Raw genomic sequence first — 71783 nt, 5'->3', positions numbered from 1 at the left:
CAAAGCTTGAGTAACTTAATTTAGCCTAAAACAGGTTCTAATTGATTTATTAACCACATAAAGCCATCTAATCAATTAATTAACTCAATCTAGAGACTTTGTACACTATCCCCTATGCAACCTTGCATAATTACCAAAACACCCTTATGCAGAAAAGTAAACTTAGAGTCAGTCCAACCCTTATAAATCTTGCTATCATGGTATATGAGCTTAGAATAAGGACCACTAGGACCCATAGGAGTATTGACTCTCTCATAATCTAATTTTGAAGTTGATTTAACATTCCATTAAAGATAATCAACTATACTCTAGTACACCATGTAATAGCAATGAGATGAAGCTCAGGTCTATGACCTACCATCTACTACATTCAAACTTCCCATGAACTGGTGTCTGTAAGATAACAAAGTAGTGCTATCACCTATTAAGATTCCTCTCCAATCCTTGAGTTATAGCTTTAATCTTTTAGATCACATGTCCTTTGGATCACCCAAAGAAACACATTGTCTCAATCTCATGAGATATCATAGTGTTTTTTCTAAGAATACTTATTGTCACTAACCTTCATTAAAAGTGACCCAATCCATAGGGATATGTGATCAATTTAGGGTCTCACCCATAGTTTAAAGCCTCTTGTTAACCTTGGCACAAGCTTAATATCCTTTTAAGATTGAGAGTCCATGTAAAATGGTAAGTTGGTGAATCATGAAAATTGATAGTCTTAGGTCACGATTCATTGTAGATCATATCCAATATGCATCACATACATAAGTGCACTCAATATGGGAAACCCATCTCGATGGCTAAGACATGTCATCCCTCTAATTAGGAGGTAGTGCACTACATCCTCTATTGGATTTGCCCAAATCCATGAATTGATTGTAAAATTATTTACTTAGAAGGAACCCATGACTTATATCCTCTATGCAACTCCTAATGCACCTAACTCATGTATAATGTAAGAGATATGGGTTGAATGCTCAAATTAATGTCAATACATAAAAAATGATAACCTAGAGATATCAAAATCTAACTTTGTTACATCATGTCTTACTTTTAGGGGCTCAATCCCAATAATAACATAAGGTTATCAAGCAGTCATAAATTTACCAAGCTACTTCATTGTGTTGTCTCTCAACCTTGAGAGAATATTGAACTTATGCCTAAGTTAGCAATGACATTGACCTACGAATGAGATCCTATAGTGGTCATATATTCTTTATAAATTGGATCACTATTGATGAAAGTCGGTAGTAATATGCATTCTTAATAGAGGTACCATGATATCTCATGAGATTGAGACATGGTGTCTCATTGGGTGATTTTAAGAAGTTGTGCTCATGTAAACTATGATCATAGTAGTTCCTTAAGTGAAACTTGACATAAGATCTTGGAGTGATAAGATATGTTAATTGATCTCATAATAGGAGGATCTGAAACTCAAGGATAGTAGAGGAAGTCTTGAAAGACTGATAGTTTTCACATTGACTATATTATGGACACCAATTCATGGAGAGACTAAATGCAATGCATAGTAAGTCACAAACCCAAGCACTTAGTATCTCATTGTTATTTTCGTAGGGTATAGGAGTGTAGTTGATTCTATAGTAGGATGTTGAATCAACTTCAGAATTGGATTATGAAGGAGCCAATAATGTCTTATAGGTCTGAGTGGTCCCTACTCGAACACATATACTTTGTTGGCATGGTTTATAAGAGTTGGATCAACTCTTGGTTCACTTATGTGCATAAGGGTGTTTTGGTAATTATGTAAGGTTAGTGAATAACATCTTTGAATTAGGCTAATTGATTAATTAGATGGTCTTATGGGGTTAATTAATTAATTATGACCTATTTCAGGCTAAATTAAGTAACCCAATCCCATGTAGGCTTAACTCACTTAAGCCTAGTTAAAAGCCTTATAAAAAAACCCCTTAGGGGTTAGGGTTTCAAATTAGTCATCTTCTACCATCCAAAGAGAAGAGAATGCTCTAACTCCCACCCTCTTAAACCTTCCTACCATTTAAGTGCTAAGAAACAAGGAAAAGTCATTGAGCATAAGATCTTAGGTGTTTGAGACGTCCAAGGACTTGAAGCTTCATCTTCACCAAAAAGAATTAATTTGGAAATGTCTAAATCAGAGGTAATGTTTTCAAAACCATAAAATTTAGATTTTTTGTGCTTAAAACTATATTTTTTGCTTCCATTGCTAGGATTTATAGGCCTAGGAAGAAAATCATGCACCTAATCTAGTCTTGAGAAAAGGAACTGAGTAATTTAGAATTCCCTACAATAGATGCCATCGCCCTCATAGTAGTATGAAGCACAGCGACAACTTTATATACATAGGAAACTGAAAGACAAGACTAGAGGCCTCTTTGACCATTTCATGCACTTTAAATAGATGATACTATTAGAACAAGGGAGCAAACATTTTTTGTGCAAATCTTTATTTCTAGCCTATAGGCATCATCTTCTTAGTTCCATTAGCTTTCTCAAAGTTAGTCATCGACTTTGAAACCTTAGGAATGACATTAGCCTCTTTAAGATGAGGAGGGCCTCAAATGAGACCTTGAGAAGCTACATTTGATGATTTATCTTAAAGATAACCTAGTAGGAAGGTTGCAATGAAGCTGTATCAATAGTAGCCTTTAATAATGGGTTAACATCTATTTCTAGGTTGCTTTGTTCCCTCACTAATAGAATACCCAAAATGATGGATTCCTTGTTCACTAAAGTTTGGAAATATTTCGTATTAAAGGAGGACTTTTGGGTTTCATCCTCCAAGTTAATCATGATCGTGAATCCCCCTAACCTTGAAGATCAAAGGGGAAAAAAAAGGCAAAACCCCAAGGAGACAAGTGATCAGACAAAACCTATTAAGAAAAGAAGAGATTGAAGAAGTGACAATCATAGAAAAAGATAGTGGCAAGACAAGTCCCATAAGACCCGAGAGACTAAGTACTTCTTGCTCATTGTGTATTATGGTAGAATGCTACATGACTATAGAGAATAGAAGGGTATAAGAAACCCATGACCTTCCTCAGAGATGGTTACATTAATCAAGGTTTTAAGAAATACTATGAATATTTTGAATAAAGGAGACATTTGATAAATGATTGATGAATCCTTAAGAAATTGGTTGAGCCACTCTTGAAGTAAGAGCAAATACATGAATATGTGAAGAAGGTAGGCAAGAGCACAAGGGCACCACCCCTTGATCCAACTCCTAACCAACCTATGGTGTCACCATACCGAGCCTAAGAGCATCCTGATAAAGTGTTTAGGTGGTAAAAGGGAAAACAACGATGGTAATGGAAGTCCTCACCACCTTGAGAGAAGTAGTGAATACTTGTTAGCATGCCATATGCTTCTCAAAAGAGGGCTTGAGATGCATGTGGGCTGCTCATTAGGATCTCTTAGTCATTACCCTTAGGGTGTTGGGTTATGACATAAATTGCATGTCAATCACTTATGAAGCTTAACCGAAATGTTCTATTGATCCGCCTATGGCAAATACAATTAGGTAAGAGTGAGTCATCCCTAGGTGAGACCTACTCATAGGGTGGATGAAGTTCCATTAGATAGATCATTTTGCTTGTCTAAGCCGGGCTTATCAAGATCATGACTCACTTCTCCCTCATGGATATACTTGCATCGTACAACACCATCATGGGGCAACCTTAGATACATAAGGGTTAATCCTTCAAGTTACCATCATACTTTGAAATTCCCAACCTCTCAAGGAATGTAGGAAATCTACAGAGACTAGATGGAGGTTTAGGTATATTGTAACATAGCTCTAAAATTAGTTAGACAACAAATAAGGTAAAACTCATCAAGTGTCTAAGGCATATAAATCAAATAACAATTAGTTGATATCTCAAGGGAAAGGCTTAAGGAACCCGTAAAGTTACTAGTTGTAGATCTCCTATAGTCTATATCCTTATGGAGGATAAACCCAAATAGACTAAGGATGATAAGATCTCTTTTGACCCTAAAGAGAAGATTAATCCTTGGTTAATGATTTGATTACACCCAAGTATTGTGCAAGTAATCTAGCATTTTCTCAAGTGTAAGGATGCAATTGTAGCTTGAAAAAGAACCCATTGAGTTAGATGCAAAGCCTAGGGAAGAGATCTAGGTATGCAAATGTAGTAGAGAGATTCAAAGAATGAAGGATGAATTTTTATGGAAAACACTTTCTTAGATCTTGCTTTAAGCAAGAAGATTGTTGAAAAGTTGTTTTGTGAAAATAAGAATTAGTTAACACTTCTTAACTAAATGTAATAAATTGTTGAGGAAAGGAAAGATCCTTTGGGTTTTCCCTTCTCACCATGGAATGACCTCAACTTTTACTATCTTAACTAAGATACCTAAAGGTTCCTTTAGTTGGAATATTTTCAATAAAAGCACTTAAATTTATGTATAAGGTATTAACTAATTAATTGGATTTCCAAACATAATGTTCAATTCTTCCTAAAATATTGATGATTTTGCAAATTGTAATTTTAAGGGTTAAATAAAGTTATTCCAAGTCAACAAGGTGTCCCTATTAAGTGCTTGGCATACCCTAGAAGGACCTTTGATTAAAGTACAAAATTTAGGGATATTTAATAACTTCCAATATCTCATCTATTTACCAAATTGCAGCCTTAAGGGCTCAATTATCATTGTTCCAAGTCAAAATGGTTTCCCTATTAAGTGCTTGGAATACCCTAAGGTTATGTTTGGTTCTTGGAAAGTAGTAAAGAAGAAAAATAAAAGTTAAGGAAAATGATTTTCTCATGTTTAGTTTCACCGTGGAAAATACAAAAGAAAATAAAATATAATTAAAAATTATAAAATAATTTATATATTTTAAAATTATTTAATCTTTATATAATAGTAGGAAATAAATAAAATGAGTTTGAAGAAATATATGAAATAATTCATTGAGTTTAAACGTATTTTTTATTTTTTTTCACTTTTTCTTTCTTTCCATATTTCCTCTATTTTCTTTTCCTCACATTTTCCCTCAAATTTTTCGGGAACCAAACATAGCCTAAATGAAACCCCTAATCTCCAATTGGTAAATATATAAAAATGGAGCCTTCAATTAAATAAAAGGGAATCTAATAACAAGTTACTTTGAACTATGAATATTTCATGGGTGAAGAGTCATTCTAGTGGAAAGGGATACCCTAGGGATCCCTTTCCTCAACCTAAATGACTACTCATAATTTTTTAAAGAAAAATTAAATGAAAAGACTAAATTGGAAACAAGATCCAACGGTGGGTTGGAATTGATCAAGCCATTGGGCCCAACCCATTTTTATAAGTTTTAATACCGAAAGGAACACTTATGTGCTGCAACCATGAGCTCTTTAAAATAAAGGGTGGCAGGTAGGATGTGGCGCCCTTGTGGACCCCTTGGTAGGACCTTCTTGAGCTGGAAGCATTATTCGTCTTTCTTCAATTGGCTTCCTAGACAAATGACATACAAAAATTCTGAAATTTGGTTAGATTTAACCTCAGGAAGTGAACATCCAACAAAATTAGGTTCAACTCATTTGAATATTTCTATCCCCTTCAATCATTTCAAAATATTTTATTGGTCGAACATTGACAACACTCCTCCGGAGCTCCTTGCAATCTTAGTTTTCTAGTTCAATTCACCCTTCACCGTGCATCGAGGGTGTCCTGAGAGGATCTCAAGGTCATCATTTGTCATGAAACATAGTTGTAACATCACAAACCTAAAAGGAAATATGAGAAAATCTGGCATATAGGAGATAACATATGATAGGTTTGTTTAAGGTTGCTTTTCATTTTGAAATCAAGCTTAATATGTGAACATGATCCCTATTCTTATGCAAAATATGACATGAATCATGTTTGAACAATGAACATCTTTTTGTGGGCACCCTGAGATTTGGGATCGATCCCTATATTGCATGCCAATTCCTCAATGTATATATGGGCAGATGCTTGGCCCATTCAGTAGAAGCCTTGAAAACTAGCCCTAGAAAGGCACCAAATCATAAATGAGGAGGTATGCAGGTTCTTAGATATTGACTTTATACAAGAAGTGATCTATCTTCGGTGGTTAGCAAACATCCTCAAAGCTAAAGCCGAGCACAAACGTCTAACCTTCATGGGCCTGATGCAAACTTTGAAAATAAGACCACTTTCATCACAGGAGTAGGGGCCCGATGCAATAACGTCATGTCCTCCAGACTTAAGAATGCGTGTAACCTATCTACGATTGGTCACCTAAATTTTCGAACATGATATTGCTAGTATGATGGAAGTACTGATGAAATGTTGGTCAAAAGTAAGACAAGGTTTTGACCATCTACACGACCTAGCTACAACAATTTGTATCCTCCAAAAGTATTAGATGAAGCTCAACACAACAAAGTGTGCCTTCTGGTGTTGGGTCTGGCTGGAAAATTCCCTGGGTACTTGGTCACTTATATGGGCATAAAGGCTAGCACAAATAAGATAAAGGTTATAATTTAAACGCCAACCACAAAGACTATCAAGGATGTTCAAAGGCTAGCAACAAAAATCACGGCACTCAACACGTTCTTTCTCTTTCGCGCAATACGAGAGATCTCATGGAGATCATCAATATTGGAGATAAGTTCAACCAGAGGTAACGTTGGCTAGGCCATTGATGGCTATTAATTGATAGTGGAATGATGTGCCAACAAACGAGAAGGACAATTGGGCACCAAACATACCCGATTATGGACATTTTTTGGGTATCCGAAGGTAGAGGCCTGATGTTAGCTTAGAAATTAAACTTGTACAACTGAGGGGTTTGCATCTGCTTGCACACACATCTCATTTTTCCCTATGAAATTAATCAATTTTCTGAAGCAACTTGTCTATCTAGCAGAAGTATTCTGTTTGCTATATCTTCATCTGTGCCTGAAGTGCTATCAAGCGCTCTTCATCAATGAACTGAGCGAAGGAGGCTCGTCTCTTTACCATCTTACAAGCAACTTGTGTCGTCAATAGGAAAGTTTATACTTTCTTGTTTGCTCTCACAGACGACACTAGGTTTTAGTACAGCAAGCCAAAGCCGCCTTGTAGTCGAATTAAATAGTGAGCCCACTAGCTTCCATACCATGCTAGATGGTGACTGCCCAAATAAGTGATACCTGCCAAAAAGGAAGGTTGGGGGACTTTGCCTTGTGCAACCTTTCTGAAGAGTTAATCAGCTATTTATAAATAAGGAATTTCTAATTCTAGATGTTGAAAAATAGAGACTACCATTTGGATGCGTAGCTGTAAACAAATAAAATATTTAATGTTAACCACATGGGGCTTAGTGTGTATGCATGATGCAGACCATATATACATTGCTTGGTGATCAAGTGATGTAGAATATTTTTAAGTAAAATATAATAAATTTGTGCTTTATGAAATAATAATCATTTTCTTTATACAAAAGTTTCGAATAAACAATCTTGATGGCTGGCTTTGCCATGGAAAAGGTAATGATAGTGGGTTTCGTGGAATTCGACATCATGTGAAGCCTTTAAAAAGGCGCTGATAGTGGGTTCGGTATATTTCATTATCATTATACAATACTGAGAGGAACCTCCCGCCCTCGTGAGTGTGGACATAAGCAGTGAGACAGGATTCTTTTCCACGCTTAAGCTCCGAGACTTGCACAGCACGCGGGTGGATCCACCCACCTAAACTTTTTAATTAATTACTATAAAAAAGATATATTTTATTTCCCAACAAGAAGTTGAACTAATCAAACAACAGTGAAAGACGAATATCTCCCTTTTTAAAAAGCAAATCTATTCACTAGAGTCCACCAAATACAAATGCCTTGTGTTACAAGCCGGACTAAATACAAATGGCTTATGATATATTCACATATTTTATTATACTTGTAAATTGATTAATTCATGGAGAATCGTTGCCCATCCTTATAAAATTCTCCTCAACCTTTCTTATATATAAATTTTTCAAAATATAATGTAAATGTGAAAGGACAACAATACCCTTATTTTCTTCTTCCTCTACCAAAACCCTAATTCATCCTGCATCTTCTCTCTTTTTCTTTTTGGCTTCCTTTTTCATTCCCCTTCCTTCCATCCTTCTCAACAATTTTTATTATTGTTATTATTTAAATCTGAAAACAATTTTTTTTCTTTTTTCTTTTTAAGGGATGGGAAGGAAATGAAGGAAGAAAATAAAGGAAATAAAAGAAAAACACAGGTTAGCCTTTTATATGAGTGGAGGATGGGAGGGTGAAGAAGAGGACATTTCTGTCCTTTCACATGTAAGATTTATTTGAAAAAGGAAGAAGATTGGAGGAGAGATTTTAGGTACAGGTGCTAAACATTTACTTGATATATACATGTTTAAGTTGATTAGTAAAAGTTTCACCGTAGATCCATCTAGCTTGCATATGCATAGCAGAGTGGAAACATAAACTGAATTGATCTCACAAACTTCATTACATCCCTGAGTTAGTCATCCACAAATCAACAGAGAACTGGAAGCCATGTATGACTCAGTTTCAATTATAATCAGCCCCATCGCGAGCAGTCTCATGACTGTGATATGGTTGTTGATGGGACTAGGAGACATCCCAGCATTAGAGGGCATCAAGGATGAGTTGGAAAAGCTCTGGAGAGCCCTTGTCCCAATAAAAGCTGAGCTGATGGATGAGGAGGACCTGCAAGTGGCTGATCCAGTCTTGGAATATTGGCTGGGAGAGCTTCAAGATGCAGCTTCTGATGCACAAGATGTATTAGAGGCTTTTTCAACTAGAGTTTACTGGAGTGCTAGAAGAAAACAACAGCAGCAGGTATGTCCAGGTAACGCTTCCCTTCAATTTAACGTTTCCTTCCTTAAGATCAAAGACATCGTAGCTAGGATAGATTTGATTTCACAAACAACACAAAGGTTGATATCTGAATGTGTTGGGAGGCCAAAGATCCCCTACCCACGGCCTCTACACTACACAAGTTCTTTTGCGGGTGATGTTGTTGGTAGGGAAGATGATAAATCTAAGATATTAGATATGCTTCTATCCCATGATTCTGACCAGGGAGAAGAGTGCCACTTTTCTGTCATTCCCATCATTGGCATGGCTGGTGTGGGAAAAACAACTCTTGCTCAACTGATCTTCAATCATCCTATAGCAGTCCGACGTTTTGATTTGAGGATCTGGGTTTGTGTCACCGTTAATTTTAACTTCCCTAGAATACTTGAAAACATCATTACCTCTCTCTCCCACTTGAATTGTGATTTTGGAGGTTTATCGACAAGTATGCTAGAGTCTCGTGTTGTCCAATTGTTGTCCGGGCAAAGATTCCTGATTGTCCTAGACGATGTCTGGACTCACAATTACTTTGAGTGGGAGCAGCTTGAGAAAGTATTGAGGCACGGGGAAAGAGGAAGTAGAGTTGTGGTTACCAGTAGAACATCTAAAGTATCGGATATCATGGGAAACCAAGGTCCTTATCGCTTGGGTCTTCTGTCCGACGATGACTGTTGGCAGTTGTTCAGAACGATCGCCTTTAAACCAAGTCAGGAGTCAAACAGAACATGGGGGAAACTGGAAAAAATTGGTAGAAAAATCGTAGCCAAGTGCAGAGGCTTGCCTTTGGCAGTCAAGGCAATGGCAGGTCTGTTGCGTGGCAACACCGATGTAAACAAATGGCAGAATATCTCAGCGAATGACATTTGCGAAGTAGAGAAGCACAATATTTTCCCTGCCCTAAAACTGAGTTATGACCATCTACCTTCTCATATAAAGCAGTGCTTTGCGTACTGCTCGTTATTTCCCAAGGGATATGTGTTTCGTAAAAAGGACTTGGTCGAGTTATGGATGGCAGAAGACTTCATTCAATCCACAGGACAAGAAAGCCAAGAGGAAACCGGAAGTCAATATTTTGATGAGTTGCTAATGAGGTTCTTCTTTCAACCTTCTGATGTGGGCAGTGACCAGTATACAATGCATGATCTTATCCACGAGTTGGCACAGCTAGTTTCAGGCCCACGTTGCCGGCAAGTGAAAGATGGCGAGCAATGCTATCTATCTCAAAAAACTCGTCATGTGTCACTGCTAGGCAAAGACGTGGAACAACCAGTTTTACAGATTGTTGATAAATGTAGGCAGTTACGCACACTTCTGTTCCCCTGTGGATACTTGAAAAATACTGGGAATACCCTTGACAAAATGTTCCAGACTTTGACCTGCATCCGGACGTTGGATCTAAGTTCAAGCCCAATCTCAGAACTGCCCCAATCAATTGACAAGTTGGAACTTTTGCGCTACCTCGACCTCTCCAAAACAGAAATCAGTGTGCTTCCCGACACCCTATGCAACCTTTACAATTTGCAAACCCTAAGACTCTCAGGCTGTCTTTCACTTGTCGAATTGCCCAAGGACCTTGCGAACCTGATTAACCTGCGACATCTGGAGCTAGATGAAAGGTTTTGGTACAAGTGCACAAAACTGCCACCAAGAATGGGGTGCTTAACCGGTCTGCACAACTTGCATGTTTTTCCAATTGGCTGCGAGACTGGTTATGGGATTGAAGAATTGAAGGGCATGAGGTACCTGACCGGAACATTGCACGTCTCAAAACTTGAGAATGCAAAGAAAAATGCAGCAGAAGCAAAGCTGAGGGAGAAAGAAAGCCTTGAAAAACTGGTTTTAGAATGGAGTGGAGATGTTGCTGCCCCACAAGATGAGGAGGCTCATGAGAGGGTGCTTGAAGATCTACAGCCTCATTCAAATCTGAAAGAGCTCCTGGTTTTTCGCTTCTTGGGTACCAGATTTCCTCTTTTGATGAAAGAGAAGGCGCTTCAAAATCTGGTGTCCCTTTCCTTGAACCATTGCACAAAATGCAAATTTTTCTCAATTGGCCACTTACCCCACCTTCGACGGCTGTTCCTGAAAGAGATGCAGGAGTTGCAGGGATTATCAGTATTTGGCGAATCGCAAGAGGAACTTTCCCAAGCTAATGAAGTTTCCATTGATACGCTCAAGATCGTGGATTGCCCTAAGCTAACAGAGTTACCCTACTTTTCCGAGCTAAGAGATTTGAAGATCAAAAGGTGCAAATCCCTCAAGGTTCTCCCAGGAACCCAATCTCTGGAGTTCCTGATACTCATTGACAATCTTGTTTTGGAAGACTTGAATGAAGCGAATTCCTCCTTTTCTAAACTCTTGGAATTGAAAATTGTTTCTTGCCCTAAGCTGCAAGCACTGCCACAAGTGTTTGCACCGCAGAAGGTGGAGATTATTGGGTGTGAGTTAGTGACCGCCCTCCCAAACCCGGGTTGCTTTCGACGTCTTCAGCATTTGGCAGTGGACCAATCATGTCACGGTGGAAAACTAATAGGCGAAATACCTGACAGCAGTTCTCTTTGCTCCTTGGTAATTTCCAACTTCTCAAATGCCACCTCCTTCCCAAAGTGGCCTTACCTTCCCTCTCTCAGGGCTTTGCACATTCGGCATTGCAAGGATCTATTGTCTTTGTGTGAAGAAGCAGCACCATTCCAAGGTTTGACTTTCCTCAAACTATTGTCTATTCAAAGCTGCCCCAGCCTTGTGACGTTGCCCCATGGAGGACTCCCCAAAACGCTTGAATGCTTGACCATCAGTTCCTGCACCAGCCTTGAGGCCCTTGGTCCCGAGGATGTGCTAACAAGTCTCACGTCCCTCACGGATCTTTATATTGAGTACTGCCCCAAAATCAAGCGCTTGCCCAAGGAAGGCGTCTCCCCCTTCCTTCAACATTTGGTCATTCAAGGATGCCCACTGCTGATGGAGAGATGCAGCAAGGAGGGAGGAGGCCCAGATTGGCCAAAGATCATGCACATTCCTGATCTAGAGGTGGCGCCCACCAACGTTCGGTCGAGCCCAGATTTCACAAAGTCCTCCATGCAAGCATCCGACTCCCCCGGTCCTGGTCCGAAGTCGCCTAATAAGCCAAGGCCATCCTCAGCGCATTGGTACTCTCATCTTTCATGCTGCAGTAGAGGTTAGCTACTAATCCTATTTCCAGTTGAAGTTTCTATAGAATGTAGTTGACTTTAATTCGTTCTTGACATCAAACGACAATTTAAATGCAGGAGTTGATGTAAGGGAATCTACTCAATCACCACGTCGTTTGATGCTACGCGAAGGTAAATCCAGAGTTTCACATACACACACTGCCTTACCCTAACATGACATTCAAATAATTACTATTAAAAAAGTATAAAATATATATATATATATATATATCATATTTAGTGCTATTTGCAAAATTGTTCTAGAATTTATCATTTATAAGTAATACTTATTTTTTATTAATATTATTCATGATTAAAAATATGAAATTATAAATATATCAGTATTATTTTCTATTGTATTCTTTACATAATTTTTTTATAATTATTTTACCCTTTGAAATACAATTTAAATTGTTGAGTAAAAATTTTCAAAATTTCAATTTCCTATGGTATATATATTTTTTTCTTTTCTTTACATGAATTTAATAAAAAATTTTAAATTTATGCTTTTACCGTACATAACTTTAGGGTAAAATTTTAAATTATAATTCTAAAATATAACTCATACTCTTTTAAATATTCACTACAATCAATTATTTCTAAATAATTTTTAAAAAAATATCAAAAATTATAATCCATTTTTTTTATAAAAAAAATTGAAAATGAAAAAATAATAAATTAATTTCAACAATGGATTTCACATTTTAATAAAAATTTATAAATCCAAAAATATAATAGATAAAAACTAATAAATAATCAATGAAACCTAACATAGAAAATTTCTAATATTTCTTCACTACCAAATCTAAAAGTGTGTTTGATAGTTATTATAAAAAGTGTTTATAGTATTTTTAATACTTAAAGAATGAAAATTTCTAAATATTATAAATGTTGGAAATAGCTCTTAAAATCACTATCCGACGCACTCTAAATCTAATTAGAAACTCTAATCGCTATCTAATGATCAAATTCTTTACTAACTACATAGTTAATGATCGCAAAAATTTTATTATTGTAATAAATTATAGTATTTTGGGATAATGGAAATATATTAAACTATTTTTTTTTTCCCATATTATTAGTTTTCAAATATTTTTGTCTTAATCTTAATAATGTAAAAGAAGAAAAAACATAATAAATATTTTTTGGTATATAAAAATAATTTTATTTCACACTGAATAACATTAAGATAGTTATAAAAGCAAACACTAAAACACTTAAAGATAAACGGCGCCCTCTAATAATGGTGATTTTGATGATGAATATATTTAATACTTTGTAGGGCGTTGCAGAAGCTGAATGAGGAGCTCAAGATGTCACCGCCACAACCTCCACCAGTGCTGCCAGCAATGCCGTCGCTATTGTCATGGCCAGATTCAGCCGTCCCCACACTTACTGCCACCATCGACCACCAACACGCACACGGTTATCGTTCCTCACCACCCACCGTTTTTCCTTCCAGCACTATCACTGCCTTGGTCTGACCAGCCCAGAGGAGCTCTTCACCGACACCATCTTCAGTATATTGATATAGTCATCTTTCATGCTCTAGAGGTTAGTAACTACCATACCTCTGCCTTAAAATATCTGCCATGCTTGATGTAAGGGAAACTGCAGAATCGCTGCATGGCTTGATACCACAGGAAAGTAAATTCAGAACTATATATATACTCTTATAATTTGTTATATGCAATTTATCAGAACAACAAGGAACGTATCGCAACATATATAGAAGTCTGGGATATATAAGTAACCCAATCAGATGATTAAGAATACCATACTCATAATTTTATGAGAATGTACCAAACTGGTATTAACTTCAGCATAATGCAATAGCCATCAGGTTTCCTGGATGATAACTGAACTTGAAATTCTGATCATATATTTATAAGCAGCTCAAAATTTGTAGCAGCATTGCAGTTTAATTGCTTAGTGGTGTAAAATGGCGAATGGGTAGCAAACATGGAGCGGCTTGTAAAGTACTGAAAAGGAATAAAATAATGTATCAATCAATTACATGTATACACAGAAATGATATCTATACGAAAAAGGAAATATATATATATTGAAAAGGATAAATAAACATACAACCCTCGATTATAGGAGAACAATTACTAAGGAACTCGAAAATCTACAGCCTTATTCAAGCCTTAAAAGAGCTCTGAATTTTTCACTTAGGGGTACCAGATTTCCACCCATGACTGACAGATGGGCGGTTTCAAAATCTGGTGTCCCTTTTCTTGAAGCATTGCAGTACAAAAGGCAGAACGCTCTCAATTGTTGTTACAACCCGAACAAACCCAAATAAAGGATCCTCAGATCCCTCAATCTTTTGTTTCTATTCTTAATTAGTTTCTATTTAATTTAGGGAATAAAGTATCCTTAAGATTAGTTTTTATTTTATTTAGATTCTACTTTATTCAATTTCTCTTTCTATTCAGTAGCCTATATAAAATAGGGAGAGTATAATGGGAAAGACATGGAAAAATGCTTCAATTAATAGAAGCAGTACAGGCTATCACTCATACGATACAAACTCCTTTCAAACCAAGTTTTCCAAACTCAATTTTCCAAATTTTGAAGGTGAGAATCCTTGTGGATGGATTTACAAATGTGATAGATTTTTTAAAATTAATGGAATTGGAACCAAGAGAAGGTAGGATTGGCTCCTTTACATTTAGAAGGAAGGGCCTTGGAATGGTTTCAAGGGTACAAGGCTAGTAACATGGAAATCAATAGGACACAATTTTCTATAGATATTGTTTCTAAGTTTGGTCCTAGTGTTTATGACAGCCTTATTGGGCAAATAACCAAATTGAAATAGGTTTCTACAATTAAGGCATACCAAGAGTAGTTTGAAGCATTGATAGCTAGAACTAGTCTTGTCAAAGGCATTTTTTGTTCAATGTTTCATTAGTGGCTTGAAAGAGGCAATTAAAAAATCAAGTCACCATGTTTCGACCGTACACACTAGCCCAAACCATTGGGTTAGCCTTGTTGTAGGAAAGGACAATGGAGGCAATTCTCAAGGAAGTCAAGAACTCTAACAAAAGCGGAGAGGATACAATGAACCCTATGAGAACCAGAATGAATCAGAATAACCAATTACCGCTATAAAAATGCAAGAGAGATGAGAAGAAAAGGTATGTTATTATTGTGATGAGAAGTATGAACCTAGTCATAAATGCAAAAGGAAGCAAAATTTTCTATTAAATAGTCATGAAAGTGAAGTGGAAGTAACATGTGAAGCTAAAAATAATATCAAGGAGGATGATCTTGTGGTTTCGATCAAGCAATATTTGGTTCAACATCTCATCAAACCATGAGAATCCATGGCAACATTAAGAAGAAGGTCATCACCATACTAATTGACTCAGGAAGCACCCATGATTGCCTCAATCCCGTAGTGGCCAAAAGAACAAGATGCTCAATATAAACTACCAAACCCATGAAGGTGGCAATAGTGGATGGAACTATTATTACTTGTGATGCAATTTGTAGACAATTGACATGAAACATGCAAGGGAAGGAATTTTAGGCGGATTTGACGCTCATACCTTTGGGTGGATGTGATATGGTATTTGGAATTCAATGGCTAGCTAAATTGGGACCTATATTGTGGGATTTCAAGAATTTGAGAATGGAATTTGTTGTTGATGGAAGGAAATTCATGTTAAGAAGTGCAACTACAGGTCCCAAGAAGTTAGTTTCAACAAATCAGATTTAAAAGGATTCAAGGCGTATGTCTTAAGCATCTATAGTTCAAATTTTCTCTATACAAGGGGATAAGGAAAATAAAGTTGAAAATGAAGAACAGGGTAGTTGTCCAACTATTTCCAAAAGACGCGACATGGGAAGATGATAACAAGATTCAATGAAAGTTTCCACAATTTTAGCCCTAAGGACAAGGCTTCTTTGATAGGGGATGGAATGCTACAACCCGAATAAAGATCCCTAAGATCCCTCAATCTTTGGTTTTTATTCCCACGACCATAAGTCCATCTTCAGATTTTCTTTTATTTCTTTTATTCTATTACCTTATTTCCTTATTTATCTTAATTTTAACATTTGTAATTCTTTTGACTTTATGATTCAGATTTTCTTTATTTCTTTTACTCTATTACCTTATTATCTTATTTATCTTAATTTTTTACATTTGTAATTATTTTGACTTTATGACTTTAAAATTTATGATTTTAGTCTAAATTAATGAAACATTATGATATTAAATAAATTTTTGAAAATATTGTGTCCTCATATTTTAAATAAATAAATTTTTTATTTTAAAATAATTTTATGATTTAAAACTAAAATTTAAAATTTCTAATTTGAAATTAAACTTTCTAATTTTAAATTGAAATTCCAATTTTTATCTAAATTTATTATTTGAAACTAATTTTCTAATTTTTAAATATTTTTATCATTGTTAGTTTATTGCTCGTTTGTGGATATAGGATAGTAATGATTTGATAAAAGTATTATATTGATTTACATTATCATCTTATATTGTATTAGAAATATGATATATGATGACTTAGTAGAATTTATTATTTTTATTTTTTATAATTATTTTTAAATTTAATAATATAAAATATATATATATATATATATATATATATATATATATATATATATATATATATATATATATATATATATATATATTTATGACGTCATAGATTCAACCGCAATTCGATTGTCAATCTGACCAATGAACCATGAATCGATAACTTTTTCGGTTCGATCACTGGTCCAATTATGAAAACATTAATAAAGCATATTTATATTGGGTGAAACACGAGGTTGATGCATAAGTAGTTTGCACCAACATTATCAGAAAATATTGTGGGAGATTGGTTAAGGGAGGTGCCTAGTTCATGGAGTTAAAATTGTACCCATGTGAATTGAGTTGTAGTTGAAGCAATTGTTTTTTATTCAGCTTTGGTTGAGGAGTGAGCAACAAACCATTGTTTCTAAGAACTCCAAGAGGATGGGTTGTTGTTAAGATATAAAACATAAGCAGTGGTTGAGGTTCGATCATCTTGATTACCTGCTCAATCAAGATCTAAAAAAGCCTATAGGGGAAGAGGTAATCCTTTTTTCAAGCAAAGATCATGAAAGATAGTATGTTTTGAGTACAACAACCTATTGGCCTAAGTAGGTTGATTCATATACTGCAAATGCTTGGTCACCGCAAATGAAATATTGGGTCAAGTGATAGATAAGTATTAAAGTGCTCCAACAACTTGGCAATATTAAGTAGCATCCAATGGTTGAGTATCATCATGTAAGGTTAAGGGTGTTGTGGTGGATAGGGGAGTAGTCATTCCTTAGCCTCTGACATATTGTGGAACTCCAATAAATCCCGAATGTATTTGTGTTGGGATAAAAATACTCCTTTTGTAGGGGGATAAACTTCAACACCTAAGAAACAGTGCAAATGATCGAGATCTTTAGTTGAGAATTTATTGGAGAGTTGAGCAATGAACTATGAGATGAAGTTGTCGTCATTGCCAATGATAATATGATCATCAATGTATACAACGAAGTGGACCATGATTTTGTGCCATGATTACATGAAGAGGAAGGAGTCTGACTTACAGGTGTGAAAATCGAACTGAATAAAAAATTTGCCTTGCGTAACCTACAAACATGAGTAGGATGGGTGGTATCGGCAAAGTCTAGTGATTAGGACATGAAAACCTCTTTGTTAATAGAACTATGAATAAAAGAATTGTTGACATTCGTTTGTCTTAAATGCCACCTAGAATATAGAGTTGTTGGGATTTAGCCCCTAAAAGCATGACATGATATAACAAAGTTAGACTTAACTGTCCCCTTGCTATCCTTTTAGTGTATTGACATTGATTTGAGCATTCAGCTCATGTTTCTTACATTGTAAATAAGTTGGGTGTATTAGGAGTTGCACAAAAGATACAATTAAAGGAAATGTTATGACCATAGTCTTCTAAATCACATATCTTTTGGATCACCTAAGGGGACACAATGTCTCAATCCATGAGATATCATGGTTCCTCTATTGAGAATACCTAGTACCACCAGCCTTCATCAATAGTGATCCAATCCATAGAGATATATGACTACTTTAGGGTCTCACCCATAGTTCAAAGCCCCTTATTAACTTTGGTACAAGCTCAATATACTCTCAAGGTTAAGGGTCCATGCGGTATAATAGCTTGGTGAATCATGACAATTGATAGCTTTATGTTGTGATTCACCATAAGTCTTGTCCAATGCGCATCACATGCACTAGTACACTCACCATGGGAAAACCATCCTGACAGCTAAGACAAGTTATCCCTCCAATTAGGAGGTAGTGTATTATAGTCTTAGATGGATAACCCAAATTCATGAACCAATTGAGGACAACTCGTCACTCTACAAGGAACCTATGATTTAGATCTTCTATGCTACTCCTTATGCACCCAAGTCATGTACAATGTAAGTGATATAGGGCGTGTATGCTCAAATAATTTAATGCAAATGAGATATTTAAGGGAAACCAAGAAACATAAATAAATAAATTTATAAATGAATCTTAATATGTTACATCATGTCATGCTTTCCAAGACCCAATCCCAATAAGTAGTCTTAGACTCATCTTCCTCATAAATGCAAACTTGCCAATATCTCGATTGTAGATCCAGCTTTGTAAAGTATTCAGCCTTAGTCAACCTATCAAACAAGTCTACAGCCAACAAAATCGGATACTTGTTCTTGATAGTGACTTTATTCAAAGCACAATAGTCAACACACATCCATAGTGACCCATCGCGTACGGTGCCCTTGATGGTTGGATCAACCTTGTATCCAACAACTTAGTTAATTGTTTCTTCAATTCCACCAGCTCTAGAGGAGTCATACGATAAGGAACTTGTGCAAGTGACTTAGCCCCTGGCACCAGCTCAATCTAATGGTCAGTGGGCCTCCTTAGTGGAAGCTTCTTAGGCATCCGGAGCTATCATGTCTACATACTCCTACAAAATTGGCACAATCTCATCAGGAACTTCCACCATCTTTTCTGGTTTGATCTTTATCAAAGCAGCGACATAAGTAAGTTATCCCTTCCTTAGATCCTTCTCCACCTATAGGGAAGAGATGGTCCATTCCTTGGATGGCTTCTTAGGTGGCTTGCTAAGGTTGTGTCTCATCTATTATGAACATTCCATTCAGATATGGCAATAGTGCTACCTTGCCCTCTGGAAGAAGTCATTGCCCAATATGAAGTCCAAAATCATCCAATGGAAAACTTAGGAAGTTGATGGTGCCTTTCCAGTTCCCTAATTGCACCATCACATTCTTTGTTAAACCATGGGTCTCCTATGCTTGGTTGTTTACGGATTTCAACTTACTATCATCCTTGCTAAGCTTCAAACCCATCTTGGCGACTTCCCGCATCGAAATAAAGTTGTGGTTGTCCTATTGTCCACTAAAGCCACCTTTGTCCACCTATAGCCATCACGACATACAACAAACCCTTATTAGTCTTTGCTTGAATTACATTCAGAAGCTGAAGAGGGCTAACTCTCGTAGGGGTCTTCGACTCATTGTTTGTGAGGAATTTGCCTTCTTCTCCACCTTAGCCTGAGAAGGCTTAGACTTTTTGTTTGGTTTGCAGCCATTCTTCTTGGAGGGCTTAGACTCCCCCTTTTTACTCGATTGTTACTACTGGTTCTTCTCTTTATGGGTTGTAGTGAAGAAAGAACTTAGCTTCCGCTAAGCAATCAACAGCTACCATAGACGTAGGCAAGTCTTGCACACCTTGCCTCCTCAATTTCTTTTGAGCCCATCCCTGTAGTCCAAACATAAAGTTGAACAACTTATCAACTTCAGACATGTCTTTAATGTCAAGGATCAACGAGCTAAATTCCTTTACATAGTCTCTGACATAACCCATTTACTTGAGTTTCTTCAGAGAATCCCGAGCCACCCACGTCGTATTCGTAGGAAGAAACTAACCCTGTAGTTCATTTTTCAACATTTCTCAAGTGTTGATTCGTGGTCTCCTAACCGCATCATCATTGGTTCTCGTATGCGACTAAAGCTTTGCATCTCCAAAGAGATACATGGATGTGATTGTTACTTGTTCATTCGTAGGGATATGGGCAGCACTAAAATACTGTTCCATGTCCTAGAGGAAATTCTCCAAATCATTGGCATTCCGGGCACCACCAAAGGGTTTGGGCTTAGGCACTTGCACCTTTGCAGGGGCTGGTTTTGAAGTGGATGGTGTGCCCTAGAACACTGCCTACTTTAGCAACGTGATCTCATCCTTAAGAAATATAACTTGTCCAGAAAATTCCTCTACTATCAATTTGATCATGGTTGTGAGGGATTCTATCCGTTCCTCCACATATTTATCCTGACTTTTTGCAAGTCCACGCTGTACTCTGAGTTCCTCAATGAATTCTGCCATTCTTACAAATAGAGTGGAGCCTGCATCGTAATTACCAACAGTTGCTTCCAATCGAGAAACTTGCTCATGCAGTGCCTTCAAGGAGTTGTTCTTCGAAGTCATAGGCTCTGATACCAATTGTCACACGCACAATTTTGGTTCTAAGTTTTTGCTTTGGTGTAGTACCTAGGCACGCTCTAGGCCAGGTACACACACAAATTATTGGCCTTTTCCCAACTCGTATTTTATTGTTTTCCAACAGAATACAAGAGGTTCTCTACAAGGACTCCCACATTAATCACCGGGTAGTTCACTTGCTTTCTGAAGACATGTAGACCCTCTTTTATAAAGGTTGCACCAAGAAATCCTAATTCTATTAGGGAACTAACTTTTGAGTCCTAGTCCAACTCTAACTCAAGCTCACCATATGCCACCTTGAGTAGGACTCCGAGTCTTACTCAATCTCAAATTCCCATGCCACAACTCTTTTCCTCCTTATGCATGAAGACTCAGTTTCTCATCTCGATTAGGAGTCTTTGTGGGTCAGGAGTTTCTCTCTTCCTGCATCACATCTCAATCCCCTACTCTGACTAAAAGTCCCATACGATAGGAGTCGTGTTCTTGCGATGCATCAATTCACTGTGTTTCTTGCTGCTAGAGACCACACCTTGCTCAGGCTCATCCTAATGCCAAGACATGTCTAACTCAAGTTTGCTTGCACATGACTCATGCTACTACATCCGTACGTGCTTAGCTCATGCATCAAGGCCCTTGCTGCTGAGGCTGTGCTCATACTTGTTGCAGCATGTGTTGTTACCTCGCGTCTTTGATGATCCACGTAGTTGCCAGATGGATGGACGCGTGATTTCAACTCATAAAGGTTCTTGATCCAGTCGTTATACCTGCAAGAAGGCATCTGGACAGGGTGTCCGGACGCACCCTCCGATGGTTTTGTTAGCCAGGGTCAGAGAGAGGGATATAAATCAGTTGGTCTTTTACCAGGTATTAGGAGGTTACCAGGGGATCCCATTCTCTTCGTGTGAAGGCCTATATATACAGCTTCAGGGGTACTGTTCCTCTTCATTAATGGTGAGGAGATATTTTATGTTGTTATGATGATGATAGGCGTCAGTAGGAGCATCATCACCCTACGAGTGGCTGTCAGAAACCATGGTAGGTGATGCGGCTGTCAGACATCGTGGGAAGTGATTATGTAGAATGATCGTGGGAAGTGACTTGTTGTCACTTCATCTTGTCTTCTCACTCTGCAGGTGATGGGATGTGGGTCATGGTTGTTTGTTGTGATAGCGTGTAAGACTCGCTTTACTTTAATTGATGATCCGGACGATTATACCCGGATGGCACATGCTGATTACCCGGATGTATTGTGGAGCGGATGCATTATGAAGGTTGTCCGGATGTCTGTGCTCTGCCAGTGACGTTTGCTCTTCCTTGGATAGGAGAAGCTGAAACGTCATTTGCCTTTCCTTGAGGTGGTCCGGATAGGAGAACTGCATCATGCGTATCCTTAGGGGAATCCGGATGGTGATGGTCCGGATGATAATGGTCCGATTGATGACATGTGTCACGTGTCACTGTGAGATTCGTGCCACGTGTTTTCCAAAGGGAGGGGTCCCTACATTGCCCCCCTTTTTAACTTGCCTATTTTGCCCAAAAAATGGGCGGGTTAAAAAATAACTGGCTTTTTGAAAACTGAAGAGATCTCTTCGTCTGACTGGGCCACTTGGCGAGTGAGGGTGCGGAAGCCAAAAAGGCATTTATGATGAGCCGCCGACCCTGGGTATTCCCAGGCAGTTTGTCGTTTCGATGATAGCGTTTGTTTGGACGTTTGGCTTTCCGAGGGCTTGTCCCCCTATAAATAGCGCACTGTACCTTCTTTTTTCATTTTTTCCTACTGCATTTTCCTGAGAGCCTTTCTTCGTCTCGCTTCTGTTGTGTTCTTTGCTTCTCTGAGTAAAGAAACTCGAAAGCTCTTTTGTACCGGTGATTTTGTGTCGCGACATTCGTTTGCTGCTGGTGGTTTTGTATCGAGATAGCAACCTTTCTCCTTCAGAGCTTTATTTGGTACGTGTATTCTTGCTATTTGTCGCTCCTTTTGTTGCGTTTGTTTGTTGATTGAACTTGGTTTCTGGTTTGTTTGGGCCTTGTTTTGGGCAAGTAGCTTGCGTCTGTTGTTTGAATGTTGGCATTTTGTTGGTGTTCTGGGGTTCTTTGAGGGTTTTTTGACTGCTTTGGGTTAGGGTTTGTGTATTTTCTGGGTTACTTGTGTTTTACCCATTGCGCTTCTTTGTATGTAGATTTTGGTTTGTCTTTGTGATAAGAAATGGCTGCAAAAAAGACTGTTTCATCTGCCCGGGCTAGCGAGGTTCGTGGAAAAGCGACAGATAAGCTGGACGCAAAGGAATTCCGGGAACGGTTCTATATCCCGGATGGCGTGTCTATTGAATTGCTGAATGGGAGGGTGCTTGTGCCTATTGAGAAATCAGAAGAAAAAACCATAATCTTCTCGAAGGAACAATTCAACGCGGGGCTCCGGTTCCCTCTGCCGGCGTTGTTCAAGGAGTTCCTCCATTTCACCCAGATTCCACCCGTCTTCATTCATCCCAACATCGTCCGGGTGCTGATGGGATGCAGCATCATAAACATGTTGTACGACCTCGACCTCACGCTGCTGGAGGTGTTTTTTGTTTATTCGCTGAAGAAGGTAAAAAATGACATCTTCAGTATGTCCGCACACCTGCCCTCCCTTCAATTGGTGACGGAGCTGCTAGATTCGATAAAGGGAGGGGCGACGGGACACGTGGTGGTCCGGGGTGCATGGGCGGGGTTTTTGGAGCACCCGGCGAGGCCTTTCTCTTCAAACTATTCCTTAAAGATTCCGGGTAAGTTTGCTTTGCGACTTATGTCCGGATTTTTACCTTGTTGTTTTCTTGTTGACCTACCCGGATGGTATTCTCAACCTTTGTTGTTGTTAATGCAGGTGCGGAAAAAAGGGGCCACCTCGTAGATTGGGTGGAAAATGCGTCTTTTGCCTGTCTCAGCAAATTGTTTGAGATAGACGCCAAGGAGAGGCAGTGCAAGACGCTGCTGACTGCGCGGAACCTAATGACTGTCGTCCGGGAGCCCCAAGAGTACGTCATCAACATTCTCCCCAGGAAGATGCCAAAGGAGGTGGTGCTTGGGGAGCATTATATTGTGAAGGATCTCCCGATTTACCAGGCGTCAAAAGAGGCTGACGCTGAAAAACGCCGGGTTCTCCTGACAATCGGGAGAAGAAGAAAAACGATGGGACCCTTCAGAAGGCTCCCGGACAGAAACGCGGCGTAGACTCTCCTCCAAATAAAGCTTCAGCGAAAAAGAAGAAGCTGGTGAAGAATGGGAAGGGGGTGAAGGAGCTCACCCCTCCCAGAGAATTTACTCCTCCGCCAATTATTCATGAGGCGGAGGTAATAATAGAGGAGCCAGTGAACCCTGCTCCTCACTCTGTCTCAAGCGGATCCAGACACATCGCGGGACTAAACCACTCAAGTACCCCTTTGGCAGCGGTTGCCCGTCCGGCAAACTTGGCTGAGGAAGCTGCGTCCATCAACCATCCGGACTTACCTACTCCGGATGCTGATGCAGTTGAAGCTGTTTGCGCGGACCCAATGGAGGAAGCTGGGGCAGAAAGTCAAAGTCAGCCCTCTGACGATTTGGATCGGCTGGCTCTTGTTTTGGTGAAGGGGCCACCTTCAAAGAGGCCTCGCTCAGCGCACAATCTGAGGTCCGGACTCCTCGGGCGGCTTCAAGATCGTCAGCAAGAAATCGAGGTCAGTTGTTCGTCCGCCCACGACGCTCATCCGGAGGGGGGCGAAGTGGAGATGGCGACTGAGCCTCCAGCCGTCCCTGTGATGGTCCCGGCTGAGGTTGCACCCGGGGAGACCCATCCGGTCGTAAATGTTGAGGCCCTGAATCCGGAACAAGAGTCTCCTTCTGTTACCTCAGCAGGCGGGGATCTTGTTAATGATGCTGCTTGCAGCTCCGCTAGTCCTTTCAGCTACGCGGAGTTGGAAGAGAAGCTGAAACAGATTCCACCCGGTTTGCCCAATGTGATGCCTTCAGCCAAGATGTTCGAGATGGTGGAAACGGTAACCTGCTTTTGTGCTTTTTTTATTTTTCTCATTCTGATATGTGTTTGTGGTGTGATTTATAACTTTGCTTTTCCTTGTTTGTCTGTTTGTCTGCAGCTGGTGAGTGGTCTCCGTGGTATGGCCAATCAATACGACCTTTTCACTGACCTGCTGCGGACCACTGATTATATGAAGGCCTTCGCCGCTCGGCACAAAGATACTGAAGATCAGTTGCGCCTGAGACTGGGGGAGGCCGAAGCCAGCGTATCCACCGCTCGAGAAGACAATGAAGCCCTCCGGGTGGATTTGGCTGAGGCTAAGGGCCGGGAGGAATCATCGATCGCCCGCCTGCATGAGGCAGAGGATGAGATAGCCCGGCTGCGGGGGAAAGTGAGGCAACTCCGGACAAAAGCTTCTATTGAAAAGAAGCAAAAAGAAGATTTGCAGCTGCGCTTAACAGCACAAAAAGAAGAGCTAGAACGGGAGTTTGCTGCAGAGAGGGAGGAACTGGAAGCGGACTACCAAAAACAAGTGGATGATACCTTCATCTTCGGCTATCGCTGTTGTATGAAGAAGAATGGCATAAAGCGGGACGTCCCTTCTATTCCTCCGGGTGAAGAGAAGAAACTTTAAGGCTGCTCCCTGATGGCTTTTGTCTTTTTGCAATTTCTTGCTGTAATCCTCTTTTTGTATTTTCTACGGTCCGGAGACCTCTTTGTACATACATTTATATACATCAATAAAACAGTTCTTTTTCCATTTGCACTAGTCTTTGCTTTTTCATTGATAATACTGTTTTAAATTAGATACATTCCATGGTCTAAGTAATGGAGTTCCGTCCAATTTTTGTAGATGATAGGCTCCATTGTCACTTGCCTTAGACACTATATAGGGTCCTTCCCAGTTGGCTTAAAATTTCCCTGCACCCACTTCAGTAGTATTTTCAAAAACTTTTCTAAGGACTAGCGTACCATTTTTGAAGCTTCTTGACCTTACTTTGCGATTGTAATGTGCTGATGCCCTTTGTTGATAATCTGCCATCCGGATGGTTGCACTTTCCCTCACTTCATCCGTCCAATCCAAATTTCTTCCTAATTCCATGTTTGCATTACTTTGTTTTGCTACATCAGTCCAGATAGTAGGGAGACCTATTTCGGTAGGAATGACTGCATCCATTCCATATGCGAGAGCGAAAGGAGTATTTCCTGTTGGCCGTCTGGGTGTAGTTTGGTAGGCCCATAGGACGCCGGGCAGCTCCTCGACCCATTTTCCTTTGGCTTGTTCAAGCCTTTTCTTTAAGGCAGTGATTAGGGTCTTGTTTGTGGCTTCTGCTTGCCCATTGCTCTGAGGATATCGTGGTGTGGAGTATGAGTTCCGGATGTTCAGCTCCGAACAGAAATTCCTGAATGCAATGCTATCAAATTGTGGACCATTGTCGGCTATGATGGTTTGGGGGATTCCAAAACGACAGATAATATTTTTCCATACAAACTTGGTGACATCCTTGTCCTTGATGCTAGCATATGCTTCAGCTTCCACCCACTTACTGAAATAATCCGTGGCAACAAACAAAAATTTCTTTTGGGCAGGTGCAGTTGGGAGAGGTCCCACTATGTCCATACCCCATTGTGCGAAGGGCCATGGGCCTGAGATTGATTTTAACGTTGTTGATGGCATATGTGGAATGGGAGCATACCTTTGACATTTATCACATCTTTTGACATATGCTGCCGCGTCTTTCTTCATTGTTGGCCAATAGTATCCTTGCGAATGAGTTCTATGTGCCAGAGATCGTCCTCCCGAATGATTTCCGCATATTCCCTTGTGTAACTCAGCTAACACATACTGGGCCTCTGACTGCCCTAGGCATCGAAGGTAAGGTCCTGTGAAGGATCGCTTGTACAGGTGCCCCCCAATCAGGGTGAAACGGGCAGCTTGCACCCGGACTTTGTGTGCTTGTTTGAGATCTCCGGGTAGAGTGCTGGTCCAGATATATTCTGTGATGTCATACGTCCATTCTTGGCCATCCGCTTGGTTTGTCTCAATGGTACTGCATGTGGAAATTTCTGCGACAGAGGGGTTGGGTTGCACATGTATGGGCAATAGAATGGCTTCTTTGATGGGGAGGGAGGCAACTATGCCGGCCAATGCGTCAGCGCGCCTGTTGTCAGCTCTCCTGATTTTTTCGATTGCCCATTCGGTGAATTGCTGCAAGGTGTCTCTTACTTTAGCTAAGTATCGCGCCATGCGTGCGTCTTTAGCCTCATATTCCTCTTGGACATGTTTTACCACGAGTTGTGAGTCACTATAGATCCGGAGTTTGGAGACGGATAGAGCAAGGGCGAGGTCCAATCCGGACAAGATGGCTTCATATTCTGCTTCATTGTTAGAGGCAGAGAATCCCAGCCGGATGGCTTATTCCAAATGTTCCCCAGTTGGGGACTGCAATAGGAGCCCGACTCCAGAGCCTGATGAGCGTGAGGCTCCGTCAACTCGCAGAGTCCACCATTCTTTTTTACTTGATTCGTCATGTTGGCTGGGTCTTCGGGAATATTCTAGCACGAAGTCAGCCATTACCTGGCCTTTCATAGACAACCTTGGTTGGAATTCGATTCCAAACTCGCTTAATTCAATGGCCCATTGTAGCATTCTCCCGATTAAATCTGGCTTGTGCAGAATATTGCGAAGGGGTTGATCGGTTAACACGATCACCGGGTGGGCTTGAAAATAGGGCCGGAGCTTTTGGGCAGCGCTTTGAAGGGCTAAGGCTGTTAGCTCCATTTTTGAATATCTGGTTTCTACGTCTGCCAATGCCCTGCTGACATAGTAGATAGGCTTCTGCTCCTTGGGTGAGGGGCAGCGTAATAGAACGGCACTGATTGCCCATTCTGATACCGCCAGATACATGTACAATTTCTCCTTTGGGATGGGGCTGCTCAAGATGGGTGGTTGCATAAGACAATGTTTAATCCTTTCCAAAGCGCTTTGGCAACTGTCCATCCACCCGTGCGCTCCAGCTTTTCGTATTGCCAAGAAGAAGGGTCGCAACTCATCAGTGAAGCGGGCTATGAAACGCCCTAACGTAACGAGCTTGCCTGTGAGGCGTTGTAACTCCTTCTTGTTCCTGGGAGGGGGTGTTTCCATGACTGCCTTGACTTGATCCGGGCTGACTTCTATGCCCCTTTGGCTGACCATAAATCCTAGAAATTTGCCAGCACTTATGCCAAAGGCGCATTTCGAAGGATTTAGCTTCATGCCATACTTTCGTAAGAGGTGAAAAACTTCTTGCAAATGAAGGATATGCTACTCTCGAGTTTTGCTTTTGACTACGATATCATCAATATATACCTCTACCGAGTGGCCTATCAGAGGTTTGAAGATTTTAGTCATCAACCTTTGATACGTGGCGCCAGCATTTTTGAGTCCGAATGACATGACTTTATAGCAATAGAGGCCGTGTGGCGTTATGAATGCTGTTTTTTCTTCGTCATCCGGGGACATGGGGATTTGATGATATCCGGAGAAGGCATCCAAGAAAGAGAGCATCCCTTGCCCGGAAGTGGAATCCACAATCTGATCTATTCGTGGTAAGGGAAAACTGTCTTTTGGACACGCATTGTTGAGGTTGGTGTAATCTACACAAACTCGCCATTTTCCTTCTTTTTTGGGTACCACTACTACGTTTGCCAACCAATCCGGATAAGAAACTTCTCTGATGAATCCGGCTTCGAGCAATTTGTCAATCTCATTCCGGATGACTCTTTGTCTATCCGGGTGAAAGCGCCTAATCCTCTGCCGGACGGGTCTGGCAGCTGAAAAGACGTTAAGCCTGTGAGATGCAATGGAGGGATGAATTCCCTTCATGTCAAAATGTGCCCATGCGAAGATGTCATGGTTCTGTCTGAGAATATTTTGCATGCCCTGAGTTTCTTTTTGTGTCATGAGGGAACTGATGTTCGTGAGGTGATCGTTTTCCTCCGAAATTTGGATTGTTTGTAAGGGATCTGCTGCCAGGGGATCTTTGTCCGCCGGACCCAATAATTGCTATTGGTCGTGTGCAATGCTGGGTTCAGGGGGAGATCCATCCTCCTGGTTAGCCCCTGCTTCACGTGCTATTTGATAGCATTGGCGAGCGGCTAATTGGCTGCCATATAGGTCGATTTGGCCATTGTTGGTGAGAAAACTCACCATTTGATGATATGTAGAGGGGATAGCTTTCATGTAGTGGAGCCATGTGCGCCCCAAAATGACATTGAAGGGTGATAACTCCTGCACTACCGAAAACTGTACGTTGAGAGTGACTGGGCCTGCTTGGACCGGCAGTACAATGTCTCCCAAGGATGTAGTTGAAGATCCGTTGAATCCAGATAGGATTCGTCTAGGGTTTTCGAGGCCTGTGAGAGTGTGTCCCATGTGGCTCATGACCGATGCTTGCACAAGATCGGCCGAACTGCCTGGGTCAACCAAGATACGCCGCACATCGAAGTCCCCAATTTCTAGGGACAAGATGAGGGCGTCGCGATGCGGCTGTAATGTCCGGGTGGGATCTACTGGCAGAAAAATGATTGTTCCATCTATGGGGCGAGGGCCCCCTCCAGTTAGCCTAGGCCGGATGGAGTTGATGCGTTCGCGTATTGATGCGGCTCGCAACAACTTTTGCCTCTTTCGCCTAGAGTCGTACTCCTCGTCAGATGGACCTCCGGTAATATAGTTTATGACGGCCTTGGGGGCAGCTGGGGCCCTAAGGTTCTCGGGGTTGTGATGTTGGGGTGCGTCACTTCCTTCATTATCTGATCGAAGATATTGCTTCAAATGCCCTGCTTTTATGAGCCTTTCGACCAGATACTGGAAAGATCGGCATGTCTCTGTTGTATGGCCATGATCTTTGTGGAAGGCACATCTCCTACTACGATCCCTTGTAGATGGGTCTGTTCCAATGGGTCTAGGTCACTTGAAGTCGGACAAGCCCTGGATCATTGGGAGAAGTTTCTCATATGATATAGAAAGAGGTGTGAGAGGCGGCATTTCCGGGCGACTTGGCCCTTCCTGCCTTCGATCAGACGGTTTTGGCCGATCCGGAGGTTTAGTATTTCTCTCCGTATTACCTCTAGATGGTCGTCCGGCAACCAAAACTTGTTGGGTGGCTGCACGTACGTCATCTTCGAGCATTGAATATTTGTTGGCTCGTCTGAATAAGTCATCCATCGTAGTAGGAGGCTTTTTAGCCAGTGATTCGAAGAATGGAGTGCCTGGACAGATGCTTCGTTTGAAGATCTGTAGGACAGCATCCATACTGCAAGCCTCTACTTGAAGTACGGCTTGGCCAAATCGCTTCATGAATTCCCTCAAGGATTTGTTATCTTGCATTTTTATGTTCTGCAAGGTGCTGATATTTTGCTTGTGTCGGGCGGAGCACAGGTATTGTCCCACGAAAGCTTCGGACAGGTCCCTGAAATTGCCAACAGTGTTGGGAGGTAGGCGATGAAACCATGAGAGGGCCTGTCCTTGTAGGCTGGCGGGAAATACTTTGCACAGTAGTGCATCGTTGCCAATATCGAGCGTCATGAGCTGTCGATAATGCATGATGTGATCAAAGGGATCGTTGGTTCCATCGTATGTGGAAAATTTTGGTACGAGGAATCCCCTTGGGGGCTCGTAATTAATGATATGAGAGCAAAAAGGCGTGGAGAGCATGTCATCCAGCCTTTTGCTGATGGAGCCAATGGGTGGCCCGTTTGGGATGTTTCTCCCAGTTGGTTGTTCCACTGGGTGCGAATGAACGTTCCGCGTCACAGGGGTGACTACAGGGTCACGATGCGGGTGAACGTTTTGCACCATGGGGGTGGCCATGGGCTCAGGGCGTGGTGCCCAGGTTGTGGCCATTGGCGGCCTTGATCTTCCAGGCTCTTGTGGGCCTAGTCTCGCGCGCATTGAATTTGACAACTGGGATTTTTTATCACGTTGTCTTTTCGCTGAAAAGTGAGTAGAGTCTGAGCTTTCCTCACGGGGAGCTCGAGGCATAGGCGTGCGTGGCTCATGAGGTCTTACGTTGCATGCTCCTGGGATAGCTCCTGTTGTCCCAGGATATATTGACCCCGGTTCTTGTTGAGGTCTTGAGTTTGCTACTTGGCCCCTCGAACGCTGACGTCGAGGGGGCCCTGATGTTGAAGCCTGGATGCGTAACACAGCGTTTTCTTCTCTCAATATTTCTGTCTCCTGGAGGAGAGCTTTCAGCTGTCTTTCGCTTGCCAACTGTCTCCTTTCGATGGCTAGGCGCCATTCAAAATTATCATCCTCTCCCCTACCAGATGAACGGCTTTGGGAAGGTGTAGCCATCTCTTTCAGTGACTGAATCAAAGTAAGAATATTCCCACAGACGGCGCCAATGTTGTTACCTCGCGTCTTTGATGATCCACGTAGTTGCCAGATGGATGGACGCGTGATTTCAACTCATAAAGGTTCTTGATCCAGTCGTTATACCTGCAAGAAGGCATCCGGACAGGGTGTCCGGACGCACCCTCCGATGGTTTTGTTAGCCATGGTCAGAGAGAGGGATATAAATTAGTTGGCCTTTTACCAGGTATTAGGAGGTTACCAGGGGATCCCATTCTCTTCGTGTGAAGGCCTATATATACAGCTTCAGGGGTACTGTTCCTCTTCATTAATGGTGAGGAGATATTTTATGTTGTTATGATGATGATAGGTGTCAGTAGGAGCATCATCACCCTACGAGTGGCTGTCAGAAACCATGGTAGGTGATGAGGTTGTCAGAGATCGTGGGAAGTGATTATGTAGAATGATCGTGGGAAGTGACTTGCTGTCACTTCATCTTGTCTTCTCACTCTGCAGGTGATGGGATGTGGGTCATGGCTGTTTGTTGTGATAGCGTGTAAGACTCGCTTTACTTTAATTGATGATCCAGACGATTATACCCGGATGGCACATGCTGATTACCCGGATGTATTGTGGAGCGGATGCATTATGAAGGTTGTCCGGATGTCTGTGCTCTGCCAGCGACGTTTGCTCTTCCTTGGATAGGAGAAGCTGAAACGTCATTTGCCTTTCCTTGAGGTGGTCCGGATAGGAGAACTGCATCATGCGTATCCTTAGGGGAATCCGGATGGTGATGGTCCGGATGATAATGGTCCGATTGATGACATGTGCCACGTGTCACTGTGAGATTCGTGCCACGTGTTTTCCAAAGAGAAGGGTCCCTACAGCATGGCCTCTTAGTCTGAGGCATCCGTCCCACACATTGCAACTTGCACTGCTCATAGGTCACTTAAGGGTGCCAACAAGCTCAGTTTGACAGGCTAACAATTCACTACTATTCTACCCTTACAAGATAGAAATTAATCAGCTATACAACATGATTCCTAATTCTCAATCCCTGCTAATAACATTGATTCTAATGGAGTGGATGAGTTAATTCCTTAGTTTGGGCTAATGTGGAAACATATTTAAGTTAGAGAACTATTAATTTCTCGATATGAAAATCATGAAAATTGCTAACATTTGGATTATTTTATCTCTCAAAAAACGTTTCTTCTTCAAAATTGTGAAAAATACTACATTTATGATTCATGCAAACTGCCCATTGTTGATAAAGAAAAACAGGTCCTCTGACAAGATGTGGGGATCTCCATTCCCTTGGAGAAAGACTTAAGTAAATAGAAACATAGCTCACTGTAAATAATGAAAAACCCAGATGAGTATTGGGTTTAGGTCCTTCAAAAATCAAAGAGAATCGTGCACCATATATAAGTTGCTTAGATGAGGATTGGATCTAGGTCTTTCAAAATTTATGTCATAAAATATGATATTGTTAATTCCTAGCTAGTTTGTAGCAAAAGAATCAAAAGCTAGCCATACATAAGATTATTACCAAGATCTTCATGTTGAATTATATTCAAAACCACTAATCATAAAAGTATGAGAGGAAAACAGGGACTGACCTTTCTCTTTTTGTTAAGGAAGACTACAGCGCTGTTGCTAAGGTTTGGTGTCTTCTCCATGATTGAACGGGAAGCTGTAGCCAAACGTCCTTCCACAGATACTACTCTCCACATATATCACTAACTAACTAATAATAATAAAATTAAAAGCTCAACCACAACCTCCTTTTGACCATTAGAAGTAGCAAAGAGGCAGCCTTTAATTTCTTGTTCTCTTTCCAAACGTGCTTAATTCAACTTGAGAGTCGAGGGTGTATATGGAAAAAAAAAAAAAGTTACATTGGTTTCCATGAGAGGAATCAAAATAATAATAAGAGTGCCTTTTGGTTTCCATGAGAAATGAATATTTGATTCCTATTGTCGTTTCTAATAAGTAAATCAAATGAATAATAAATGAGAAATGTAATGAATTTCTCATTTTCATTGTTCTGACATCCCAAACAAGACCTAATAGTGATAAAATAAAATGACAGTAAGCACTCCTGAGGAATAATAAAGTGTTGATTGTTTGAGAAACCTACACAAAACTCTTGTCCATAGAATCTTGAGATGGGAGACAGACTCTCTCTCTCTATCTCATTTCTTTGATAATTAATGGATTTGGGCGAATATTTGGCTTGTTGCAGGCCTGAGGCTCGAACCTAGACTAAACGTCCAAACGCAGCCTTGGCTCACCACTAGGCATACCTAATACTGAGTGCACCAAAAAAACATATATTAAAACTCATCATAAAAACAAAATATTAATAGAATATTTTAATAAACAAATTAATTCTAATTATTTTATTTTTAAATTTTCTTAATGGATTTTTTATATCATTTGATATTAATTGAATATAAAAAACATAAATATTATAAAATAAAATAAAAATTATACATATGTTATCATTTATTTTATATCATTGAATGCATTTGACTTAAATAGATCTTAATTTTAATATTAATTATATTTTAAAGTTAGACATGCTATAATAAAATGTCACAATATTATTGTCTTATAATATTTAATATAACTTAATAATGAATGTATACTTACAAAATATATATTTTTTATTAACACTGACCGTATTATTATCAAATACAACAATGTATATCATAAATATATTAATTTTTTAATAAACAATTTCAAAATATTTATTATTACTTCTTATTATATCATTATTTTATCATTTTTCTCAATATTTTAATAAGTTCTAATCAATTTTTGTTCTATCAATATTTTGTATCATAATAACCACCGATATTTTCTAATATATCCCTATATATCCGTAAAATCAAGTTATCAATATATCCGTTAAAACCAATATTTTCATCATTATTTGTAACTACAATCTTCAAGTCTAGTTCCCAACTTAGGCATTAAATAATGATCCCTAATTTTGCCCCTTAGTCATGAAATAGTTATTATATATAACATGAAGGTGCTGTGTCAAAATTAATATACTCTGAAGAGGGTATAAAAGTCATCATGCAATAAACATCTTAGAGCTGAATTGGACATGTTGGTGAGGCAATACGATGTTCAGGACATGTCATATTTATAATGCCTCACACCTAATTAGGCTTTTTGGTAGTTTAATAATTCATTGTGTTTCCAAGTTGATTCACTAGTTTGAACATTCTTAAATTAATAAAAAAATAAATCGTTTTATTTAAAAATTAGTCTATTCATTTAATTAAAAATTATTAATATTTAATTAATTAACAACCTTCTTTTTTTTTTTTAATTAATTTATGTGCTGTCATCTTCTTCGACACAAATTAACCTAAAAAACCTTTAAACCTAAATCTCTATCTCCTTCCCTCTGTCTTATTTACCATTTTCTCCCATACTTCCACCTTCTATTCCCATCACATTATCATCGCCTACATTTTTTTTTTCTTTTTTCTTTTAGAAAAAAAGAGAAAAATAGAAAGTGAAGATCAGTTCATAATACTTTTTAAAACTTTAAAATATTGAAACAAGGAAATAAATGAAAGATGAAGTTGTAACGTAAATCCTAAACATAATGACCGTCTTGTGCCTATTGAAAACTAAATTTAGTCAAGAAAAAGAAAAGTTATCACTTAAAAAAAAAAAAAAAAAAAAAGGTCATATAGAAAATAAAGATAATGGTTACTTCGAGGAACCTTTCTATGGTATTTTATTTCATTTAGAAAGCTTTACTTGTGGACATGTTAGTGAGTGTTTAGTAAACCAATTTTATAACTTACAAGTGACTTAATAATTTAATTCAAGTCATTAAATAAATTAAGTATATTTGATAAAATAACTTAATGACATAACTTAAATAAAAAATAATTTTAAGTAATAACTAAAAATAATTAATTTATTCTTAAGTCCACATCTTTATTTTACTTTTTTACCCTTATTTACTCTCATTATCTTTATGATCTCCTTTGCTACTCCACAACCTCTAATTTTATTCAACCTCCTTTGCCTTAATTATGATATATGAAGATAAATAAGTTAATTTGATGATTTAGAATAAGTTTTAAGTTAATTTTATTAAACAACTTTAATACTTAAAATAAAAATTAAGTAATAAGTTTTAAGTCAACAATTGAAGTATAATTTAACTTAAAGTCAACTTAAGTCATTAAGTAATAAGTATGAAGTTTTACTAAACATCTCCTTAGTCATAGACTGATAACATCTTTTTTTTCCAGAAGAGAAAATGATAGTAACTTAATATTTAAGATTTACTATAAAAAGATAATAATTTTTAAAGAGTATTTTAAAAAAATTGGGGTATCAAAAATTTTTTTAATACCTCAAATTTTTTAAAATTTGAAAAGTGATTTTTGAACATATAAGGTGAGTACTCCATACACTTTATATAAAAAGTTTGCACATTTTATATAAAAAATTTTAATATTTTTTTATTTTCAAATATAGGAAACTTGAAGTGAATTTGAACCGATACTTTGTTTATTATAATCAATTTTAAGCTAATCATAATTCCCAACCTTTTTCATTTTATTCTCCTCTAGTAGAAGAAACCACAACATATAAAGATTGAAAAATAAATCTTCTTGGATTTGGGGATATTTAGTTTATCTTCTTCGAATTTTTTAGATTTGTATAAAACATACATATGAGATTCAGGAGGTTGTATGTTATTTATTTGTTTATTTCAATGAGAAATTAATCCATTTATATGTGGTAGGTTTCTTCACATTGTGACACTATTACAAACCTTTTCTTAGTCTTTTTTTCTTTTTCTTTTAATTCCATGTAACCAGGGGTCTCATAGCCATGGTAAAACAAATTTTACTAGGTGGGTATGTGAAGAAATCCTAGCTAGGTATGCCATGCAAATTTTTGGGTATGTGAAGGAATTCAATGAATCCTAGATTAAATTTTTTAAAACATATTTTTTATACCATTTTGAATAACTTATCCAATATTACTAGGAAAATTGTATAATTAAAAAGTATGACAAAATTAAAGAAAATTGACCAGAAATATGAAGAATGTGATCAAGGTGTAAAAAAGTGATCGGGATATGAATAATGTGATTAGGTACCCAAAAAAAATGATAAAAAAGGGAAAAAAAATATTAATATGGATTTGGTTTTCAAAAGGCTACTATTAAAATAAATTCTTAAAATGAAAAGAAAGCGATAAAAAAAATCAATTGTTACAACTAAAATAAGTTTTGGATCAAAATAAATTTTTCAATAAAAAAAGAAAAAAAAAGAAAAGAAGAAAATAAAATAAGATGGTGCTAAAGATGTCAACTTTCTACCACAAGAAGTCATTCTTGTGGGAAAAAAAAAATCATGTTGAAAATTTACTTCCAGACATAAAAATCCATAAAATTGTGCAAAACTGCCCCAAAGTAAAATCCCATTAGGTTTAAAATAAAACAAAAATCGAAATGGAAAAAAAAATGCAAGAGCTCCAAAAGGCCTGAAAGAGTTTGTAAAATGAAAATTTAAGTGAATAAGTCTTTTGCATTTTTAAATATAATTAATATTGTGAAATAAATGAAGTTTGAAGATGGAGCAATGCCATATATATTAATTAACGGAAGCTTCAATATTGTGCTATAAGGATTAATATAAACCCTCGACACAAAGCCGCGTGAGGTTTTAACATGATTCTGCCTTTAGAGAACTTAGCAAAACTATTCACTCCACCTTTAACCAAATTAAATTCCTTTTATAATCTTCTTGTGTGTTTCATTTTATTTTACTTTTCTAAAAATCTTTTTACCCATCATGTTAATGAATGTTTCAAGGTTTTAATACGTTTCTTAACTAATTGTGCTTATATCCACAAATGAAAGAGAATAAATTCACTATATATAATTACAAGGGAAAAAAAAAAATTATATAACTTATGAGCTCTCAAAGGATTGCACGTTTCCTTTATCCTAACATTGACAACATGAACAGGGAGTTTTTCTTTTCCAGTAGATGTCTTCCCTTTCTATCACATCTATCAGGATTCATTGCATGCATGACGACTAAACGTTATTGTTCAGGATGTTTGATTTCGACATAAGAGTTTGAGTAATATGCAAAATCCATTTGATAGTGTTAGATGGTTTATATTAACATTATTTTATTGCAAATTTGTTGAAGAGATTATTATTGTACTAGACTAGTTAGTTTAAGTTGAAAATTTGATCCAAACATTCATAAATTTGATCTACCTAGCATGTACACTAGCTTTGGAGATATGAGATTGTTGTAAATTCAATTATAAGACAATTTTGGTGAGTACAATTGAGATGTTCAAACTATAATGACAAGCATAAGGTACGTTGTGGACATAGTTTTTAATGGGTGTGATTTTAAAATGAAAAGAAAAAATAAAAAAATAAAAGTGATACTCAAGTTGTCACTCCCCAAAACCCACTCCAAGGACATGACGGTCATTTCATACCTCAAGCCCAAAGGCTCAAAGTGGAAACGACACAAAGATTTGTATTGTAACTATAAATTTACCAATTACCAAATTTCTATTCAGAGTAGTAGGACAAAATTATAAAATCTCCAAATATCAACTTTAAAAAAACTAATACATCAACCAAAGTGTTATTGTCCAAATAACTCCAAACTCAAAATAATTCAAACGAGAATTAAGTTTTAATATCTAAACAATGTCCAAAATAAAGAGAGTTTAAACAAATGTCCTATTAAAGCCAAATTTCCCTCCTAACTATCACTCCTCGCCTGAACTGAGCTTACCTGAAAGATTATCAACAAAGGGGGATGAGCTCAAAGCCCAATAAGGAACATTAATACAGTTTCATAGATCAAACATTTTCAATCATGCTTGCAAATAGGATATATAACATATACTTATTTTCATAAAAACTTTTGAATTCAAAATGCTAATATATTCAAACTTTTCAACAAAACTTTCTCATATCCATTTCAAAACAATTTCTCATCAAACAATTTTTCATCAAAACCAAATCGAATGCATTCAAAATATCTTTACTCTAGTTATCGTATGACAAATGGTGCCCAATTAGGTGCGAATTCACAATTGAGTAATTAGTTTCAAATTTATTCCATTTAAGGTGAACAAAACCAAATGTCAACAATTATAACCCGTTGATTATAGCCATAAGATCAACTATTATAATCCATTTACTAGGGTCATATAATATCAACTATTATAACATGTTGATTATGGTAAAAAATGTCAACAATTATAACCCGTTGAGTAAGGCCATATAATCCAAAGTCAAACACTTTATCTCATTATTTCAAACTTACAAAATAAAACATCATATCTCAATTTTTCATTTTTCATAAACAAAGAAAATTCTCAAATATATTTTCCATACAAAACACATATTTGATCCATGCATAAAGATAAAAATAATATTTTTACACATTTCAAAATACATTATAAAAAAGAAAATTATTTTCTTTTATGGAAATCTACATTAATTTCCCTTACCTTGAAGAAGTACTCAAAATCTTGAAGTATTTAACTTTGAAGAATTTCCTCCTCACCTAACATAATATCATACACAATATTGATTATTGATTATTTATCTAAATATATAAATTTGACAATCCTAAAAATATTTTATTTAGTATTAAGAATCCTAATTAATTTATCATATTAATATTATTACCATTCAATATTATTTTCAACTTCCTAAACAATAATTTATTTCTCTTTTTTATCTTATCTAAATTAAATCTTTTAAGAATATTTATTTGCATTAAACTATTATTACTATTATTTAAATCTCCTATTGAAACTTAACAAATACGCCATGCATTTTTTTTATATTTTTTGTTTCCAACAAGTCTATAACAACTCCATTCATTATTATTCTTTCTTTTCTTCTTCTTCTTCTTCTTCTTCTTATTATTATTATTAATTTCAATACCCAACAACACCTTAACTTATTTCTCTTCAAAGCCATCAACGTCCTTTTCTTCCTCATTGTTTACCAAAATACTATTTTTTTTCCTTTCCTAGGTCAACGTGCAGGTCATTTCTTAGTTTTTTTTTTTTTTCAACAGGCCTAATCCTTCCTACCTACACGCATCTTTCATCATTTTTTTTCTCCTCTCTAAAGTCAAAACTTTTAACCTCCATACTCACAAATTTTATGTAATTTTCACATCTAAAATTATATAATTTTTTTTTTCCTTTTTTATCTAGATCTATTCATTTGAGTAATCAAAATTTATTGATCTTCATTAATAGATCAAACTATATTCATAAATTTTTAATCTTTTTGACCTAGAAATTAATTAAACGAACTCTAATCAAAATTGAGATATTCCAAAAAATATCTAAAGTGTTCAAAACTAATTAACGAATATACGATTTTAATTTAAGGATTAAAAATCTTACTTAAAAAATTGATCTTCAAACCCTAAACCTCCAAATCTTCAACTCTATGGGAATTCACAATTGAGTAATTAGTTTCAAATTTGTTTCATTTAAGGTGAACAAAACCAAATGTCAACAATTATAACCCGCTGACTATGACCATAAGATCAACTATTATAACCAGTTGATTATGGTCATAAGGTCAACTATTATAACCTGTTGAATAGGGTCATATAATATCAACTATTATAACAAATTTATTAGGGCCGAAAATGTCAACAATTATAACCCGTTGAGTAGGATCATATAATCTAAAGTCAAACACTTTATTTTATTAATTCAAACTTACTAAACAAAACATCATATCTCCCCAATTTTTCATTTTTCATAAACAAAGAAAATTCTCAAATATACTTTCTATACAAAACACATGTTTGATCCATGCAACAAGATAAAAATAATATTTTTACACATTTCAAAATACAATTTAAAAAAAAAATTATTTTCTTTTATAAAAATCTGCACTAATTTCATTTACCTTGAAGAAGCACTCAAAATCTTGAAGTATTTAACTCTGAAGAATTTCCTCCTCACCTAACATAATATCATACACAATATTGATTATTGATTATTTATCTAAATATATAAATTTGACAATCCTAAAAATATTTTATTTAGTATTAAGAATCCTAATTAATTTATCATATTAATATTATTACCATCCAATATTATTTTCAACTTCCTAAACAATAATTTATTTCTTTTTTCTATCTTATCTAAATTAAATCTTTTAAGAATATTTATTTACATTAAACTATTACTACTATTATTTAAATCTCCTACGGAAACTTAACAAATACGCTATATATTTTTTTTATATTTTTTTTCCAACAACTCTATACCAACTCCATTCATTATTATTATTATTTTTTTTTTTTTCTTCTTCTTCTTCTTCTTCTTCTTCTTATTATTATTATTATTATTATTAATTTCAATACCCAACAACACCTTAACCTATTTCTCTTCCAAGCCATCAACGTCCTTTTCTTCCTCATTGTTTACCAAAATACCATTTTTTTTTCCTTTCCTAGGTCAATGTGCAGGCCATTTCTTAGTTTTTTTTTTTTTTTTTTCAACATGCCTAATCCTTCCTGCCAACACGCATCTTTCATCATTTTTTTTCTCCTCTCTAAAGTCAAAACTTTTAACCTCCATACTCACAAATTTTATGTAATTTTCACATCTGAAACTATATAATTTTTTTTTTCTTTTTTATCTAGATCTATTCATTTAAGTAATCAAATTTATCGATCTCCAATAATAGATCAAACTATGTTCATAAATTTTTAATCTTTTTGACCTAGAAATTAATTAAACGAACTCTAATCAAAATTGAAATATTCCAAAGAATATCTAAAGTGTTCAAAACTAATTAACTAAATAAGATGTTAATTTAAGGATTAAAAATCTTACCTAAAAAATTGATCTCCAAATCTTCAACTCTATGCTCTCTGATCTTTCTGGTCTCTATGTAAAAGGGTTTTCTGAATAAAAAGGATAGGAAAAATCTAATTTATACCTAGGGGTTTTAAATACAAAAAAAAAAAAAAAAAAAAAACCTTTTTACCCTTATAAAATTACTTTAATTAATTATTAATTTCTAAATTACAATTTTACCCTTAAATTGGGTTTGGGGCATTACACAAGCACCCTCATAGAGTTCTCAAGCACTCTTAGCGCCTAACTGACCTTGCAGAACACTCAAGGCATGTCTATTTTTGTGCAATTTTCTATTTTTGGTTAGATTTTCGAACTAGTATGTTTTTGTTAAGTTAATTTATTACTATAATTTGCCAAGACAGTGATGGTTTTTCATCTACAAATACACCTATTGGTTAAATTATTACACTCCCTCCTAGAATTTATTATTGTTATTTCTATCCCTCTCCAATATTTTTAAAGCCTATTATTAATTTGATCAATTATGGTAGTTGATTGATTGCATCCCTTGAATTCATTGAGGTGGTCACTAAGGAGCCCATGGGTGTTGCATCATAGATGTGAAGAGGAGTTTATGTGTCAATCAATGTAAGACCCTTGGGAAAAAATAACATCTAGTTAAAGTAAAAGTATGTACATGTTCTTTTAGAATTAGCGAATTTTCTCTATTTCCGATTGATTTGCTGCATTTACAATAATTTGTTTTAGGGAGACTCTATAAATGGTTTTCCACAAATATCATCTATTAAGTGTGAGATTGTTTGTTGTTGTATTATTCATTTAGTATATATAAGTAAAAAACTTTTAAAATGTTTAAAAAAATTTAAATATTTTTAGTTATAACAAGGATAAAAATATTGATATTGACAGAAACATCGATAACTTAATTTTATGGATATACAGATAATTTGATTTTATGGATATATCGATAAATATTGGTGGATATTTTAATACAAAATAATGATAAACAAAAAATTAATCAAAAATCATGAAATTGTCGGAAAAAACTCTAAAAAATAATTTAAGAATAATACTAGAAATTTTGAAATTGTTTTGTTAAAGAATTAATATATTTGTAGACCTATAGTTTTCACATGCATCCTCACTTGAACAGTAAGACTCGCTTTTTATTTGTGAAATCGATTTTTTTGAAATTTGTTTTTAGAGTTTAAAGGGGAAAAAAAACTCTAAGTGTGATTCTTAAAGGAAAAACAAGTTTGCGAAAAATCGAGTCTAGGTCTGGGGGGTCAGGTTACCTATTGGGAAAGTATAGTGGTAAGTCATAGCACCCCTCTAAACTTGTATACTTATGGTATCTACTAAACGAATGGAAGAAACTATAACAATTAATTAATTGATCATGGATACTGAGAAAAAAAAATCATACAAATGAATTTGTACAAGTCATGGTAAAGTTAAATTACAAGAATATGCAAAATAAATAAAAAGAAAAAGACATGAATCAATTTATTAAGTTAATTAAAAAAAATATTAATTCAAATGTCACGAAGCAATTTTGAGAAATTTTAAAAGAATTTATTTGCATTAAAAAAATAATTTTTAGTTGATGACTTCAATTTATTTACCTAAAAGAACTTTGAATTTACTTTTAATATTGATTCAATTTTGTTTGTATTTAATTTTCAAGAAAGTCATTTACACTTGATTGATTTAGATTATCAAATCAAATAAATGATATTAAAGTACAAATGTAATATAAGATTTAGATTATCAAATAAGGGTATAAACAAATGATATTAAAGTACAAATGTACAAATAAATGAAATTAAAGTATGAACAATGAAATTTATGAAAGTATGAAGCATGATATCACTTGATTGATTGTATTTTTTTATTTTTTTTATAGATGCCAAAAGAAAATATATTTCTAGTTGTGCTAGCAGAAGCTTTAATGCAAACAACATTAGATAAATAATACAAAGATAAAATAATCACATACAGTGCATAAGGGTTTTAACGTGGTTAAACCAAACATACCTACATCCACGGATGAGAAAGAATCTTTTCACTATACAATAAAGAACATTATAGAGGATAAAACTAGTATTACTGTTGGGTTTCCGAGACATCTTATATTTCCCCACTCCTTGTATCCATACTCTACCATGAGCTTCCTCACTCCATTAGGTATCTTTCCTTCTCCCTCACATCTTTATCCATCTTATTTAGTCTTTATAAGTCTATCTCCATCTCATGATTTTTTCCCCTCAAAACCTAGAATATTTGTAGAGATATTTCCAACAATTTTCCTTATTCTATAAAAAAATCTAATATTATAATAATAAATTAACTTAGGAAATATTCTTTACAAAAAAATAAATCTTTACTACTTTGAAATTTGGGACACTTCCTAACATTTCTATATTATGATTAAGGTAGTTGAAAGTTTTTCTATGTCATCCTTGAAGGCAAGGAACCGTACGTAAGATCCCTTTAACAAGCAATGGAGATAACCTCGCTATGGAAGCAATAAGACTTAGAAGAGAAGTTGCAAACATTCTTGGGCCAAAACCAAAGAGAAATTCGAATGTTGGATGGAAATTGAGACTGTTTTTGGAGGGATGAGTTTCCGATGCTAACTATTTAAATTTAAAAAGTAAACAAGTGGGGAAAAAAGAAGGAAAAAGAAAGCGAGGCAAGTGGAAGGCCGGTGGATGATGGTTTCCAACACGCAATAGCCCTCATTTGTGAATGAAATGTGGTCCAAAGAAATTTGTTTATGAAATTCAATTAACAAATAGATGACGTGTGGGGTATACCCTCAAATTTACTTGTGTCATAACGACACTATCTTATGTCATTATTCTTTTACTAACATTAATTTTCATATTTTTTTAAGTCTTATGGTGGTTGTTTGCACATGGAGAAGAGGAAGAGGAAGACCCACAATGGTGTTGTTTAAAGGATACTTGGTAAAGCATCCCTCCACTATTATTATTATATAACACAAAGAATCTCAATGACTTTGAAATCAATTTCCGTTCATACATGGCAGCAGGTTCATTTTGGTTTGAATTACTCGACCGATTGGCTGGCTAATGCGAGAGTGGTTACATGATGATGACACATGCTCTGCAATTAATTATGCCTCATAGGAGAAATCGTCAAAACACTGCCCTTATTCTAATCTGATCAAACCTTTGTATTTGGCCGAAAGCTGTTCCTTTATCCCGTGATACCTGGTTGCATCATGTAAATCGTAAGCTGCATTTTAAGACGCTCAATCCACTTTCACATTACTTTCAGGTCCACCTACTTATTATTAATGCTTAAAAACGTCTTGGAATACGGTTGAAGTCATTGAATGTTTTCCAAAGTTAAAGGACCCATAACATGCCCTTGAGAAGCAAACGAGGTATCCTGGTTAGGTAGCAATAAGGCTCTTTTTCATTGGATGGTGGAAAAACTAATTTTGATCCTAGACAACTGAAATTTCTTTTCTTTTCATCATTTTCTCGAGCAGCCATAATAAGTCTCAAGTTATTCTACCAGGATATATATGAGGCATTTTGAACTTTGTACTGGAAATGAAAAAAGGTTGGTTGACGAATTTGTTTTGCGATCTACAGAATCATTCAATCAAAGAATCAAACAACAACGAATGTGACTTTATCAAAATATGAAAAAACAAAATTTGTAAATCACATGAATGCCACTTGACTAGACAACATTTCCATGGGTGTTTTTGGTATATTAACTATGATTTGCTTTTGTGTTTTCATTATTACATTGAGGTCTTTTTTTCTTTTTCTTTTTTATTCCAATAAATCTGTTGTGATGATTATGAATGTGTTGGAGATCCTGATTTAGGAAATCTTTTGTTAAATGGTTTCATTTTTGCTTTTTGACTTGGCTCACTGTCTTTCCATACATCATTGGTTGGGTTTCTAGAAAAATAGAAATAAAAATAAAATATGTTCAAATGAACTTCATGTTTTTTTTTAAATAAATTTTTTTTATATAAAAATATAACATCTTATATACATATATATATATATATATATATATATATATCTTTATTTTACTCTTTTTTTTAAATATTCACTTTTAGCAATTTTAAAATTTGAGGTGATAAAATTTTTTGGGTTTATTACACTTTACCCCCTCAACCTATACCGTGTTTTGCACATTGCCCCATCGAGTTTAAAATCGAACAATATACCCTTCATACTTTATAATCATATGCAATGTACAATTTTTGAGAATGTACCCTTCATGCTTCATGCTTTACACTTTACCCCTTATATGGAAGTCATTGTAGAAAAGGTCATAGAAAGGGATTATGGGCCCTTAACCTCAAGAGAGGCCTGGATAAACTGTCAAGTCTCTCTTAAAACGATATTGATTCAAGACGTTCTTAGAGAAGCAGAAGCAGATGAAGGTTTTCAAACAGATAGCAATCCAAGAGTTGGATAATGAGGATGAAAAATCAAATATATGAAAATCATAGAGCTAGAGTTGGAAAGAGCTGGCCACTGAAAAAAGTTGATCCAAAAAGATCACTGAGATAAGGTAGAAAGAAAGAAAGAGAAAAAGATTATGCCGACTTCAAAAACAAAACAAGAAAACATGAGTAGAGCATTATCTTCTTATTTTATGTTGGCGCACTCAATTCCTTGGCTTGAGAATGGCGCCTTTGACAATAAGACCATTTTTCCAATGTCCTCCATGTTCATAAAGATCAAAGCACACTTCTCTGCTTTCTCCTTCTTGTGTTTGGAAATTGCCAACATTCAGCTCTATCCACTCTCCTCTGGGCTTCTGTCGAAGACTCACTTGGCGATGTTGAACTCTTCCATCTGGGAGTGATAATCTCAGAGTAAGTGGGAGTTCCCATCCAGATCCCCCCTTTGTCAACTTAACTTGATAGAATACGCCGTAAACAATTCCGGGTGACAGCTCCGACATCTTCAATTTTCCTCTCACATCCAGCCAACACACATGACTAAGTTTCGCTACCTCGATGTTTTCTTCACTGGAAATTGAAAATAGATCTTGATTATAGTAAGTATATGGTAGGGGCCTGTCAACAGGAACAGTTAACATACATGCAAATGAAAAATGTCTCACCCTGTTTCTTTGAAACAATTCCAATTCCAGTGTTCACGTGTACCCCAAGTTATAAAGAGTGCCCTTGCATATAACATATAGCAGACACCACCAGACTTGTTATCAGTCCATCTCTTCTGTATGAGCATTAAGAGAAAGGAAAAAGAAATCATCCATCTCTTCTGTATGAGCATAAAGCCATATAAAAGATTACAGCAAAAACTCTTTACATATATTGATCCAAGATTAATAAACCAAAATGGGCTCAAAGAAAGGTGGCACTGACCATTCTCTTGTGCTCAAGGAAGACTTCATTCTTGTTGCTAACATCTGCTATCTTCTTCTTCATGATTGAATGATGAAATCAATTCAATGCCTCAAACCTCCACAACAACCACTTTCTATCTGTATAGCCGAATAACTGGATAATAATAAACTTAAATATCTTAACAATTCCTTTTTCCTCTTGAATGCTCAGAAGGGGCATAGAAGCTGCCCCTTTAGTTCCAACTCCCTTCCAGAGACTCTTTAATTGACTTGGGAATTTCTAAGCCACCTGCCTAGCAGTTTTCGGCAGAAAAAATCAAACTTGGCGGGTCATAGTGACAGTTTTCTACCTTACCCATGCATTATAATATGTAGAATGACTGACCCAAAACGTGTGGGGACTCGACTTTTCTATAGGACAAGTGATCCATAACGCGTTAAGACGTGAAAGTGCCCCACATTTCCAAGAAACTTCACAGAAATCTGCATTTACTTGGAGCCATTCTTACATATATATAGCATACACTTCCAGTTCAAAGGCATTCTAGTTTCATTCTCTCCATCCCTTTAAGTTTCCCTTGTTTCATCAGGCAATCAAAAAACTATGGCTGATCGCGCCGTTTCCCTCCTAGTTGCTCCTATTGTCGACATGGCCATAAAAAAGGCCCTTTCCTTGATCAACGAAGAGTTTCACGCGATCTATGGTGTTAAGAAAGACATAGAAAAGCTCCAAGGAACTTTACGCACAATCAAAAACGTGCTTAAAGATGCAGAGGAGAGGCAGCTGACGAATCTTTCCCTGAAAGATTGGCTAGAAAAGCTTGAAGATGCAGCTTATGACACAGAAGACGTATTGGATGCTTTTTCGACTGAAGTTCATTTGTGGAACAGAAATCAGGGTCAACCTCCTTCTAGTGTAAGTAAATTTTCCTTTCAAAGAGATATTGCTGGTAAAATCAGGAAGATCTTAACCAGACTAGATGAAATTGATCACAATAGTAAACAATTCCAACTTGTCCATAATGATAGTGTCCCGGAGACCCAAAACCGTGCCCCCCAAACTGGTTTTTTTGTGGATAGCACAACTGTTGTTGGTAGAGAAGATGACAAAAATAAGATGGTAGAATTGTTGCTATCAGGTGACTTGGATAAAGAAGGTGAGATTTCTGTCATTCCCATCATTGGTATGGGAGGTCTGGGCAAAACAACTCTTGCCCAACTCGTCTACAATGATGAGAGGGTAAAAGAATGTTTTGAGTTCAGAATGTGGGTATCGGTCAACGTTGATTTTGACCTCTCTAGGATTCTCAAAGACATCATAGAGTATCATACTGAGATGAAGTATGACCTCAATTTATCCCTAAGCCTGCTAGAATCCCGTTTCCTAGAGTTCCTGGCAGGAAAAAAATTCCTACTTGTTCTGGACAATGTCTGGAATGATGATTATATGAAATGGGAGCCACTTAAAAATATTTTAAAGCAAGGGGGAAGGGGAAGTAAAGTATTAATTACCAGTCGAACCTCCAAGGTTTCCGCTATTATGGGCACACAGGATCCTTACATGCTGGACAGTTTACCTGAGGAAAAATGTTGGTCATTGTTCCAGAAAATTGCATTTGAACAGTGTAACTTGTCCAGCGAAAGACGGGGGGAATTGGAAAGCATTGGTAAGAACATCATTCGCAAGTGCCAATTTTTGCCTCTGGCTGTGAAAGTAATGGCAGGTCTGTTGCGAGGCAATGATGATGTGGGAAAATGGCAGATGATCTTAAGAAATGATATATGGGATGCAGAGGGGGATAATCCTAGGATTATTCCTGCTCTGAAATTGAGTTATGACCAGCTTTCTTCTCATCTAAAGCAATGTTATGCTTTCTGTTCCATATTTCCCAAGGCATATATCTTTGATAAGAAAGAGCTGGTCAAATTCTGGGTGGCAGAAGGCTTCATTCAAGAAAGTGGACAGGAAACTGGAACTGAATGCTTTGATAAGCTGTTAATGAGATCCTTCTTTCAAGTTCTGAATGTTGACAACAAGGTGAGGTACAGGATGCATGACCTTATCCATGACTTGGCTAGACAAGTCTCCCGCCCTTACTGCTGCCAAGTGGAAGATGCTAATATTTCTGACCCGTTTAACTTTCGTCATGCATCGCTGCTGTGTAAAGATGTCGAGCAACCTCTCATCAAGCTCATCAATGCATCCAAAAGGCTGCGCACTCTTCTATTTCACAAAGAGAACTTGAAAGATTTGAAGCTGCAGGCCCTTGATAACATGTTCCATACAATGACATACATCCGTGTGTTGGATCTGAGTTCCTCCACAATTTTGGAACTGCCACAATCAATTGAGAAGTTGAAGCTCTTGCGCTATCTCGACCTCTCCAAAACTGAAATTCGAAGGCTTCCAGACTCGTTATGTAACCTCTACAATTTGCAGACACTGAAACTCTTAGGGTGTCTTTGGCTTTTCGAATTGCCCAGGGACCTCAGGAAGCTAATTAACCTGCAGCATCTTGAGCTGGATGATATGTTCTGGCACAAGATTACAAGGTTGCCACCAGGAATGGGAAAATTAACCAGTCTACAGAACTTGCACGCGTTTCATACCGGCTCAGAGAAGGGATTTGGGATTGAAGAACTGAAGGACATGGTGTATCTTGCAGGAACATTGCATATTTCAAAACTTGAAAATGCAGTTAATGCCAGGGAGGCGAAGTTGAACCAGAAAGAAAGCCTTGACAAGTTGGTGTTGGAATGGAGCAATAGAGATGCTGACCCGGAAGACCAAGCAGCTGAAGAGACGGTGCTGGAAGACCTCCAGCCTCACTCAAACGTCAAAGAGCTCCAGATTTGTCACTACAGAGGCACCAGATTACCAGTTTGGATGAGAGATGGACTGCTCCAAAAGCTTGTAACTGTTTCCTTGAAGCATTGCACAAAGTGCAAAGTCCTCTCACTTGGTCGGTTACCCCACCTTCGACAGCTTTGCATTAAAGGGATGCAAGAGTTGGAGGACTGGCCTGAGGTGGAATTCCCTTCTCTGGATACGCTAAAGATTAGTAACTGCCCCAAGCTCAGAAAGTTACACTCGTTCTTTCCTATCCTAAGAGTTTTGAATATCAAAAAGTGTGACTCCCTGAGGGCTCTTGCAGTAACCCCATCTCTGATGTTTCTAATACTAGTGAACAATCCAGTTCTGGAAGATTGGCAGGAGATTTCAGGCACTGTTTTAAACAGTCTCAATCAACCCATAGGCCAAATGCACTCCTACCAGCATCTCTTGGAATTGAAAATCATTTGCTGCCCCAAGCTGCCCGCATTGCCACGCACTTTTGCTCCACAGAAGCTGGAGATCAGCGGGTGTGAGTTATTGACAGCCCTCCCAGTCCCAGAGCTCTCCCAACGTCTTCAGCATTTAGAGCTGGATGCTTGTCAGGATGGAAAACTGGTGGAGGCAATACCTGCAACCAGTTCCCTCTACTCCTTGGTCATTTCCAATATCTCAAATATAACCTCTCTTCCAATATTGCCCCATCTTCCAGGTCTCAAGGCTTTGTACATTCGTAATTGCAAAGATCTTGTGTCCTTGTCCCAAAAAGCAGCACCGCTGCAAGATCTGACATTTCTCAAACTACTGTCCATCCAAAGCTGCCCCGAGCTTGTGAGTTTGCCTGCTGAAGGGCTCTCCATAACACTTGAATGTTTGATGATTGGTTCGTGCCTGAATCTTGAGTCTCTTGGTCCCGTGGATGTGTTGAAGAGACTCACCTCCCTCAAGGATCTTTACATCGAGGACTGCCCCAAACTCAAGTGCTTGCCTGAGAAAGGAGTCCCCACCTCTCTTGAGCATTTGGTTATTCAGGGATGTCCCCTACTGATGGAGCAATGCCGAAAGGAAGGCGGAGGAGGCCCAGATTGGCTGAAGGTTAAGGACATCCCTGACCTAGAGATTGATTCCATCGATGACACACTTGGCCTTCCACACGAATCCTCTAAACCAAGACCATCTTCATCAGCACGATGGTATCATCATTTGGCATGCTGTAAAGGTCAGTATTTACTATAAACCGAAACTGAAGTATAATAAAGATGTAGCGTTTTGATAAAGCTAATCATGATTTTTGTATAATCAAAACTATACAAGTTTGATCTTGGCCTTGGGGTCCAAACTGAACCCTCATTTTCTTTACATTATTGTACTTTAAACTTTGAACGAATTGGCTTCCTCTAAATTTCCTTAAAAGAAAAAAAAGAACAAAAATCCCAATCCTATATTATCCTTAAACAGATAAAACATAGCAACTACGAGGATTATTTTTGTTATAGAATATAGTTAAGTTTCATTACTGATATCAAGCTCAACCCCAGGAATTGATGCAAGGGAAACTGGGCAATCATCCCAACAACTTGACACCTTACCTAGCTCAATACGAGCAGAAGCTAAATTACACAACTGCATATGCTTTTCCATTTTTGGTTTTTGCATGCCTTTTCAGTAATGAGTATATCAATATGTGTTTCTCTGAGTGAGTGAGTGAGCAAGAGATGCATTTGAATAAAAAGAGAAAAATTCATAATATTTGCAGGACAAACTTCAAAAGGAAAGAAGGTGGTAGGGGACCCATCAACTTCGGAATAACATGGTGAGTTCTAAAAAATACTGAATGTACATGTTAGTTGTTAATTAAGGGTGATCAAACTTTAAATGGAGAAATCTGGTTTTTGTAGGGAACTAAAGCTAGGTGCTCTCCAAGAGAAACAAACATGCATGCTATCTTGAATGTTCTATGTAGTGAAGAAGCAATAAGGAAAGGATGGCTGACTTATTATTGTTAATATATATACATGTCTTTATATCCTTAAATAAAGTCCACACTGATTGTGGCAATTAGACCATCTTTGCTGCCTTATCAAATAATGTACTTTATTAAACGACAGATGAATTACCAAGTGTGTATTTAATTTCTTAATTTCTTGCAAGTTTATTCATTTGGAGATGTATGTGATTTTCCCTTGGAGCAAGTGAGATTTTTTTTTCTAAGCAAGAATCGTAGCAGATGAAAACTCTAACAGCCCTTTTGATACAACAACCCTATCATCTTTTTTAGAATCCTAACCAAGCCAAAACTCAATGATGACTCAAACCCATATTTGGGATCCAAATAGGTTCACTTTGTTTATTGTTCTCTTCTCTTTTTGTCTCTCTTACTACAACTGATGCCTTTAGGGGCTCTCCTCTGAACTTTCTTTTGCTGGATTGGAACCATTTTTGATTCTCCAAGAGATCAGATGAGGAAACTTTTATCGATTGAGTACCGCCTCTAGAGAGCTCAACAAACTAAACTTTGCTGCATGGGTGTTCATTAGGAAACTCGACACAACTCAGCATTGTTATTTCTTGAGTGTCTTCATAGAGAGAGGCCGCCAAAGTTCAATGGATGACTTTATCAAATTTCAATCTCCCCAGGTTTCATCCATGGGCATCATCTTATAGTCAAGCTTCTCACATTCTCCATGCAAGTTTCTCCAATTGCAAAGAAGGGAAAAATATATATCCTTAAAGAAAAGAGACTGATGGACTCCTCTGCAAGTGTGCAAACTATAGAGGTAGCTGAACCAATTGCCCGCAAAACTTTCTCTAGATATTATTATTCACACCTTTAATCATTATCAAACCTCTTTCAAACTTAAACAATTTGTCATATCCAGCTAACATTTCAAACCTAAACAAAAGCATCTTGTTGATCACAAATTATTCACATAGCAAGTAGTCCTCCTCGAAAAAATTGGGAACTTTTTACAACAGGACAATGAAACTTGAATATATAATGACATATTAAGTTTCCAGTACATGAAAAACTCATAATCAACTCCATACACCTCAAAACTATGTAGCTTTGCCTCATTCTAGTCTTCCATTGGATTGTAAAGTTTCTCTAACTGATCCAGGAGTCATACACTCGCCCCAGGAGAACTGGAGAAGGTTACCAACTACATACCTGCCTTTACATGGAAACTTCACCACAAGAGAGAACAGGCTCAACAAAGGGAAGATTATTCTTTCATATAAGGAAGAAAGCCTATTAAGTGACCTGGAACAGTCATTAGGAAAGGTTCAACCAAGAGAGCCACTCTTTTTACCATTCATCTCTCTCTGATCACCAAAGGAACAATATAAAATCATGAAAACAAAAGTTTAGTTCAAGACTTGCTACAAAAAATAAAATCATCTTTCATTATCCCAAAAGATTAACACAATGGATCTAGTTCTTTGGAATGTTTTTGCCAACAATCTTTGCCGGAGTAATACGAAGAAGATTTCCTGGCTTACCAGGGACTGCACCTTTGATCATCACAACGCGGAGATCATTGTCGATTTTTACAATCTTAAGCTTCCTAATCTTGGTTTTGGTTCCTCCCATCCTACCAGGCATTTTCTTCCCTTTATAAACATGGCCTGGGGTTGTTCCAGCACCAATGGATCCAAGGGCTCTATGGCTTTTGGATCCATGAGTCATGGGGCCTCTTCTGAAGTTATGCCTTTTAATACCACCTGCAATAAAAACCCAATAAGTAGGCAGCATTTAGAGTCCAAACAACAATGCCTATAGCTGATACTTAGAAGATTGGTATTGAAACAAAGTATGAGCCCAATTTCCCAGCAACCAAACACCAAGAAAAAAGGAACAAAAACAGAGACAATAGAGTAAACATTTATCCTACTTGATATGTGTTTGAATTGGTTTATTAAAAAGAATTTAAACCATTACCATACTGGATAATTGGTATATCTATAAAATAAAAAATTAAAATGATAAAAAGAAAATTCAATTTGGATTCCTTGTTCCTACTCATGTTCTAAGGATCTTTTCTTGAGTGATAGGGGAATCTCCAAAATATGTAGGCATTATTTATTTTCTCTCTTCCATTTTCATTGGACCCAATCATGGTATTATGACTTGGGTCATTCCATGAGTTGATTGAGTCGAGTGAATCATATTTGAGTTAGAAACAAGCTATTGTTGAATTGCACGATACCAACTCGTGTAGCAGACTTGTCATGGTGGATATGAAGTGGATGGTGGATATGAATTGGCTGATACATACTGGTATGGACTGGTACTTTGATCCATGAATACTGGCGGAGGTCCTCCAAACATCAATAGAACCACCCTACCAACTGGGCACAAAACTATTTCCCTACCAAGCTTGCCCTACCATCTTAAATCCCATTCATGAAATACAATTGTAAAGATCCACATGAACAGTGCAGTTTCTCACAACCCAAACAAAGAGGAATGGAAGAAAATGAAAAAAGACGAGGGAAACAAAGACTGAAAATATACATATATCCTAACATTTTCAAGAAATGCCCAATTTCAATGAAATCTTGTTACCAAAAATGAAAACAGTTAGTCTTCCCCTACCAAACAGACCGAACGTTTTTATCTCCCATTCATCAAACATTATTGCAAAGTTCCTAATAGTATACATTTTCCCGGCAACCAAACAGGGACATCAGCAAATCAGCAATAGCAACATTTTTCAGTTCTCACTCATCAAATATAATTAGAGAAATTCCTAAGAACAACCCTTTTTCTCAGCAATCAAACAATTTTCAAAAGAAAGTTACTAAACGAGATTCCAGTTTTCCCAGCAACCAAATAGAGACAGAAACATAAAAAGAAAAAGAGAGAGAAACAAACCCTGGAACCCCTTTCCGATGGTTATCCCGGAAACATCGACGAGATCACCCTCCTTGAACAACTCCTCAAAGACCAATTTCTGATTGGGCTCAAACCCATCCACCGACACCAACCGAAACTCCTGCAAATGCCTCATCGGAATCGTACCGGCCTTCTCCAAATGCCCCATCTCTGGCTTCGTCAGCTTCCGGTCCCTCACCCTCCTGTACCCCACCTGCACCGCACTGTAGCCGTCTGTGGCCTCGGTCTTCACCTGCGTCACGATGTTGCCTTCTCGGAACCCCACTACGGTGACCGGCACCACCTTTCCCTCCGGCTCGAAGTAGCTCATCATGCCGAGCTTGGTGGCCATGACGCCCACGCCAGCCTCCATGCTCATTCGAATGATGGGGAGGGTGGATTTGGCAGAGCGGAATGGTTGGAGGCGCAATTGGAGATGGGTTTGCAAAGGGTTTAGAGTGAAAGAGGAAGATAAGGACAAGGAGTGAGAGGGGAAGTGTTGGGTTGTTGGTGATAGAGGCAGTCGAATACAGGAGAGTGAGGCGGTGACCGCCATGGAAAAGGAAAATGAAAGGAGACCCAGCAGACGGGAGGAGGAGAAGAGAGTTAAGAGAGTAGTCGGCATCCCTCCCTTTCTTATCCACCGTCTGGATGGGCCGGATTGGGCGGGCCCACTTCAAATCTGTTAAATGTGCCATCCAGGCCCACGTCTCCCAACCCGGCCCCGTTTCGTTGGATTAGAAGGCTTCGGTCATAGGTGGTATTCGAACGGATGAATTCACAAAAATCTCAAAAATAAAATAATATATGCAAAAGAGTAATTCAGACTTCAATCATAAGTTCTTGTAAAATTTAAGAAAAAATGTAAGAAAAATAAAATAAAGGAAAATAAAAAATAAATTAATTTAGGTTATTTTTATTACGAAATAATTCAAAGGAAAATATGAGAAAAAAAATAAAATAAAACAAAAAAATTAAGGAAAAGAGGTATGGTATGTGTTGAAGCTTGATCAACTAGGGGTGAGGCTGTTCCACATTACAGCAGCAAGAAACTAGGTGCAGTGGCGTGGGGATGGCTCCTCCCCTGTTCCTACAAAAGATGTCCGGACAGGTTGTCCGAACACACCTTCCGAAGGCCAAGTCAAACAATTAACTGTGAACTAGAGAGATATCCTCCTTCTTGGCAATGGAAGGAGAGAATTATATTGCGTACCTTCATTTTGGGTTGCAGGAGGGTTTTTATAGTGTTTGGAATGGGGTCACATCTATGCTAAGGTGGACCCTTAACTTTGGCGGCTTGTGATAGAGTAATCATCATCAATTAAGCAGCTAACAAGGGCTGCCCACAAGGGTAATGTGATGGTCCACCCACTACGTCAATCTGTAAGAAGTATGGCATGGGGTGTAGCGATTGCCTACGGAGACAGGGTGATGTCTCATCAAGTGTACTTCTAATGTGGTGGAATGATTGCCCATGGGAATGGGTCAGGAGGTTTACCCGGAGTGCGTCGTGCCACCTTAGTAGGACATAATGTATCCGACCATCCTTGCCCATAGGTTGGGTAGGTTACTCGACTTTGGTTAGACTCGTTTGGACATAGGAGTGAGGGTGCCACGTGGGCCAGGGGTGGCTTACCATGTGGCAGCACATGAGGTTCCCACAATGCCCCCTTTTAACTCAAGCTTTTACTTTGGATAGAAAAGACAGGTTAAAAAAACTTTTCAAACCCTTCCAGCGGCTGCATGACATGTGGCATCCGTAGGCATTTAAAGAGGGGAGCTGTTATTTGAGGTTTTTGCTAGGCGGCGCGTCGTTTTGGTCGGCGTGCTTCCAGTCGAGTTGTCGTTTGGGGTTCCTAGGGATCCTGTCCCTATAAATAGGGAATTGATACTAGAATGCACACTTCCTTTTGTTGTTTCCATTCCGCAATCGTATCATGCCCCTTTTTTCCCTGTATTTCTTGTGCTCCGGCAACGGTTACTGCCTGCATGCTTGTAGCCTTTCTTCCTTGGCAAACTTTCCGATTGGCCTCGTCGTTGTGTGGACCCGCATTTTTCACGTGCGCCCCCACTCGATCGGCGAGACTCGCTTTTTATTTGTGAAAAAATAATTTTTGGAAAAAGGTTGGAGTCGCCACTTATTTTATTTTTATTTTTAAAGGGAAAATAAAACAAGAAATAAAACCCTAAAAAATGACTCCATAATTTTTGGAAAAGCGTGTCTTTGAAAAACCCGAGTCTAAGTCCGAGGATCAGGTTACCTATTGGGAAGGTACCTTTGAAAGATAGCACTTCTCTAAGCTCTATAAAGGTCTCTACTAACAAAGTTAAGGGAAGTGTGGCTAATAATCAGTTTAATTATGGATACCTAAGTAGGCTAGGTGATTTCAAATATATAGCATGCCAAACAAGATTTAATCATAATAAAGGAGGGTTAGGATGCGTACTCGGATCACTTCTCGAGCGCTAACACAAGACATCAAAGATTAGTTTGGAAAGATGACACATAGTATGTATTTTCATCAAGGACGATCAAACAAGCATCAAGGCAATCAATTATGGCATCAAATATGGTCATGTCTCATGAGAACATACGCATTCATAGAATTTTAGGGTTGTGGGGTAGAAAGGGCGTACCTGATTTACAAGCATCCACATCTCTATGGGAAGCAAGGATATCTCAACAATAAATACGAAACAAATTCACGTATATCATCAAGAATAATAAAAAATCAACATATCAAGCAAACAATATTGAAGAGAGTATCATGAATGTCGGGCCCCCACCAAAGCCTTAATTGATTTCGCATGAGTTGGTTCTATAAATTCCATTTTTTGGAATCATGAAGTTTGTTCATGCTTGTTGAAAATCGAGAAAATAAAAAAAATCAGTTGAAAATCAAATAAAACAATAGAAATGCGTGCTGGGAGGAAAACGGCAAGAAAAGATTTGTTAAAATCTGGATTTTAAGCCTAGAGACTCCTAAAGAAGTTTAAAGAAAACTGGAGTTATTTTGACGTAAAATGGTTTTGAAATCTAGATTTAAAATGTATAAGATCACAAAAAGAAGAAAAAGAAACAATAGGAGGAGTATGATGTGTGGCGAGGTGGCCAAGCCAGATTAGTGTCTAGGCTACTTTTGAGACAAAATTACTTGGGTTGCCTGAGGACGTTTCTGTAGATTGCTGAAATGGAATTCTGCATTCTTCACAACCTGAGCAAGAACCTGGTGCACTCCGACTGATGCCTTCCAACATTTCTTCTAATTCAGGTTTGGAGAATGATATGAGGTCGTTTGAGTGTAATTAACATCTGAGTTTTGCTTCTATTGTCAACTTGCTCACAGATAATTTTCTTCAACTAAGTGCTCGTGTCTTAATTGATTTTCAGATGTTCAGTTTCCAGAATAACTCCTTATTCTTCAAGCGTATCAAATTGCCCATAATCGGAAATTAACCCTCAGTCAATAGGATTCAGCAACTTATTCGTGTGTGTGAAGGCAAATGGGTAGTAAGTTGGAGAGTTTCTAATGGATCCTACATTTCTGGACTTTCGAGAGTGGCTGCCAAGAAGGCACTAAGCTCCACCATCCTCTTGTTCCTGCTGAAGGCTTCTTCTCGATGGGCTTCTTCTCTGTTCTATGAACCAAGACCATCACATGAAAGGCGCAAAGTTAGATGATCTACTCATTACTGATGTCTTTTGGAGTTGTTAAGATTTTCTTGAGTAGTTAGTGGTTGAATGACAATTTGGCCTATTCCATCTTGAATCTATGACAGTGTTTCCAGGCCTTAAGCCTGTTATGCTTATCATATTCTCATAATCTATGGCAATGCAATGGACTTCTACTCTAGAAGGTTTAATTTGAACAATGGCCTTTGCTGGACCTAGAACTGTAGCTGATCCTCCACATCAAACTTCATGAGTTCAACATGATAGCAAGTCCAATCTATTCAGTTTGACTTCCCAATAAATTCCTAGACTATCATCTTCATCCTTGTAAAGATTGCTTCCAGTATCTGAACCATCTGTGTTGTCAACTTCATTCTCAAAACCATCATCATCATCTTCTGGACTCCCGTGATCTTCATCCCTCTCTATGGGGAAGAGCCAGAATTGATTATTTTGATTTAGATACAGCATGTAGGGCTTAAAGTCTGGATTTCCTATTTCTCTCTCTTCTTGCTTGATTAATTGATCACATCTAGACGCATTAAACTCTTTCTGAATATGAGTTCTCTTTATCTCTCCTGTAGAGGTTTTCACATCTACGGGGTAGAGCAACCTCTGTAAGCCTTTCAGAATCAGCAGTTTGTTAGTGTGCAGTCACGAAGTCCTCAAATTCTTGGCTTGACGTCAACAACTTGTTAGGAAGTGTCCTAAATTCCTAATTAGTATAGATTCCTTTTTTGTAAAGAATATTATATAGAATATTTCTCGGTTGATATATTATTGTAATATTAGACTTCCTTATAGAATAAGGAAGGTTGTTGGAAATATCTCTATAAATATTCTAGGTCATGAGGGGAAAAAGTTATGAGATGGAGATGGGCCTATAAAGACTATACAAGGTGGATAGAGATGTGAGGAAGAACGGGAGGTACCTGGTGGAGCGAGAGGGCTCGTAGTAAGGTATGGATACAAGGAGTGGGGAAACATGGGATGTTTCGGGAAACCAATAGTTGTATCTGGTTCTATCCTCTGTAATATTCTCTATTGTATAGTGGAATTATTCTCTCTCATCCGTGGACGTAGGCATGGTTAGCCGAACCACGTTAAAACCTCGTGTACCGTATGTTTGATTGTTTTATCTTTGTGTTCTTGAACTAACATTGTTGGCATCAAAGCTTTCGCTGACACTACAATTGGTATCAGAGCTTGGGTTGAAGATTTCTGGAAGAGTAAAAGATCACAAAGCACACAAGATGAAAACAAAAGGAATTTTCACTGAAGGTGGAGTCGATTGCTCTTTTGTGGTGATATGATACAAAAAGGTTTGTGTCATGGAGAGATTGAAGATTAACTTCATGTAATTTGGTCCAAGGTGGAGATTGTTAGGAAGTGTCCCAAATTCCTAATTAGTATAGATTCCTTTTTTGTAAAGAATATTATATAGAATATTTCTCGGTTGATATATTATTGTAATATTAGACTTCCTTATAGAATAAGGAAGGTTGTTGGAAATATCTCTATAAATATTCTAGGTCATGAGGGGAAAAAGTTATGAGATGGAGATGGGCCTATAGAGACTATACAAGGTGGATAGAGATGTGAGGAAGAACGGGAGGTACCTGGTGGAGCAAGAGGGCTCGTAGTAAGGTATGGATACAAGGAGTGGGGAAACATGGGATGTTTCGGGAACCCAATAGTTGTATCTGGTTCTATCCTCTGTAATATTCTCTATTGTATAGTGGAATTATTCTCTCTCATCCGTGGACGTAGGCATGGTTGGCCGAACCACATTAAAACCTCGTGTACCGTATGTGTGATTGTTTTATCTTTGTGTTCTTGAACTAACATTGTTGGCATCAAAGCTTTCGCTGACACTACACAACTGATGATAAGGTGCCGCATGTAGGATCTTCCCATCTGACATTAACAAAACAGAACCAAAAACAGGAAGAAAATCAACTTGGTGGGTCATAAGTAGGACTGTTTTCCCTGATAATGCACTCATTACATATTCATTCAATAGATTCATTGCGGTATGTGCTTCAACTGTACTGAATGGGACGTCCAAAAGATATATACCGACATCCTGGTAGAGTGTAAGAGCCAGTTAAATCCGCTATTTTTCAGGTTTTAACGCATCAGCTTCTTGAACAAGTCCTAATGCCCGATTATTTAAGTGCCCTCTATTACTGTCACTTCTACCAACCAGCCCCCCTACGGATGCAATGAAGAAGTCGATATTTGTGGTAATCTAAAAAGAATAGGAGGATCGCCCAAGCTTTGATTCCATATATCTTGGCCGCACTTCATAATGAGGAGTCTTCTCTTCATGTTAGCATCAGATTCAAAAGAGCTAAAATCTTTCTGGATAGGAACCCCAAGCAATCTAGTTTTCTGAGAAGGCATGAGGAGTCTCGAAGATGTTGGGCCAACAACATTCTAAATAGTTACTGTAGGTGGCTAAAGGGTTTCAGATCTGAACTCATAGCTATTTGCTATAAAAGCGGCAACAGAATTTACAATATGCTTCTCAACTGGTTGGTTTTAGCCTTCGTTCAACTTCAGCACCATGCATTTCTTCAGCAATGGGGACATTTACATTCCCGTTTAGTACAAATCCAGCATCCTCAGACATTAAGTAGTTGCTAACATCAGGTACAGAAGGTAGATTCACCCATGCTCCTCGGGTGATCTTCAGCCAGAATCACGTAGTTCTCTTGCATGAGCCAAACACTTGAGTGCACGTTCGACAGCAGAACTCTATTATTTTCACAAAATGAGAATAGGCTATGCCACTATAGTGTGACATGTAAGGTGCTATGTCAACTGTGTCTTAAAAAAAAAAAGGGAGAATTATCCAAAAGGGTAGGCTGGGGAGAACAATTACTAAAAAGGGTGGTATCTTTTAATAATTCTTGGGGAGGACTTTAATAAGCTTAATATACCAAAACTGCCCTTTAACTAAAACTTTTAAAATTCAAAGCATTTAAAGCACTTCACTTGATTTATCAATACATTTATGGTACATGGGTCCCACATTTATTGTAATTATTGATATTTATATTTTAAATCAAAATTTTGGGTTTAACCCTTACAATTATATATAATTTGTTATTTAAATTTACTATTTAAAACAAAAATACTTTTAAAAAATATTTTCAAAATATCATTTATTGTTTTTTTTCCTTTTTTATTTTTATTCTAATTTTTAATTTTATGAAGAAAAAAATAAGTTTTATAATTATATAATAAAAATGATGATTTTTTCATATATATATATATATATATATATGTTAAATTGACAAATTATGTTTTTGTATTAAATTTAAGAATGATAAAATGTTTAATTTTTCATTCAGATTATCTAAAAAGAATAAGAAAATGATAGAGAATGTTTAATCATTTTTTTATTTTTATAATAAAATAATTTTAAAAAAATTTATATGATTTTTTTCCTTTGCATAGTATTTTTTTTTATTTATAAATTTTCATATATATATTTTTTTTCAATGCATCGAGTGGATGATGTTAATATATTTGATATGTTGAATATTAATAAGGTATAAAAGGTGATCCTCAAGATTATTACTTTTATTATAAAATACAGGTACAACAAAAATATGTTATAATTACAATATAAATACACTTACATTACAATACATTACAATAAAACCTAATTAAGAAATTTATGAATTTTTTTATAAAAATGATAATTTGTATGATCATACCATATTTCACAACATACCTATATCATAAATAATTTCTGAAATAAAATAAAATACTAATTTGAATTCACGTAGTTTATATATATATATATATATATATATATATATATATATATATATATATATATATATATATATACAAAAATTATTAAATAATTTCAAAACACTAAATAAATGTTGTTAATATATTAATACGATGTGTTAATACCAATAGAGTATGAATAAATATTTTTAAAATTATTACTTTTATAATGAAATATAGGTACAACATAAATGCATTATACTTACAATATAAATACACTATCATTACAATATATTACAACATAATTTAATTTATTTTTATTTAATTTTTTCACGTGCTATATTACCTAATGAATAATTGTGAGTTATTCCATTTAATAGGTGTGTGTTAGTCAATTAAATATTTATATATTATTCAATTGATGAGTGCTCGTAAAAAATAATTATTTATTATATTATGATAACAAAGTTTTTAATTGTATGTTTTATCTATAAAACGATATAATAACTTTAGAATATGGTTTTTATTTATGAGATATTAATTTTTTTTTTTACAAGGTTCTTTAAAAAATCTCAAGTTTTTTTGAATAAAAAAATAGCAAATTTTTAAACAGTTAATTATTCAAAATTGACAACAATTTTTTCAAGCTAAGAAATGTACCGTTGATTGCCTATCAACTGGTACATATCATCATGTATGAGTCCCACAACATTTATCAACCTGTACTTATCATCATGTGTAGGCCCCACATGATTGACAATCTCAATTTATTTATAAATAATATAGAAAACATATTCAAGGATAAAATTGTCTTCTAAAACAATGAGCCTTTATAGTCATTATTTTTTCTAACCCACCCTTTTGGATAATTCTCCCAAAAAAAAGGGGTGTCATGCGTAATACTGCACATCTAAGAAGGTAGCCTGTCGTGCATGCAAATGGGGAGGTGAAGAGTAGTTGGGTGAGCATGTTGATGTGGGACAAACTAGTGGTACTTGAGTCTCTACTCTTCTTAGGCCTAGGAAGGGAGCCGTGTGTGACAAACTTTCCACGTACACGGGGATGAGTGGTGGTGTAGTGTAATTCTTTGAGAAGAAATCAATCCAACACCGGTAAAGCCGCTTTTAGACATACTTGCTTGTATAGAAAAATTAACGTTCTTGTATGTGATTATTTCTATTTGATGTGAAACTACCCTCAGTGCGTGCCAAACCCATGTCTCCAAAAGCAACAGAGTCAAGAATGATGATTCTGAGGAATCACCAAAGTGTTTTTTCTGGTGGCACACCCGTTAATATAGAAGCCACCCATTCTTGATCAATGATGGAGCAAATAAGATGGATCCACGTAGACCCCCAGGGCAAACTAGACTACAGTCAACCCAAGCACGAAAGAAACCACATTCTTGAAGACCGGAACAGTTCCAATTCGCAATAGAAATTCAAGTATTCATAAGATGATGCTGAAAAATTCTTTGATTGGCGTCAAATCCCATATCTAATCAATGGATTTGCAGTTGTCATTGAGAAGAAGCTATAGATGCTTGTCTTTCTGGATTTTCTCTTTCCAGATTCTTCTAAGACGAGTTGTGCACTGGTTATGGGTCCTTGATTTGCATGTAGAAAACCGTGTATATCCATTATGGCGTTTGAAAGCATGATGAGGGTAAAAACAAATACAAGGAAGGCATAAATCACAGATGAAAATTCAGCAAGAACAACTGAGGAAGAAACATAAGAAAGTGCATGAAGACAATAGAAAAGAATAGCCTAATTTCGGTAGGTTTTGCGAAACTCCAAATCATGTTTCTATCAGTGAGCCTCAAGAAATAAAAAGAAACAAAACAGAGAACAAAGGGGTGTATCTTAAATACTCAAATGAATGAGATGGATAGATTAAGGATTACCACAGATGAAATCTCCAGATTCAACAATCACTAAACGCCTTATGATATCCGTACGTAAGCAACGAATAACACTTATGCATAAGCAATAAATAACATACCAGAAACCGCTAGCAATGAACGAAGGACGAGGTGATGACAAATATGAATACGATATCTACAATAGCCATTCCTCAAGGTGCTCCCCTGGTTCTCTTATCTCTTCCCTTTTGCCTTCTTCTCCCTTGAACCATGCATTGATTCTCTCTCCATAAACATGATCACCCCATTCTCATACCTCAAACTATACACCCGTTTTCCTCTCCAAAAGTCTCCTGCTCTCATCCTAATCATCCTCACTTCTATGGTTGTGTGATGGTGAGCCTTAATGAATCAAAACTCCCTCTTTTTTTAGATGTCCGCCATGTCTATCTGCCCTGCCCATCCTGCGATTGCCACCTTTTCTTCTCATGGAATCAAATCTGCCCTTCTTGAAAAACCTCATTCCCTCTATTTCTCTTCAATTCTCCCTTTTGTATGGAAGTTTCCATATATTATTCTATGGGCATCTACTTTCCTTTCTTTTTCTTGTGGCCGTGTCTTCCTTCCAAATAGATGGCAGCCCGTTTTTTAGAATAAATAAATAAATAAATAAAATCTTCTTTCCATCCTTCATAAGTGATCTGCTTTCCTTTCTTTAACATTTTAAATTTCCTTTCCATCCTCCATTTAGCCGTGATCTACTTTCCTTTCTTTAAGGATATAAATCTCCTTTCCATGTTGCATAGAATATTCCCACATATATGCAGCCGTGTACATCAAGGATCTTCTCCAATGTGTGCATTCGAATCTCATGCCAAAATAAAATGAGAATTAAAATTAGTAAAGGTCATGAAATTGAAAATTAAAACTAATTTGAAATTATGCAATTAAAAACATTATGTCTATCATAGTTACACAAAAATAATTAAGACATCAATTTACACAATTAATCATCAATCTCATGCAATATTCTATAAAATAAATAAATAAATAAAAACAAATAACTAACCAAATAATAATAAATAAATAAGTAAATAAATAAATAAGAGATCAAGTACATGCAAGCATTAAAAATGCAAATCATGCAAATTATGTAAGTCATGTAAGTCACGCTAAAAAAAATCTTAATAGACTCAGTGTACCTAAACAGGCCTAAGGTGAGACTAAGTGGGCCTAGGGTGGTGCCTAATGGGCCAAGTGTATCTAAAAGCTATCCTAAAAATGAATGAAAAGTCTAAGTCTAAATTAGGGCTGCCAAGGGTCACAATAAGGGGTCAGATATTCCCTCAACCAAAATCTCCGAGGTGACTCAAAAAAAGGTAAGTCGTACAAGTAGTAATGGGCCACCAAGGAGTTACTATGGGGCACTGAAAACGAATTTAAAGACATGTGCTAAAGGGATAAAATTGAGGGTCTACACGTTGTTTGCAGGTCGCCTTCATCGTTCATTGAAACCATTTTCCAGGTGCATTCTCTTTTCTGTTCCGCTGCCCTCTGTTTTCTGTTTTGCTTGTGATTGTTGCGATTAGGGATTTTGGCCTCTGGGGGTCTCGGTTGGTCGCTAAGTGGCTACTACGAGATCCTTATCAATGGATTTGTACTCCTTTTGAGACAATAGGTATTGCTAATGGTGTGCTTCGTTGTTCCCCTATTAGGGTTAGGGCCCATTCTTTTTGCCTTTGGAGATTCCATAGAGTTTGTTTGGTATCAGTCTTCACATTGGTTGTTTGGTGCCATAGCAAAATGTCCTTAAGTGGGATTGTATGCTGATGGGCAGAGTCGGGTGCCCTGAGTCTGGTAGGACAATTCGTCACGTGTTCTGGGGCACCGCCTTTTGGGTGGTAGGGTCGAATGGTTCCTTTCTAACTCCCGGCATTGTGTCGTGTAGGTCCAACTCGGCCCAATGCTCCATCATGCTAGCAAAAAAGGATGTTGCCTCATCCAACGCGGCTGGTAAAGGTAAGAAGGTGGTCCGGGCAAGCGTGAGCTTCGGGCGCTCTGGTTTGAAGAAGCCTACCGAGCTGCTCAACAAGCGGGAGTTCTGCGAGCGCTTCTACATTCAGAATGGCATCTCCGTTCACCTACTGGATGGAGACCCGACGTCCACTGAGAAGGTAGCCCAGGAGGGTATCTTCTTTAGTAAGGAGCAGTTTAATGTGGGGCTCCGTTTCCCCCTTTCGTCCCTTCTCAAGCAATTATTGCACTTTACCCAAATTATGTCCGCCTTCATCCACCCCAACATTATCTAAGTGTTGATGGAATGCAACATCTTGGATATGCTCTTCCACTTGGACCTCTCCCTGTTAGAGGTCCTCTTCATCTACACTATCAAGAAGGGAAAAAACAATATCTTCAGCATGTTCGCTAATATTCCATCCCTTCAATTGGTGATTGGTCTTCCGGACTCAACTAAGGGTGGAGCAAAAGGGCATGTTCTGGTCCGGGGTCCTTGGGTAAGCCTTGTTGAGCACCCGGAGAGGGAGTTCCATCCAAATTTTTCGTTGAAGATTCCTGGTAGAGACAAGCTTGGGCGCCTCTTTCCTCTGCTTCTTTCTATTGAACTCATGTTGTCCTAATGTTAACATTCTTCATTTTGGTCTGCACAGATCAAGAGAGAAGGGGCCGCCTAGTGGAGTGAGTGGAGAAGGCCTCGTTCGACCGGTTGAATAAGTTGTTCGTGATCTCCTCACTTGAACAGAACCATCAAACACTTCTATCGGCCCGGGATCTTCTCGCGGTCATTCGGGAGCCTTAGCCGTACGTGCTCCCAATCATTCCTAGGTGGCTCCCTAAAATTGTGGTGCTTGGGGAGAATCACGTCTTGAAAGACCTCCCCTTCTACAAGGAAGCGTGTAAGGCAGACGCTAAAGCTCGCCAAGAAAGCCTTGAACAGAGAGAGGAGAAAAGGCAAGAAGGGACATTAAGAAAGGTTCCGGGAGAGAAGGGTCAGTCTTTCTCCTCCACAACCTGTCCTCCAGCCAAGAAGAAGAAGATGCCTTCAGCTAAGGTAGTTGAGGTATTGCCCCCTATGCTTGCATCGCCTTCTGCTTCTACTCCTTCTATCCTTTCACCTTTGAACGATTCTGATCCGGACTCTGGAGGTGACTTAGACCCTTCGAGGTGTGACTTGGATCCTCCAAGGAGCGACTCAAACCCTTGGAGTTCTGAACCTGAGCTTGTGGTACTCGACATCATATACGAATCAAAGGCGAAGGAAGAGATGGTGGCCGATCTGACAGCTGGTTTCAAAGACAGGATGCGCAAGCGGTTGTCAAAACCTATTAAGGTGGTCGTTCCTCCAGCCAAGAGGCCTCATCCGGATGAAGTCCATAAAGAGCCTGTCACGGAGGTGCCTCCAACGCCAATTCTCCCTTCGAATGCTGGGGGGTCTAGTAGTGTCTCGACTGCCATATCCCCTGTCAGAGAGGAGACTTATCCAGCTCAAGACGGGGCACAAGACCCAGTTCCTGCTATGAAGGACACAGATCAAAATGGCACACCTTCTTGCACTGTCCTTTCTAGTTGGGAGGAAATGAAGGAGATGTAAGGATGGATGCCCTGCTTCATTGATGCCGAGCCACCTCCGACAAAAATGTCAAACTTCTTTCCTCTTACTAAGTGGATCTCAGCGAACCTAGGCAGTGATCCTCCCGTTTTTGTTACAGCTCAGCTTCCACTCAGCACTCCCGAGTCTGTAGTCTCCTGCATTCAGCCACTTCTGGATTGCACGACCAAAGAGACCACGAAAGTGGTAATTTTTCGTGCTTTCTTTCTTTCACAGTAATGCAAACTCCAGTATCCGGTCTACCTTTGTTTTGTATTGCTTTCAAGTGGTGGCCGAAGTTCACAACTTAATACGCCAACGAGATATTCTTTTTAAGCGGCTGGAGGTTGCTGAAAGCATGAGGGCGTTCATCTCCCACCGTATGAGCAGTATTGAAGAGCTCTACGCTAAATTGGAGCAAGTGAAGAGTGACCTTGTCGCCGCTCAGAAAGTTGCTACTGATGGAGCCAAGGCTTTAAAGATGGCGGAGGGGGAGAAGGAAGCAGCCCAGGCTAAGGCTGAGCGGATGAAGAGAGAGAGTGAGGCCACGGAGGCTAAGTGTCAGGAGGCTGAATGATTCGTAATATCCCATCTGGTGTACCTTGATTTTGGTCCCCTGATGGGAGTAATCAACAAAATTTATAACCTATATCACCATGCACTAGGATAGCATAAGCTAGTATATCATAGTGGCTCTAGGATCGTTCATTGGGAAGGGTTTTCAACTTACAACTGATACCAATTCAAAGTTGAATTGGTGTCTTTTCATTTCAAGGTTAGCTTCAAAAGAAAACATAAACTTTGGTTGAAAAAGGTTTGGTTTCAAGCTAACTAAAAAGAAAGTAATGGGAATTACTTTATAAAGAAAAAGCGTCTCTTGGAGTTTTAGGATCACTGGGGTCAGGCTCCTCATGCAAAAACAGAGTTCCGGTCACTTTGGTTCTTTTCCTCGCATTGGAGAATCAACATATAGTTCATTCTCCAACCGGTGTTGTATAGATGCTTCCCTTTTATGAATTTCAGCACTAATTCCCTCTCACTGATGCATCTTGCAATGGCTCGTGCCTCTCACCTAGCATTTGCCATTCAAGGTGATCATTAACCTTGGACTTCCCTTCTCAAGCTCGCAAGAGATAACTAATGGATGCCTCCTTAGAGTCCAAAAGCTTACCAAGTGTTGGCAATTCTAGAAAATCCTACCTTCAGGTCACCTCCCAAAAGCTCGCAAGAGGTAAACTAGTGCATCTCCATGGACGGAGATCACTTGCCTTACCAAGTGTTGGCTTAGGTGAATTGAAGGCGTTTTAAGTTAACTAAAAACATAGAAATCATAAACGGGTTACACTTTCTCTTCATTAACAGCTGAAACAACAAAACTACCAATTCTTGCATTCGGCCCTTTCCCCGGCTACCTTAGCTCCAAGAAACAAAAAGCCTAGCCACCCATTCTCTGAAGAAACATCCTCAGAGCTTGTTTGGCTGGTAAATGAAAAATACAATCAAAGTGAGTAGGTAAGGCAGAGCAAAGCTCTGAATTTTACTTCCTTCAAAACTATATATAAAATTCCTCCGAGAACAAGCTCCCGAGAGATATATCTAAAAATGAAAATTACAAAACAATATATATATGGTTATTCACCCTTTTGTTCTTGCTTAACAACTAAGGAATCTTATAATTGGTGGATTACAAGGAGAGAATTGGGATTTAGACATCAAATATCTGAAGCAAAATATCAAAAAATGTCGGTCGCAAATATCTGGAAGCACTTAGGAGAATTTCGCAGGTGCACAAAATGGCTGTGAAATTTCGCAGACGTACAAGATGGCTGCGAAATCATTTCGCAGCCAAAGGTTGATTTCGCAGCTTTGCGAAATTGGCCTTCAGCTTGATGTGATCGTCTTCCAATGGCTTTAACTTCTTCATTTCAACTTCGATTCGCGAACGGTTTGAAGCGTTGGATTTCTGACTTCCCGAGATTCGAAATGACATATAGTATGCAACAAATGGACTTCAAGAAGTGCTCCAAAAGTGTCAAACAGTTGATGTCCTCTTGGATTCTTCATGTTAGATTTTTCTCTTTGCTTTCATCCTTGCATTCATGATTTGTTTATGGAAAAGGACTTTAAAGCTTCAAAGCTTTGGTTCTTCATGTTTATGAGCTTTCCATTTCTTTGCCATGGATTCCAAAGAACTCTCCTCAATCTCGGATTTCTTTGGTGATCAAATTACTATCAAAAACACCAAAACTTACACAATTTGATTAGAAACGATTGCAAAGGTCCTTAATATGTTAATTGGGTTAAAAGGTAATAACTACTACTTAAAAGTGTTTAAAAGAGTTAATTACAAGCTATCAAATAGCCCTTTTTGAGTAGTAATCACTGAACGAGAGAATGCTCGATTGAAGAAGGAGATAGAGGAAGTTCGGTCTAGGTTCACAACCTAGAAGAAGGAGTTGGAGGTGGAGTACTAGAAGCAGGTAGACAAGATGTACTTCCTTGGCTACCGTTGTTGTATGAAGAAGAATGACATTACTCACAACACCCTCTCTTTCCCTTCTGATGACGAGGGTGAGGCACCCGATGGCTCTTCTTGATTTAGGACGGGATTCTTCCCGTGACCAATCCTTCGGATGGGCAATGACACAAACTTTCTCTCATTTTTACTAAGTGATTTGTAATACCTCGTGTTTTATCCAGCCAACATACAAAACTATTTCATATTTTAATACCAAAATACATTTTACTATCTTCTCTTGTGTACTTTATTTTTTTTCTCCTTTACTGATAGTATTGCCTTAAGTTAGATACATTCCATGGTCGAAGTAGGGGCGTTCCGTCCAACTTTTTCAGGTGGTAAGCCCTTGACTCTCCGGCCTTTGAGACAATATAAGGCCCTTCCCAATTTGCCTGGAGCTTTTCGGCCTCCTTCTCGGTTGTGTTTTACAAAACTTTCCCGAGGACTAGAGTTCTAACCTTGAAGGCTTAGGGTCGGGCTCTTCAGTTGTAGTAGGCAGTTGCACTATGTTGATAGGAGGTCATCCGGATGGCCGTAGTGCCCCTTACCTCATCTGCCCAATCTAGGTATCTTTCACATTCAAATGTTTAATATCAACAAGCCACCATTTTTCTCGAAACATGTGACATAGAGAAATAAATCCATGTTTTCCATCCGCATTAGTTCATAACATGTGCTAGATGAACCATCTAAAAGCTCTTGAATGAAAAGTGAACCTATAAATGATGATGTAGAGACTCGTTCCTTATTAATGGATGAGTCACTTAATGATTGGAGCAACAACACAACCAATCTTTTTTTTTAATCTCTTGTCACTTCTAACTTTATATCTTCATCTTCACTTGATGATGATGAACTTGAACTATTTGAGTGATGTGAAGGATTCTCCATAAGAATATCTATTATAAAAAAACAATAGTTATGAAATAAAAGCATAACAATATAATCAAATAGTTATAACAATGCATGAGTAACAAATATCCATAAAATGTAGAGATAAAGTCTTATAATTGGAAAAGTTTAAATGTATCAAATATCCAAAACAAACAAACCAAATGTACCAAATTAAAATCATCATATAAGCCATATACCATATGTATTCCACAAATCTAAAACAAATATTTAAAAAATTATTTTTGCAAGCTTTGAATCCATCCCATTTGCTCTTTGTCACTTTCCATCTCCACCCACACCTCTCTATACTATTTCTTCTTGCAAAACACATTAATTGTTACATAGTATAATAAATCCTCATAACTCAAGAGCCTCTTCAAAATCTTCATGCATTCTTTGACTGAGGGTCCTTCAAAATTCTTCAACACATTCATTATTCTTTTCATTTCTTCTTGAGTTTGCTCTTTCTTTCCTTTTTTCTGTTTTTTCTTAGAATCTTTTGTTTCATTATTAGTATTTCTTGGCAAATTCTCATCTTCTTCTAAACTAATTGAAGTTTCGCTAGGCATAGATGTAGAATGTGTTGATGATTCCTCAGCCCCATAAGCTATCACTCCTCCAGAGCTCCAATTTTAGACCCAGTAGCTAACACTCCTCCAAACAATGCCTCTAATTCTTCCACAATTGCTAATGGTTTAAAACAGAATTGTTTAGATTCTGCATATTTCTATTTTACAAGATAAACAACAAATTAGTTATGCATACATATATAAGACAATTATTTTTAAAATTCACTCAAATCCATAAGAAAACTACCTATAGATATTCTTCCCATTTTTCAGCTGGCCAATCAAAATTTTTGGTTACAAAGTTGTAACCATATCCTATCATAGTCATCATTTTACTCAAAATGAGATATTGTCTTTTCATGTAATCCCACCCATTCTTCAGTTGTTTTGAAGTATAGCGTTTTCCAAGCAACTTCTCCAATTTTTCAGCAATTTGAGGCCAAACACTAGACTTTAAACCTCCACTTGATCTAAAGGCTTTGTTTGCCTCTTGAAGACAAAGATCAATAAAGTGCTTTCTTTGGATGGGGTCAGTCCAATTTACCCTACTAATCTCAACATTTTGACTCATTACTATACAAAAAACAAACCAACATTCATGATTAATTTTCAATTTTTCTTTTAAAAAAAATGTCTAGTGGCATTTTGCATATATATCTAGTGTGTGGATTTGAAAATTAAATTCAAATAGTAGCATTAAATTAGAGACAATAAATATATAGTTTGGATGATGGAAGAATAGACAACAAATATCAATCCATTCACATGTAACCATTCTATGTAGAGAATGAATTCATCTAGCACAAGAAGCATTAAAACCCAAATTATGCCAACACCTAAAGACAACTTATAAAAACTGTCCAAAGTCCCTTAAGATGATTTTTTTCTAAAACACCCAAATATGGACATGCACAGAGAGGAAGGTAGGAAAGGTGGGAAGCATAATTTTTTTTTTCAATTCTAAAATTATTGCATAAAACCCCTCACAAGCATTCAGAGGAGTTAATGAGAGTTTTTGACCAA

At 37.5% G+C, this 71783-nt stretch overlaps 5 protein-coding genes across 8 annotated transcripts; 3 read left to right on the top strand and 2 right to left on the bottom strand.

Annotated features, from left to right (window-relative positions):
* The first annotated feature begins 8364 nt into the window (after positions 1 to 8364).
* LOC100260815 (putative disease resistance protein RGA4) lies at positions 8365 to 14021 on the top strand. Of its 3 annotated transcripts, XR_009467884.1 has the most exons (4): positions 8366 to 12011; positions 12103 to 12156; positions 13307 to 13578; positions 13945 to 14021. XR_009467884.1 is itself a non-coding variant. In XM_010662882.3 (3 exons), the coding sequence occupies exons 1-3, from the start codon at positions 8516 to 8518 to the stop codon at positions 13325 to 13327; spliced, it is 3561 nt and encodes a 1186-aa protein (XP_010661184.1). In that variant the 5' UTR covers positions 8365 to 8515; the 3' UTR covers positions 13328 to 13883. The 3 variants fall into 3 exon arrangements, 2 of the variants coding, with proteins under 2 accessions (XP_010661184.1, XP_010661183.1); XM_010662882.3 differs by lacking the exon at positions 13945 to 14021 and having other exon boundaries at positions 8365 to 12011; positions 13317 to 13883; XM_010662881.3 differs by lacking the exon at positions 13945 to 14021 and having other exon boundaries at positions 13307 to 13883.
* Positions 14022 to 23421: 9400 nt separating this feature from the next.
* LOC109123993 (uncharacterized) lies at positions 23422 to 25285 on the top strand. Its single transcript, XM_019225450.2, has 2 exons — positions 23422 to 24588; positions 24688 to 25285. Exons 1-2 carry the CDS (start codon positions 24109 to 24111, stop codon positions 25201 to 25203), a joined length of 996 nt encoding a protein of 331 aa, XP_019080995.1. The 5' UTR covers positions 23422 to 24108; the 3' UTR covers positions 25204 to 25285.
* A 19895-nt stretch (positions 25286 to 45180) lies between these two features.
* LOC100242017 (protein PHLOEM PROTEIN 2-LIKE A1) lies at positions 45181 to 46318 on the bottom strand. The gene is made up of 3 exons (XM_002271363.4): positions 46202 to 46318; positions 45937 to 46052; positions 45181 to 45841 (listed from the first exon to the last, which is right to left on the bottom strand). Exons 1-3 carry the CDS (start codon positions 46262 to 46264, stop codon positions 45475 to 45477), a joined length of 546 nt encoding a protein of 181 aa, XP_002271399.1. The 5' UTR covers positions 46265 to 46318; the 3' UTR covers positions 45181 to 45474.
* Positions 46319 to 46786: 468 nt separating this feature from the next.
* On the top strand, positions 46787 to 51155 carry LOC100245433 (disease resistance protein RGA2). 2 transcript variants are annotated; one of them, XM_010662883.3, is made up of 3 exons: positions 46787 to 50234; positions 50772 to 50828; positions 50914 to 51155. In XM_010662883.3, the coding sequence occupies exons 1-2, from the start codon at positions 46787 to 46789 to the stop codon at positions 50822 to 50824; spliced, it is 3501 nt and encodes a 1166-aa protein (XP_010661185.1). In that variant the 3' UTR covers positions 50825 to 50828; positions 50914 to 51155. The 2 variants fall into 2 exon arrangements, with proteins under 2 accessions (XP_010661185.1, XP_002275171.2); XM_002275135.4 differs by lacking the exons at positions 50772 to 50828; positions 50914 to 51155 and adding an exon at positions 50554 to 50765.
* A 1069-nt stretch (positions 51156 to 52224) lies between these two features.
* Positions 52225 to 56073, bottom strand: LOC100267754 (large ribosomal subunit protein uL3c). The gene is made up of 2 exons (XM_002271430.5): positions 53892 to 56073; positions 52225 to 52738 (listed from the first exon to the last, which is right to left on the bottom strand). The coding sequence occupies exons 1-2, from the start codon at positions 54514 to 54516 to the stop codon at positions 52449 to 52451; spliced, it is 915 nt and encodes a 304-aa protein (XP_002271466.2). The 5' UTR covers positions 54517 to 56073; the 3' UTR covers positions 52225 to 52448.
* Between the last annotated feature and the right edge of the window lie 15710 nt (positions 56074 to 71783).

This window comes from Vitis vinifera, chromosome 15 (genome assembly GCF_030704535.1).
Source record: "Vitis vinifera cultivar Pinot Noir 40024 chromosome 15, ASM3070453v1".
Lineage (NCBI taxonomy): Eukaryota > Viridiplantae > Streptophyta > Magnoliopsida > Vitales > Vitaceae > Vitis > Vitis vinifera.
The sequence above is the reverse complement of the archived record's forward strand: the minus strand, read 5'-3'. Positions and strand labels throughout refer to the sequence as shown.

Coding starts and splice junctions, on each gene's coding strand:
- LOC109123993 (XM_019225450.2), top strand. CDS start 24,109: ATGGAGGAAGCTGGGGCAGAAAGTCAAAGTCAGCCCTCTGACGATTTG. Junction 24,589..24,687: donor TGTTCGAGATGGTGGAAACG/GTAACCTGCTTT, acceptor GTTTGTCTGCAG/CTGGTGAGTGGTCTCCGTGG.
- LOC100242017 (XM_002271363.4), bottom strand. CDS start 46,264: ATGAAGAAGAAGATAGCAGATGTTAGCAACAAGAATGAAGTCTTCCTT. Junction 46,053..46,201: donor TCCTTGAGCACAAGAGAATG/GTCAGTGCCACC, acceptor ATGCTCATACAG/AAGAGATGGACTGATAACAA. Junction 45,842..45,936: donor AATTGTTTCAAAGAAACAGG/GTGAGACATTTT, acceptor TTCAATTTCCAG/TGAAGAAAACATCGAGGTAG.
- LOC100267754 (XM_002271430.5), bottom strand. CDS start 54,516: ATGCCGACTACTCTCTTAACTCTCTTCTCCTCCTCCCGTCTGCTGGGT. Junction 52,739..53,891: donor CATCGGAAAGGGGTTCCAGG/GTTTGTTTCTCT, acceptor TTTTTATTGCAG/GTGGTATTAAAAGGCATAAC.
- LOC100245433 (XM_002275135.4), top strand. CDS start 46,787: ATGGCTGATCGCGCCGTTTCCCTCCTAGTTGCTCCTATTGTCGACATG. Junction 50,235..50,553: donor TCATTTGGCATGCTGTAAAG/GTCAGTATTTAC, acceptor GCTCAACCCCAG/GAATTGATGCAAGGGAAACT.
- LOC100260815 (XM_010662881.3), top strand. CDS start 8,516: ATGTATGACTCAGTTTCAATTATAATCAGCCCCATCGCGAGCAGTCTC. Junction 12,012..12,102: donor TCTTTCATGCTGCAGTAGAG/GTTAGCTACTAA, acceptor ATTTAAATGCAG/GAGTTGATGTAAGGGAATCT.